Raw genomic sequence first — 72,089 nt, 5'->3', positions numbered from 1 at the left:
ATCCACCCGCCTCGGCCTCCCAATGTGCTGGGATTACAAGCATGAGCCACCGCGCCCGGCCATGTCTGTCTGTTTTTAGTAATGGCCATCACCGAAACTGGTGAGGAACCTTGAGTCACAATTCAGCTTATGACCTCTGATACTGAGAAGATTGTGTAGAACCTACTTCTCCCTATGTGTCATTCGTAAGCACCACTATAAACCCTGAAAACAATGTGAGACAGAAGCAAAGGAGAGCTCTGAAGGATGATAAGAAAAAGGCAAACTGGATGGACCTCCAGGATTTAAGAACACAGTGGAAGAGCATCTTATGTCCTCACCTCCACAACATAGAAGCATCTCAAAGTGGGTGTTTTTCACCACACAAATCTGGTAACAGAAAAAAAAAAAAATTACTTTTTCTTTTGATTCCCCACCAGAGCAAATGGGAATCACCCATAATATGGAGCCAGGGAAAGCACTCTTTTTCTCTACTAGGCCTGAGAATCCCCAAGCCCCCCTCTTAGGGGTACAAAAGTGAGGAGTAGAACCAGGGAAAGAAAATAAGCTACAGCAAAGAAAACCTAAAGAATTTGTCACTGGTGGACCTGGTTAAATTAAGCTTTTTTGAGTATCAAATGATGTTATAATTGTGTTTCAATCAGGAAATAGGGTTAGTAAAACTCATAAGGAAAAGGCATAGTGATTACATGTACCCCCCTTTTGGCTCTGTTGTTTCTTCTTCCTTCCTAATGCTGCAATCACTATGCTTTTTCCTTATGAGTTCTAATAACTCCATTTGATATTCAAAAAAGGACATTTTAAAAGTGGAGGAGATAAAATGGCCTAAATGGATGTGAGATTTTTATACTCGAGAAAAAGGTTGATATAAGTACACTGTTATAAGTCACAAATACATATTTTAATACTCAGAGCAACCACTATGAAAAGTATACAAGAGATACACTCAAAAACATAATAAGCAAATAAAGATGGAATCCAGAAAAAAAACCTTTCAAGTGACCCACAGAAATACAAGAAAAGAGAAGCAGAGAAACAGTGGAATGAGAACCAGGAGAAACTAAAAGAAAACAAGTTATAAAATGGCATAGTTGAGCACTAACATATCAGTAATTAACTAATATGAAAATAACCTAATATATCAACAAGAGACAGATTGGCAGAGCGGGTAAAACACACACACACACACGCATGCGCGCGCACACACACACACACACACACACACACGACCTAACTATATGTTGCTCACAAGAAACTAACTTGAAATTTAACAACATAGATAAGTTGAAATAAAATCTTAGAAAAAATATACCATGCCAACACGAATCAAAACTAAAAGCAAAATATTACAGCTCATGAAGGTCAAAAAATAAAATAAAAGCAAAAGGAGTCATATGAATATCAGATAAAGGGGACTTCAGAGCAAATAAAATTACCAGGGACAAAGAAGGAGATTATATAATGATAAAATAATCAATCCATCAGAAAGACATATGGGTCCTAAATGTGTACGCACCAATGCTGAGCCTCAAAATACATGGAGCAAAATACATGGAGCTGGTAGTAGAATAAATAACTACCCCCCTTCAAAAAAAATGTACACATTGTAATCACAGAACCTATGAGTATGTTACCTTGTTTAGTGAAAGAGACTTTACAAATGTGACTAAAGATCTAAAATGGGGAAATCATCATGGAATTACCCATGCAAGCCCATTGTTAATGACACGTGTCCTTATTAAGACGGAAATGGAATGTTGAAAAGCTCAATAGTTTCTAACTAATAAATGAACAGGAAAAAAATGTCTATTATAATCACTCTAGTTCAACATAGTACTGAAAGTACTAGGCACTGCAATAAATCAAAGATATAAGACGTACAGAAGTATCCATTCTTTCTCACTATAAAAGGAAGACAATTTTTTTCTCTATTCGCAGATGACATAATTGTCTATGTAAAATATCTCAAAGAATGCTTTAAAATTTTCCTACAATGAATAAATGAGTTTAGCAAAGTCACAAGGGTTTCACATTTCTACTAACAATGAACATATAAAAACCAAAATTAAAAACATAGTACCATTTACAATCATGGCAAATAAAATTAAATATTTAGGAATACAATCATCAAATTATGTACAGAATCTGTATGCTAAAAATTACAAAACGTAGTGAAAGAAATTAAAGAAGATTAAAATAAATGATGAGACATACCATGCTCATAGATTGAAAGCTTCAACATAATAAAATTTTAATTCTCTCTAAATTAATGTCAAGATTTATTGAAATCCTATCAAAATCCATTCAAATATTGTAGATATTGACTACAGTATTCTAAAATTTATATTGAAAGGCACAGATCCCAATGTATCTTAAACATCTTTATAAATAAGAACAAAGTGAGAGAAATCACTGTACCAGATATTCCAGCTTATTATATAGCTTTGGTAATCAAAACGGCCTGGTACTGGCAGAGGAATAGTCACATTGATAAATAGAACACACTTTAAAACCTAGAAATATATTCATACAAATATAGTCAACTGTTTTTTGGCAAATATGGAAACGCACTTCAATAGAGGAAGGGTAGACTTTTTAAAAAATGGCATGAAAGCAATTGAACAACCATAGACAAAATATTGAACCTCACCAGTGTTTCATACCTTATACAAAAAAAATTAAAATTAATTATGGAATTAAATGTAAAACATACAATTATGAAACTTAAAAAGGGCAAAATAATTGCAATTCAGGAAGATCTAAAGAATGAGTTCTCAGACTTGAAACCAAAAATATAATTCATGAAAGAAAAAAATGGTAAATTGAACTTTAGTAAAGTTTAAACTTTTGCCCTGTGGAAGATTATGTTAAAAATATGAAGAGACAAGCTTCAGACTAGTAGAATACATTTGCAAGCCATATATCTGACAAAGAACTAAAATGTCAAATAAATAAATAACTCTTGAAACTGAACGATTTTTTTAAAAATTAGGAAATATGCAAAGGACATGAACAGACCTTTTGCCAATGATGATGCATAGATGACAAATAAGCACATAAAACATATTCAATATCATTAGCCACTAGATAAATGCAACTTAAAACCACAGTGAGATATCACTAGTATCCCATCAGAATGGCTAAAACTAAAAAAAGATGGCAAATATTGGCAAGGATGTGGCGAAACAAGATTACTCATACAATGCTGGTGGGACTATAAAAATAAAACACTAACTCTGGAAAATCATTTGACAGCTTATTATGAAATAAACATGCAATTCCCATATGACTCAGCAATTATATTATTGGGCATTTATCCCAGAGAAATAAAAACATGCACTAGAGGCCAAAAGAAAACTTCCCCATCACCCTCTGAAGGGTCACTGAAAAATTAACTTGCAAAAAGCAGATTAACAGAAGAAAGACCATACAATGCATTAATGTGCATGGGAATCTTATCAAAATATCAAACTATAAAGAAAAAGAAGATAGCTGACAGTTTTATACTGTAAGTTCTCAGAAAATAATACCCCAGAACGAAAGCTTCAGGAGCAACTCTCTCTGAACTCATGCCCTTTTGTCTCCGGCCTTTTGCCCCCCTGAGACTAGCCATAAGAATTAGAATCTTTCTTCTCCAAGGTGGATCACAGAAATCAGAACACCTTTCACCACAAATCAGCCATAAAACCTAAAAATATTACTCCAATTTCAACATCACAGCAACCTTTCTGTGTATTAATTGGTGAAAAATAAGTTATCTGTCTTACCTTGTTTGATCGTAGGATGTAAGGACCCCATTACAGAGAGGGTCTTCTCCATACCCAGAAGAAAGGAATGCTGCACAGAGAGGCCAAGAAAAATCTGAACAGACAGGCTTTGCTGGATTTTCCCACTCAGTCTATCAGTATTAGATCATACCCATTTTTTTCTAGTCATATCTCTACATGGCTGCCCATACCTTGTTAAACCTAGCACAAAAATGGACAGTTTCTCCTGTATCCTTGGGTCTTCAATGTGAAAGCTCCTGTAAAACTATCATCAAATAAATTTGTATGCTTCTCTGCTATTAACCTGTTTTTTGTCAGCGATTTTTCAACAAACCTTCAAGGGGCAGAGGGGAAGTTTTATCTCGGCCCTACAATACCATTTTGAGGTTACAGAAAAAAATGGAAGTTTAGATTGTGACAAAACAGGTTATGGTAACAAAATGGGTTGTGGTGTGAAGACAAGTTATGGGAAAGAGAGAAGAGGCTTGGCTTCCACAGGTGGTCTTGCTATGCAGATGAAACCTTACAGGTAGCAGCCCTCAGAGAGAATAGATGGTAAATGGTTCTTTCAGACCTTTAAAGGTGTCAGACTCAGTTAATCTTTCTTAGATCTTGACACGGGGGAACATCAGAGAAAGCCTGACTGCATCAACGCAAATTTTCTCTACAAATGCAAATATCCTCCACAAAAGACAGCTTTTCAGATGTTGCTGCTTTTCTAGCCCTTCTGAATAGCCATCTTAAAATATATTAGGGTAAAATATTTTGGTTTCTTTTAACGTTCATACAAAAATCTGGTGTTTATCAAGAAACCACTAGCTGTAACTAGAGTGCTTTAAAAGCACTAACTCATTTAATCTTCACAACAATCCTATGAGGTGGGTGATCCTTTCCCTCATTTTACAAATGAGAAATATTTGAGGAAGACTGTATTGAGGCTCAGAAACCAATGCCCCAAAATATGGCACTATAACATGCTGAACTTAAGAAGCCTCAAGGTCTCCCTGACCTCCCCTCCTTTTTTCTGTCTCTCAATCTTCTATCTATCCCAAAGAACAGGAAAAAGTTGTTCTCTGAAGTTTCCTCATCTGCCTAAAGTCTAGATCTGCAAAAGAAGACAACATTTACCTCTGATCTCTCCCCAGAGTTTTCATTAACTGAGCTCATATTGCAGGAAAAAAGATCCTTACATAGGGTCTGCTCTTTGCTAAGTTTGCTATTTTTTAGTTAATTCCACAATATCTTCCTTATAATTTAATTACTTCATTGAGGGCATATATCAATAACTTCAGAATAAAGCTCAGCAAAGACTTGAACTTGTCTCATAAGTTTGGATTAGGGTTTGTTGAAGGGCACAATAATTCTACAAAACAAGTTATAAATTTCCATCTCATCTAATTCAAGCCCACTGAATTTCCCTAAAAATTACTTACTATCCCCCTAAACTTATGCACACTTCCCCATATCCCTTTCCCCTAAGAAGAAGGGTATATACCATCTATACTCCATTGTGTGGTGGGGCAATCACTCTGTGAGTTTCCCTCTATGCATGCTAATACATTTGTATGACTTTTCTCCTATAAATCTGCATTTTGAGTATTAATTTTTTATCAAACCTTCAGAAGTCAAAGGGAAGTTTTCCCTTGGCCCTATAACTGCATAACTACTAAGCCAGGATTTGAAAGTAGGCAGACAAGGCTCAGAGCTCACACGCATGGACAACGCTTTATATTGCCTTCTTTCAATTAGTCCAAATATCGTTTTCCTCTCCCTGATGTCGTTAGCAAGCAATTCCATCATTTACTTTAGCATGCTCTAGACAAGTATATGTCCTGCAAGCAAAATAACTGAAAAATGAATGTCCAGGAGCAAATGGTGAGAAATTCAAAGAGCTCACATGCTTATAGAGCATTCCCATTTGTAAACACGAGCACAGGCTATGGAGCCAGACACATCTGAGTTCAAGTCTTCACCATTCTCGGTAACTGTATAATCTGCATTAGTAAGGACTATTTACGTTGTGTTTAGAAACTCAACTTTTTAATAAAGGGGTTTTGTTAGAAACATACTGATGCTTCACAGGAACCAGGAGGCAAAGATACTAGGCCAACTCCAGCATTTCAGGGACTAGAATAGGGGATTTGATATCATTAGGATGCTCTTTTCTGTCCATCTTTTATTTCTTTTCCTCTTTCTCTTCAAACCACCATGGGGCATGGAAAAAGCACCTAGTAGTTCTGCGGCTTAGAATGGATGGAATTGAAAAAACGGGGGAAACTTTCTTCTTACCTCCAACAAACATAGCCAGTGAAGTGATTTTGAATGCCCATCATTTTCCACCCAAACAGTCAATTTGTGTGAGCAAAGGAGTCTACTAGCATTTTTCAAAAGGGGAAATCTATCATCTGAAGGATGGGAATAGTGGGAATTTGCCAAGGAGACAAACACAATAGCTACCAAGACGTCTATTGTTTTAAAAATTTGAAGTCATTTAATTCTAGCTATGTCATATATTAAATTATACATAAAGCAACTAGCACACTAAAATGCTAAACAGCTACTAGATTTTCATGTCTCTTCCCCATTTCTCAGAAGTTCAAGACAGCATTCAACAAAGAAGAGGAAATCACTAGGTGAGAATGGAGGTGAAACTACATGCTTTTTCCTGGTCTTTCAAGGCTTGAACTAAGCATCGTGTACCAAGAAATGGATCAAGAAGCCACCATTCTGTGAAGATTTTTTTGAGCCTTCTGTCTGAGTTTATATGTGGACAATTGGAGTTCCATCATACTAGTTACAATTATTGATTTGCATGTCTTTCTCCCTTGATAAAAAGTGAACTTCTGAAAGGCAGAAAGCATGATTTATTCATTCTTGCATCCTTCATAGCTGTGGCTGGCACATGAGAGGTGCTCCATAAAATAAGTAAATGAATGAGTTCAGGTACCATGAATTTATGACTGTGGTTCAGTGTTTATTGAACTGAATACAGATAAATGATACTGAGACTTTATGATTTGTCAGGCATGGTCCTAAGTGTTTTGTATCTATCATCCCATTTGATCTTTATAATACTTTGAAATATTTTTCATTCTTCTCTTCCTCTTGCCTCTGTGCTTTATAGAATAAGAAACTGAGGATCAAGTGATAGTTTCCCAAAATGATCCAATTTAAGTGAGGATTCTGGTCTCTTGTTCAGTATGTTATTTGTCTCAATGGCACCCACTTCATAGACAGAAATATATATGTGTGTGGGTGTGTATGTGTGGAGTGGGTGGATGTATGTGTATGGCAGCACATGCAGCCACAGACTTTGTTGTTGAACACCATGTATAGTTTATTGATCTGAGAGCAGCTGTCCAGATTAGGTAATATTTTCTCTCTTTGGCAGGGGGCTGCTAGCCATCTGAGGGTTTCCAGGTAGTTGTCATGCTATTGCTATTCCTCTCACTTGTTATCTTGTGATGTTTTACTGAAATGCATGTCTGTATTAAAGGTTATCTTCTTCTAAAGAGGCATATATAAACTTGTGCCAGGTAGGATGTCTTGTAGCATTTAGCTCAGGATCCTTGCCACCCAACAGTCAGTTACCTCAGCTGTGGAGGAGGGAATGCCAGCCTGAAGAGCAGAATCTGCTGGTCGCTGTGAAATAAAGCTGGAAAGAGTCTCTTCTGCTCAAAAGCTGGGATGTTCTTGTTCCCTCAGAGACCTTCTATCTCTTGGTCACAGACTTTCACAAACTAATTGCAGAAGAAAGAGACAGATAAACCTAGAATCCACATGTGTATATTTGTAGTGTGAAATATGCCTTTTAAATAATGGGGATGTTTGAGTCCCTGATCCAAGACACTCCTTTCCAGATGCTAGACACCAGGATAGGCAAATTGTCCATGAGAAGATTACTTGGTAAGCATAGACTCAGAATGGATTAAAGGTAATATTTCCCTAAAGTCAAAGAGCACCAGTCATCTCCTACTAAACTGTCACAGAGAATGTCAGTCTAGAGAATGTTCATTAATTTACTTTTTTATTGTGTTTATTTCCCAGTGTATTCTCCCCTTCGTAGTACTGGATATACTGACTAAATTTCATCTTCACACCCTATTTTTCTAAGAAGTTAACTTCCCTTCTTTTCACTTGTTTCTTCTCAAATCAGGCAATGGCATGCTATTCTAGAGTGGAAGTCACATTAGCTTTTAAATGACACTATATATATATATATGATTATATACATAAATGACTATATATATACACACACACACCTAATATAAATACATATAAATACACACACACACACACACACACATATATACACATTTGAAACAGGGTCTCATTTTGTCACCCAGGCTGGAGTGCAGTGGCATGATCACAGCTCACTACAGCCTGTAACTCCTGGGCTCAAGAGATCCTCCCACCTCAGCCTCCTGAGGAGTTGGGACTACAGGCCTGCACTACCATGCCTGGCTATTTTTTGTTTGTTTGTTTCTGTTTTGTAGAGATGGAGTCCCCCTATGTTACCGAGGCTGGTCTTGAACTCCTGGGCTCAAGTGATCCTCCTGCCTCAGACTCCCAAAGTGCTGCGATTACAAACATGAGCCATGGGCAAAATTGGCGAACATATGCTTTTCACAATATTGCAAATTCATAATTGCTAGAATCTCTGTTTCATTTATTTCTGTTTGCCAGCAAGCTAATGCTTTCCTGAGCTCATCACTTCCTTGTAATACATTGACATACACAATAAACACCACCCCCATTATCTTTCTTTCAACCTATTCACTGGAGCTCCAAGTTCATCAGGCATGGGATCTAACTTCTCAGTTTTACAAAACGTGAGAGTCATTCTCATGACAGCTTTGGGTTAAAATAAAATTTTAACAATGCAATACTCACGGCATATATGCAGTTAAGTACTTTAACTGTAAAACCAACAGAGCCCTTAATACTTCTCCCCTAAAATTATATTGAAATCTGCCACATAACATAGGCAGAATGACTTTGAGCTTTAAAGTCAATTAGATCGATATTTAGATTCTAGATCTGCTAAATATTAATTGTGAAACTAGTTATTTAGACTTTCTGGCTTTCAGGTTTCTTAGGCAAAACTGGTATCAACCAAAAATAATCAAAATGGTCAGAATCTAATTAAAAGAGAGTTTATTCTAGTGCAAAATATAACAGTGGACCACCTGAAAATACCAACTCCAAAGGAATACAGCGAGCATTCCAAAGTAGGGAATTTTAAGGTTTCATTTATATGGGCAGAGAGAGAGGAGTTTTTAGCAGGATTACAGCATTTTTCACATGAGATTGGTGCGTATTTGATTGGTTATAAGCAGTGTTTCTTTTCGGAAGTGTACATTTAGCATTTTTTACAGAGGGTGCAGTAGTCATGGATTTTCTGTCATCTGGTCTAAGAACAGCAGGACAACAAAGGGAAAGTTAATTCATAACAAGGATAATTAATTAAGGAGGCAGAAGGTTTTTGTCCCTGACATCTTCTAATTTTATCTGGTCATTGTATAGAACAAGAAAACAATTTCTCTTTTATGAGAAACAGAAATTGCAACCACATGTGACTCAAATTACAGTCATATCACTCCCAAGTCTTAAAGAGTTTGGGGGGTTCCAACAGCTTTTAAATTATACTTTTCACCCTGGTTATAATGATTTCTACTTTTCAGTGCTATAGGGAGCTTGAGTGAATTAATCTATTCTAAGTTTCAACACAGAGCCTGACCAAAGTAAGTACACAGAAAATAACAGTTATGTACGTTAGCATATTATCTATCTAATGTCATTTACACTCCAAGTCTTAGTTTACAAGGCTATTTGCAATGTGGCCTACCTCATGTTATTCTGCTGTATACACTACAATATTTTACCATAGCTTTTTCATGCAGTATAATTTCTCCCACAGTGTTCTTGCCATCCCTACCTCATGTGTATTTTATCAGTTAGTCTTACCAAGTAGCAAAGCATTCTAAAAATGTGGCTTAGAACAATAGCCATTAATTATTATAATTCAAGAGTCTGTAGATTGCCTGAGAATTGGCTGGTCTATGGATTCACTCATGTATCTGTGGTCAACTGGGAGTTGTTCTGTTCTATACTTGTCACATGGTCACCCAGTGACCAGTGAGCTAGCCTAGACATGTTCTTATGATAATAGCAAAGGCAAGAACATAAGCAGAAACATACATGGGCTCCTGAGGCCTGCGCTCTAAGTGGAAAATGCATATTTGGACCCTAAGTAAAGAAAGGTGTTGAAATATATATTCCATTGCTTTAGGGAAGGCAACAATAGTGTTACATCGCCACTGAGATGGCCTTTATGTTTTCCTCAACTTGACTAACTCCCTTTTCCTTGAGCATTTGCTTTAGAAAACTGGTCATTTTAAACCTTTCTCTGCCCATTTGAGATGTAAATCTTTTTATAAACCTTCTACTTATATTTGAGATGTAAATCTTTTTATAAACCTTCTACTGATATTACAAACCAGGAATGTCTTTTTCAAAAACTAGTAACCACCTCTTTGAAATGTAGGGTCTTGAGCATCTTCAGATTTTGGTATCTATAGGTGGTCCTGGAACCAGTCCCTCGCAGATACTGAGGGGCAACTATACTTCTTTATCTTTCCCTGTTTTTCCTTGGCTTGATTCGAAAGTCTGTGGTAGCTTAATTTTTATAATTCCAATTCTTCCTGATATTTTCAATCTGATGTGATGAATCTTGATTTTGTGATTGGTGTATTTTTCACTGCTTATGCTCCCCTCTTTGCACTGGTGTTGATATATTTAGGAGACAGCACAAAGTCATACTCTGCCTTTACCTTGGCTACCTTTAATCTGCATATAAGGTGAATTATGAAATTATGACCTCAACTCTCTACTTGATTGTTTTGTCCATACTGGCATGGCTATTTCATGGTTTTTCTTGTAAATAGGAGCAAGTATGCATTTGACCAGCATCAATCATTTTGTCATTTATTCAAACAACCAACCTGAGCTTTGAGTGGTAATTTTAAGCTGGCAACGATCTCAAGGAGCTTATTTTCAGCTGAGCTTAGTGACAGTGATTGGCAGGACGTTAAGGTCCTGCATATTTCTGTTCTTTAATTAGAGTATAAGAAGCATTTGGTAATTTTGTCACCATCTTCAACACCTAATTTGAATGAAAAAAGGCTGCAAGTCTTCTACTACAAAGAATAAAAATAAAAATAAATAAAAGATACACTGTTAAAGTCAATTAAACTTCAATCACCTCATCCTGTCATAACATTTGCCATCTATTGTGTCTAAGGGTAGATAGCTATAAGACTTCACCTACATAATAAGAACCTTCATCTCCACAATCCCTAATCTTAACCCACACACTCCTTTCTATGGACTCCAAGTCTTCAGATAATACTAACTCTTTCAACTAATTCCCACTCAGAAAATCTTTGACTCCACCTATGACCTGTAAGCTGACTATCCTTCTCCACTTTAAGTTGCCCCACCTTTCTGAACTAAACTAGTGTACACATCACATTTATTGACTGACTTCTTATGTCTTCCTAAAACATATAAAGCCAAGCTATAACCCAACCACCTTGAGCACATGTTCTCAGGACCTCTTGAGACCCTGTTTACCCTCCTCCACCCCACACCAGAAAAGAAAATATATAACAGGCCCACTATCCATGGAGTTATTTATGGGAGCTTGATACTCCCACAAAACAGAGTTGTTAAACACAGCTAAAACAGAGTTGCTAAGCCCAGTGTAAACACACTCTAAAAGTCAGTCTATTGATTATTTTTCTTAGTTGAAAAACTGGAAGGTTGATTGTTACTTAATGCTGGTATATCTAATAGAAATAAAACAATTTGAGTCCCTTGGGTCATGGTCCCTCATAAAGGCTTAGAATAAACTTCTTTAAATATTTTATAGAGTTTGACTTTTTTCATCCACATTGCAAACTTGGTTTCTATTTTATTATGTTCTAAGACTTTATGCTTTGTTAAAATCCTATAAAGGATGTTGATACTTTTGTCTTATCAGGTGATCGACTTGCTTGTGTTCAGGCCACAAATTCCAACCAGCATTTTGTGGTTGCAGATACAAATATCAGTGCTATTGGAATTTGCCTTCCATGTGTGCCAGTCTTGAGCCTGAACTGTGGTATAACCCATGGTTCTGTTATGTTATATTTTAAAGGGTTAGACTCACAGATGCACAGCTTAGAGGTAAGCATATAAATCAAGAAATCAAAATTTTCTTAAGCCATAATAAAAGAGTTAGGAGTGGTCTGTTGGAATAAATTAGTACTAATGAGAAAATATTCAGTACTTGGTAATTAACTGGATGCAGGATGAGTGGGTGTAAATAGGAATAATTGACAACTCTCAGGTTTATGACTTAAATGAGTTGACGGAAGTGCCAGTACTTGCAGAAGAAAACCAAGAAAGAAGAAAGTGATACTGAGTTTGACTGGGGGTAATCAAAACCATAGAAATAATAAGCTCACCTGGATGGAGAAAGAAAAATCTAGACTATTAAAAGGAGTAAGCTAATGATCAAATCTCAGGCTTCACCAGAGTTTAAAAGATGTAGGAAGAAGAAAAATCTTGAAAGTAGACCAGAGCATTTCATTAAAAGAGAAACAAAAACACAGCGATTTTCACTCTGGTATAACTGGTTATCCAAGTCTGACCTTCCTATTGTAGCCCTAGAGGCTCAAATGTGATTGATTTTTTTCTCTGAATCAACTCGCAGTACTTAACACATGCTTGGTACATAGTGGAAGCTTAATAAGCAATTATTACATGATTCAAAAAAACTATTGGGTAGAAATTTGATATACTCAAAATAATAGGCTTTAGATAATATCAACTAAGTTCAACTTCAATTATAAGATGGATTCAGCTATGAATGAAATCCAAGTTCACAGTGTAGGTTATTTTCAGTAAATGCATCCTTATTCTATTTAGCCTGTATTGCCCTGAATCTCAGATTTTATAATGGATGGGCTTAGAGGGGACTGCCTGGATTTTTCTGATATTCTTTAGGTTGGGGTGAGGATGCAGCAAACACTTCTCCCTCAACCTGCAGGGGACTCAGAATAAGACAGTACTGTAGGATAAGTGAGGCTGCTGTCTGCACTGCTTGATCACTACAATTTATGTACCCATACTCTGAAGTCATAAAAATAATTCTGCATTTAAATTTTCTTGTGACCGTAAAACAGAATGTCATAGGCAATGAAGACTTACAGTCCTGCAATTTCACACGAAGAAAAAAAGCTTTTGAGAGGTAGGTTGGTATGGTAATTCAGGATATAATACAATCCTGCAGCTATTCAATCTGCAGTTGTTTCCCAAACCTCTCTTAGGCTCACCTTCCAGGATGGGCGTCGCTGATGCACTCAACCCATGTTAAGTTAGACATAGTTTTCTGCTTGCAGAAAATATGTAACAGGGCCAGGCATGGTGGCTCACGCCTGTAATCCCAGCACTTTGGGAGGCCAACGTGGGTGGATCGCTTGATTAGGAGATCAAGGCCAGCCTGGACAACATGGCAAAACCCTGTCTCCACAAAAAAAATACAAAAATTAGTTGGGCATAATGGCACTCACCTGTAGTCCCAGCTACTCAGGAGTCTGAGGTGGGAGGATCGCTTGAGCCTGGGAGACAGAGGCTGCAGTGAGCCAAGACTGCACCACTGCACTCCAGCCTGGGTGACATAGTGAGACTCTGTTTACCCCTCCTCCACCCCACACCAAAAAAGAAAATATGTAACAGGCCCACTATACATGGAGTTATTTATGGGTGCTTGATACTCCATCAAAACAAAGTTGTTAAACACAGCTAAAACAGTTATTAAGCACAGTGTAAACACAGTCTAAAAGTCAGTCTATTGATTATTTTTCTTAGTTGAAAAACTGGAAGGTTGGTTGTTACTTAATGCTGGTATATCTAATAGAAATAATACAATTTGAGTTGTGAAATATCTTTCCTTACTTAGGTATTTAAAAAAAGAATAATATATTATAAGAAAAGATCTTTCCCTGCACAGTGTTCCTCAAGAAAGCCTAAGCTTTACAGTGAAACTAATGCAGACCGAATGTGAATTCCATCTCCATTGTATTAGTTACAGAGTGATCTTTAGCAAGTTAACTGGCCTCCTTGAGCCTCTCCTCAACTTCTAAATAAGAGAATAATAAAAATAACTAGCACACTTGGCTTCTCAATGGGGATATGAGATGATAAGTACTATCTTAACATGCAAAAAAGGTGTTCCAAAAATGTGAATGTCATTTCCTAGCAATTCTTTTTCTTATAACCAAGAATCCATATGTCCTTGTTGTACTTCCAGCTTAAAACATCATCTTCCAAACTAAGCAGCGTTGTTAGAAAACCCCACTAAGAGCAAACCAAAAAATACTTCCCACTCCACTTTGGGGTGAGAGCTCTGTTTTAGCAAAGCATGATGTTGTCTCTTTTTCCTCCAAATGACATACACTTCCCAAGTGTGTTGACTTTTACATGCCTCGTTTTATTTGCTGTCAGTTTTACTATTGCTGAAGAGACTGGTATCTAGGTCACACAAGCTTCTATTAATTGAATTTTAATAACATGGAGTATTAAAGCAATATTTTTTGTCCCATACAAATGTCTGACATTTCAATTTATTAAGAACAGAAACTTTAAGGATTGGTTTTAAAATGCAGATCATTTTAATAATAAAGGTCCCAATTTTTTTTTCTCCCACAAATAATATTTTTTTTAAAATTTAGACTACAAGGGACACTGTTCTTAAAATTGCTTTATAAATATCTTGCCCCTAAGATGAAGAATATAAGCTGAACTCTACAGACAGGAATTTCCAGAGATCAGCTTGTTTTTGACCTTCATTTCTTCTATTCATTCCAAGTTTCACTGAACTGCAATTTTGAGCCAAGCCCTGGACTAGATGAAACGTTTTCAGCAGAACGGCTGATGATTCAGGACAGCCAGAAATCTGTTATTTTTTTTTCCTCTGCTAATCAACCACAAATATTAATGAGGCTTGGTTTTCTCATGTCTACAACAGCTAATACTATTAATCCCTAATTCACTGGGCTGAGTGTTATGAGGAACCAATGATATAATGTGTGAGGACCTGGTTTACAAACATGAATTTACCCTGAATATTTTGCCAGAATCCCCAAATAGACCGCATCTTACAATTCCTGGGTTGTACATTTCAGTAGGTGAAGGTGGTTCTAGTTTCCAGAATTATGTATTGTGAGAAAAAAAGTGCCATTTTATTTGTACATTTTTCAAATTACAGTTGGTGGGGTTCTTCATTCCCAAGAAAAATTTAGGAAAGAAAAAAGACAATTAAAATCCTCCCCCTTCCAATCCCACCACTCTCAGTTAATTACTGTTATCCCGTTGAATAATTTCTCTTTATTTAGGTCTCCTGACTGAGTGTCACCCTGAGGAAAAGGACCCTCGTAGGTGGATAAACTCCACTCTCCGACTTCAAGCCCCTGGTAGAGGTTGGTGGGAGCAGAGATTGAAGTCAGAGGAAGATCAAGAATCTTCAAAACAGCAGATATTTGTATCATTTTTAAAAGTTTTTTTCTAGTCCACATTTACCAGTCAAGAAGCTTGCAATGGCATTAGAGGCTCAAGGTTCATTTCTAGATGCTGCTGACTCCTGCTGTGCTTCCGCTCTCATATTAGGGGGATCATTACGCATTTCTAATTAGAATACTATTTTATTCATTTAATTATACTTTAAGTTCTAGGATACATGTGCACACCGTGTAGGTTTGTTACATATGTATACATATGCCATGTTGGTGTGCTGCACCCGTTAATTTAACTTGTCACAATTGATTGCACTGTGGTCTGAGAGACAGTTTGTTCTAATTTCTGTTCTTTTACATTTGCTGAGGAGAGCTTTACTTCCAACTATGTAGTCAATTTTGGAATAGGTGTGCTGTGGTGCTGAAAAAAATGTATATTCTGTTGATTTAGGGTGGAGAGGTCTGTAGAAGTCTATTAAGTCCACCTGTTGCAGAGCTGAGTTCAATTCCTGGGTATCCTTGTTAACTTTCTGTCTCGTTTATCTGTCTAATGTTGACAGTGGGGTGTTAAAGTCTCCCATTATTATGGTGTGGGAGTCTAAGTCTCTTTGTAGGTCACTAAGGACTTGCTTTATGAATTTGGGTGCTCCTGTATTGGGTGCATATATATTTAGGATAGTTAGCTCTTCTTGTTGAATTGATCCCTTTACCATTATGTAATGGCCTTCTTTGTCTCTTTTGATCTTTGTTGGTTTAAAGTCTGTTTTATCAGAGACGAGGATTGCAACCCCTGCCTTTTTTTGTTTTCCATTTGCTTGGTAGATCTTCCTCCATCCCTTTATTTTGAGCCTATGTGTGTCTCTGCACATGAGATGGGTCTCCTGAATACAGCACACTGATGGGTCTTGACTCTTTATCCAGTTTGCCAGTCTGTGTCTTTTAATTTGAGCATTTAGTCCATTTACATTTAAAGTTAATATTGTTATGTGTGTATTTGGTCCTGTCACTATGATGTTAGCTGGTTATTTTGCTTGTTAGTTGATGCAGTTTCTTCCTAGCCTCCATGGTCTTTACATTTTGGCATGTTTTTGCAGTGGCTGGTACCGGTTGTTCCTTTCCATGTTTAGTGCTTCCTTCAGGAGCTCTTTTAGGGCAGGCATGGTGGTGACAAAATCACTCAGCATTTGCTTGTCTGTAAAGTATTTTATTTCTCCTTCACTTATGAAGCTTTTAGTTTGGCTGGATATGAAATTCTGGGTTGAAAATTCTTTTCTTTAAGAATGTTGAATATTGGCCCCCACTCTCTTCTGGCTTGTAGAGTTTCTGCCGAGAGATCAGCTGTTGGTCTGACGGGCTTCCCTTTGTGGGTAACCCGACCTTTCTCTCTGGCTGCCCTTAACATTTTTTCCTTCATTTCAACTTTGGTGAATCTGACAATTATGTGTCTTGGAGTTGCTCTTCTTGAGGAGTATCTTTGTGGCGTTCTCTGTATTTCCTGAATCTGAATGTTGGCCTGCCTTGCTAGATTGGGGAAGTTCTCCTGGATAATATCCTGCAGAGTGTTTTCCAACTTGGTTCCACTCTCCCCATCACTTTAAGGTACACCAATCAGATGTAGATTTGGTCTTTTCACATAGTCCCATATTTCTTGGAGGCTTTGTTGATTTATTTTTATTCTTTTTTCTCTAAACTTCCCTTCTTGCTTCATTTCATTCATTTCCTCCTCCATCACTGATACCCTTTCTTCTAGTTGATCGCATCAGCTCCTGAGGCATCTGTATTCTTCATGTAGTTCTCGAGCCTTGGCTTTCAGCTCCATCAGCTCCTTTAAGGACTTCTCTGTGTTGGTTATTCTAGTTATCCATTCATCTAATTTTTTTTCACAGTTTTTAACTTCTTTGCCATTGGTCTGAATTTCCTCCTGTAGCTCAGAGTAGTTTGATCATCTGAAGACTTCTTCTCTCAGCTCGTCAAAGTCATTCTCCGTCCAGCTTTGTTCCGTTGCTGGTGAGGAACTGCGTTCCTTTGGAGCAGGAGAGGCGCTCTGCTTTTTAGAGTTTCCAATTTTTCTGCTCTGTTTTTTCCCCATCTTTGTGGTTTTATCTACTTTTGGTCCTTGATGATGGTGTCATACAGAAGGGTTTTGGGTGTGGTTGTCCTTTCTGTTTGTTAGTTTTCCTTCTACCAGACAGGACACTCAGCTGCAGGTCTGTTGGAGTTTGCTAGAGGTCCATCCAGACCATGTTTGCCTGGGTATCAGCAGCGGTGGCTGCAGAACAGCGGATCTTAGTGAACCACAAAGGCTGCTGCCTGATGGTTCCTCTGGAAGTTTTGTCTCAGAGGAGTACCTGGCCGTGTGAGGTGTCAATCTGCCCCTACCAGGGGGTGCCTCCCAGTTAGGCTGCTCAGGGGTCAGGGAACCACTTGAGGAGGCAGTCTGTCTGTTCTCAGATTTCCAGCTGTGTGCTGGGAGAACCATTACTCTCTTCAAAGCTGTCACACAGGGACATTTATGTCTGCAGAGGTTACTACTGTCTTTTTGTTTGTCTGTGCCTTGCCCCCAGAGGTGGAGCCTACAGAGGCAGGCAGGCCTCCTTGAGCTGTGGTGGGCTCCACCCAGTTTGAGCTTCCTGGCTGCTTTGTTTACCTAATCAAGCCTGGGCAATGGCAGGCGCCCCTCCCCCAGCCTGGCTGCTGCCTTGCAGCTTGATCTCAGACTGCTGTGCTAGCAATCAGTGAGACTCCATGGGTGTAGGACCCTCTGAGCCAGTTGCGGGATATAATCTCCTGGTGTGCCGTTTTTTAAGCCCATTGGAAAAGCGCAGTATTAGAGTGGGAGTGACCGGATTTTCTAGGTGCTATCTGTCACCCCTTTCTTTGACCAGGAAAGGGAACTCCCTGACCCCTTGCACTTCCCATGTGAGGCAATGCCTCGCCCTGCTTCGGCTCGCCCACAGTGCGCTGCACCCACTGTCCTGCACCCACTGTCTGGCACTCCCTAGTGAGATGAACCCGGTACCTCAGATGGAAATGCAGAAATCACCTGTCTTCTGTGTCACTCATGCTGGAAGCTGTAGACCAGAGCTGTTCCCATTCGGCCATCTTGGCTCCACCCCCCCACAATAGCCTCTTCATAATCCCTACTCTTTACCCTCAATGTTCAACATGTAACTTTCCCATCCAACAGCTGCAAAGCTACAAAACTATCTTCAATTTGACAGTAATTGCAACCCAGCCAGCAATCCGTATGGTAAGGTGGAAGTAAATGGGCACCTCTATAAATATCTCCATTCTATCTTTTCACTAGTAGAAAATAATCTAGTCTTTCAATGGCCAACATCAGAAGATTTTTTATCCAAGAGTTCATTAATTCCCAAGTCTTAGTTGCAAGATTTTAACACAGATAGATCATAAATAGTAAATAGGCACAAAGCACAATATATAAATGAGAAATTATTATAGCTTTTGAGAACACTGAAGCTATTGAAATATAATTTTTTAGAAATGAGAATGAAACAGGAATATGATTTCACAGGCATAATTCAAAACTGTCTAAGTACTTATTTACTATGTGCAATTACTTGTAAATACAAAGGGGAGGGAGACATGGGAGGGCTAAACTATAGTAAAATTAGACTTACGAAGCTTTTCCTGATGCATAAAAATGTCTAGTCACTTAGTTCATTACAATTTTTATAAATCTAGGCTAAACAGGAAGATGAGATCCATCAGAAATAATTCAGAAGGTAAAACTCAATTAAAAGCTTATGCTAATGATACTTAACAAGGAGATTAAATCATTGTGTAAAAGAAGATCCAGCTAAGAAAAGAGAAATTCATACAGAAATTATTTAATACTGGTACCAGAGAATCTGCAGATCAATCAGCAGTTGACCAATGTGACTTTTCATGAACTGTTGAGGGGGATGAGACCCAATTTTATTGACTACTGACACTTTGTCAATGCTTTTTTTTAGATTTCCAGCCATTCTATGAATTATATATTATTTTAACATCTTTCTGGTGAAACAACTGTGAATCAAATAAGTAACTGATATGCTCAATTCACCAGCTAATAAGTGACAAAATAGAGTTTAAGTTGTCTAACTCCTTATAGTATCCCATCTGTTGTATCACATGGCATAGGTAAGGGGGAAGACTTTCCCTACCTCTTGGTTTTTATAACAATATGAACAATTACTTTCATAGCATAATCAATTAGTAGCACTCTCCCAGGCAATAATAGTGTATCCTTACAAACACAAAGTTCATAAGAAATAAGTTTTTTTATAAGCAAAGGAAACTCCCAAATTTTGTTTTTCATGGCCACATCTGTATTACCAATCTTAGAAATTACAAAATTCTGTTTTCCCAACTGACCTTTTAAAGTTTTATATTTTAGTGGTCCTTTTTCACAACTTGAAGTTGCTAATATATTCCAAAGGAATAACTGGAGAAATTAGATGAATTGTCTGAAATTAAATTTGTTCTTAAGGCATTTTTAAGAAAGATTATTTATTCAGCATCCTGACAAGAGAAGATGCTTTGTCAAGAGCAAAGAGATCAATGAATTTGGAAACCAGAGGCTTATCTACAGGACATTAAATTAATACCAGGCTTCACCAATAACCTGATAAGTCCACAGAAATCCTAAGGGCTTTTATGATGAACTGTTATTTATAAATAAATATTATATTGCTTTATTTATTTATACATAATAAATATTATGTATAAATAATAAAATTTATTATTATTTATTTTTTATTTATCATTGCTGTTGTTGCCAGACGAATCTCTCTGTTGCTCTATTATCATTCTTTGACCTAAGTTTTTCATTGAATTTTATTGTAATGACTCTGCAGTTTGGGTTTCCTTTTTTTTTTTTTTTTTTTCATTTTTACTGTCCTCTTTTACCCTTTTCTAATCTCTTTGGCTCTCTTATGATTACTTATACTTTTTTAAATTTGAATTGTTTTCAAAAGTTTTTAAACATTGTTTATGAGTACAATACGAAACAAATACTGCATTAATTCATAATGCATGCTTCTATTTCTCCATTAGGTTTGATCTTTGGTATAGACAAACATCTCTTAAGGTGTTATAGTATTTTTTGGGGGGAGGCATGGGGAAGAATGATAGCAAAAAAAAAAAAGGTTTTTATTTCTTGATACATGTCTCACTTTAAAAACTTTAAAGTTTAAAGTGGCAACATTGAAACATATTTGCAAAAGCTATAAACATACATACCAGAACTATAACTCACATCTTTTCAAAATAAGTAACTTTTATTCTAACAAGCAGATCTGAAACCTGTGATTCAAAAGTAGTGTGGGTATGTTTTATTCATTTTCCAAATGGCTGTTTTGATGAATTAATCACTACTTGGGAGGCTAAGGTGGGAGGATTGCTTCAGCCCAGGAGGTGGAGTTTGCAGTGAGCCAAGATCATGCTACTACACTCCAGCCAAGATTTATTGTAAATTTTCATTAAGCATGACAATTTATGGTCTTGCCATGATGACAGACAAATAGATCAATAGAACAGAATCCATATTCCAGAAATATACCCACACACTATGCTAATTAATTTTCAATTAAGTAGTACCATTAAATCAATAGGGTAATGTTAGTCTTTGCAGCAAATGGTGATGAAACAACTTGATATACACTCAGGAAAAAAAATAAACATGGACCCATAATGAAATCACTCCCAGAAATTAATTTGAGTTGGATCATACACCTGAAAGTAAAGGCTAAATGTCTGAATTTTTCACAAGAAAGCATAGAAGTATATCTTTGTGACTTTCAGTAGACACTGTTTTTCAAAAGGTAAAAAAGGAACAGCTTTAACCATGAAAAGAGATTTGGATTTATTATTAAAAACTTCTGCTTTATAAAAGTCATGCTGAAGCAGTAGAAGATATTTAGAAATCATATACCTGATAAATGACTTGTATCTACAATATATAAAGAACTCTAACCATTTAATAGTTTTAAAAGACAAACAATTTAACACAATTGGGAAAAGACTTGAACATGCAATTTAAGAGGTGGATATAAGCAAAATCTGTGAACACCTAATAAATGCTCAGTATCATCTGTCACGAGGGCAAAGTCACAATGACAATATTCCACTTTGCGCTTAATAGAATTGTTGAGTCTTGAGGGACAAGATAAAGGAGAAATGTCTAGCATTGTAGAGGATGTGGAACAGTTTGATCTGCAGTAAAAAATGGTACAACCACTGAAAAACAGTTTGACAGTTTCTAATAAAATTTCACAAATACCTATCCTATAACCCAGGAATTACACTCTGACACATTTAAATAAAGGAATTAAATACCTGAATCCTCAAAAAAAATTTTAAAAATTAGTTCATAGTAACTTTATTCATAATAGGCAATAATTATAAACAACCAAATATTCATCAGTGGATGAATAAATAAATAAATTGTGGTATATTAATACATTGGAGTATTTTTTCTCTTATAAGTTGGAACAAACTACTGATTTATTCAACATTTTGAGAAAATTTAAAAACATGTTACGGAAAGATGTCATATGTAAAAAAACTACATATTCCATAAATCAATTTACAGGAAGTTCTAGAGCAGACAAAGCAAATCTATGATGCAGAATAAACTTTTCACTTTTTTTGTTTTTCTTTTGGAAAAGGAGAGTTAACTAAAAAGAACTACTAGGGAACTTTCTGGAGAAGATGAAAATGCTGTCAATTTTGACTGAGTTGATGTTTACGTGGTGTATTCACTTGTCAAATCTCAACTAACAGTACACATAAAATGTACACATTTAATTGTACATAAATTAATCATCAGTAAATTCCCATCCAATAGAAAAAATCAATATTTTAATTGTTTCTAATGGCAGGCATCAATATCAGCATTGTGAAATTGTCTTCAAACTTTTAATCACTTTGTGTGCTCTTTAATGACCCCAGCTCGGAAGATACTGAGAAGGAAATGCTTACTTTCCCTCACAAACCGGAGACCCTAAAGTAGTGATTACTGGAGCCCAAGGACGTTTTTATGCTGTCAGCATCCCCAGGCCAGTTGGTTTTCTCTGGCTCCAAGTAGCCTAAAATCCTACACTTGAGACAGAGGACATTGAGGGTGAAACATTGCTGTGATTGACACGGCTTTATTGTGAGGACAATGCTTGGTGGCAATGCCCTCCTTGTCTATTTCCTCTTTATTTTGTACCTCTGTGATCTCCTCGCTATGACTAGGGCTAGAGGGCAAAGTACCTTTGAAATAAAAAGGTTTTGGTCTCTCACTGGGGGAGTTCTGAAATTTCCCGCAAGGAGCTGGGACAAATAAAAACTGTCCTTGCTTTCCCAAGGTCCAGGTCTCAAGAGACGCATGCAGTTAAAATGCTAGTCCTTGGCCCCCACTGGTGGCCCACAGTAGGACCAACCTCGCCCGGCAGCGCTCCTGGGCTCAGTCACTCATGCTCCTGGACTCACCTGGTGCTGAGGAACAGTGCAGGCAGGAGAGGCAGCAGGGCTGACTTTTATGCCGCTGCCTGCCAGGCCCTCCTTCCCTTGCTGCCACACTGCAATCAAACTACAACTCGCAGACCACAGTGCAATCAAACTAGAACTCAGGATTAAGGAACGCACTTAAAACCGCTCAACCACATGGAAACTGAACAACGTGCTCCTGAATGACTACCAGGTACATAACAAAATGAAGGCAGAAATAAAGATGTTCTTTGAAACCAATGAGAACAAAGACACCCCATACCAGAATCTCTGGGACACATTTGAAGCAGTGTGTAGAGGGAAATTTATAGCACTAAATGCCCACAAGAGAAAGCAGGAAAGATCTAAAATTGACACCCTAACATCACAATTAAAAGAACTAGAGAAGCAAGGGCAAACGCACTCAAAAGCTAGCAGAAGGCAAGAAATAACTAAGATCAGAGCAGAACTGAAGGAGATAGAGACACAAAAAACCCTTCAAAAAAATGCATCCAGGAGATGGTTTTTAGAAAAGATCAACAAAATTGATAGACCGCTAGCAAGACTAATAAAGAAGAAAAGAGAGAAGAATCAAATAGACAAAATAAAAAATGATAAAGGGGATATCACCACCGATCCCACAGAAATACAAAATACCATCACAGAATACTATCAACACCTCTAGGCAAATAAACTAGAAAATCTCAAAGAAATGGATAAATTCCTGGACACATACACCCTCCCAAGACTATACCAGGAAGAAGTTGAATCCCTGAGTAGACCAAAAACAGGCTCTGAAATTGAGGCAATAATTAATAACCTACAACCAAAAAAAGTCCAGGATCAGACGGACTCACAGCTGAATTCAGCCAGAGGTACAAAGAGGAGCTGGTACCATTCCTTCTGAAACTGTTCCAATCAATAGAAAAAGGGAATCCTCCCTAACTCATTTTATGAGGCCAGCATCATCCTGATACCAAAGCCGGGCAGAGACACAACCAAGAAAGAGAATTTTAGACTAATATCCCTGATGAACATCAATGCAAAAATCCTCAATAAACTACTGGCAAACCGAATCCAGCAGCACATCAAAAAGCTTATCCACCAGGATCAAGTTGGCTTCATCTCTGGGATGCAAGGCTGGTTAAACATACACAAATCAATCAACGTAATCCAGCATATAAACAGAACCAAAGACAAAAACCACTTGATTATCTCAATAGATGCAGAAAAGGCCTTTGACAAAATTCAACAGCCCTTCATGCTAAAAACGCTCAATAAATTAGGTATTGATGGGATGTATCTCAAAGTAATAAGAGCTATCTATGACAAACCCACAGCCAATATCATACTGAATGGGCAGAAACTGGAAGCATTCCCTTTGAAAACTGGCACAAGACAGGGATGCCCTCTCTCACCACTCCTATTCAACATAGTGTTGGAAGTTCTGGTCAGGGCAATCAGGCAAGAGAAAGAAATAAAGGGTATTCAGTTAGGAAAAGAGGAATTAAAATTGTCCCTGTTTGCAGATGACATGATGGTATATTTAGAAAACCCCATCATCTCAGCCCAAAATCTCCTTAAGCTGATAAGCAACTTCAGCAAAGTCTCAGGATACAAAATCAGTGTGCAAAAATCACAAGCATTCCTATACACCAATAACAGACAAACAGAGGGCCAAATCACGAGTGAACTCCCATTCATAATTATTTCAAAGAGAATAAAATACCTAGGAATCCAATTTACAAGGGATGTGAAGGACCTCTTCAAGGAGAACTACAAACCACTGCTCAAAGAAATAAAAGAGGACACAGACAAATGGAAGAACATTCCATGCTCATGGATAGGAAGAATCAATATTGTGAAAATGGCCATACTGCCCAAGGTAATTTATAGATTCAGTGCCATCCCCATCAAGCTACCAATGAGTTTCTTCACAGAATTGGAAAAAACTACTTTAACGTTCATATGGAACCAAAAAAGAGCCCGCATTGCCAAGACAATCCTAAGCCAAAAGAACAAAGCTGTAGGCATCATGCTACCTGACTTCAAACTATACTACAAGGCTACAGTAACCAAAACAGCATGGTACTGGTACCAAAACAGAGATACAGACCAATGGAACAGAACAGAGCCCTCAGAAATAATACCACACATTTACAACCATCTGATCTTTGACAAACCTGACAAAAACAAGAAATGGGGAAAGGATTCCCTATTTAATAAATGGTGCTGGGAAAACTGGCTAGCCATATGTAGAAAGCTGAAACTGGATCCCTTCCTTACACCTTATACAAAAATTAATTCAAGATGGATTAAAGATTTAAATGTTAGACCTAAAACCATAAAAACCCTAGAAGAAAACCTAGGCAATACCATTCAGGACATAGGCATGGGCAAGGACTTCTTTACTAAAACACCAAAAGCAATGGCAACAAAAGCAAAAATCGACAAATGGGATCTAATTAAACTAAAGAGCTTCTGCACAGCAAAAGAAACTACCATCAGAGTGAGCAGGCAACCTACAGAATGGGAGAAAATTTTTACAATCTACCCATCTGACAAAGGGCTAATATCCAGAAGCTACAAAGAACTTAAACAAATTTACAATAAAAAAATCAAACAAGTCTATCAAAAAGTGGGCAAAGGATATGAACAGACACTTCTCAAAAGAAGAAATTTATTCAGCCAACAGACACATGAAAAAAATGCTCATCACTGGCCATCAGAGAAATGCAAATCAAAACCACAGTGAGATACCATCTCACACCAGTTAGAATGGCAATCATTTAAAAGTCAGGAAGGAAGAGGTGATGGAGAGGATGTGGAGAAATAGGAACACATTTACACTGTTGGTGGGACTGTAAACTAGTTCAATCATTGGGGAAGTCAGTGTGGCGATTCCTCAAGGATCTAGAACTAGAAATACCATTTGACCCAGCCATCCCATTACTGGGCATATACCCAAAGGATTACAAATCATGCTGCTATAAAGACACATGCACACATATGTTTATTGCGGCACTATTCACAATAGCAAAGACTTGGAACCAACCCAAATATCCATCAGTGATAGACTGGATTAAGAAAATGTGGCACATATACACCATGGAATACTATGCAGCCATAAAAAAGGATGAGTTCATGTCCTTTGTAGGGACATGGATGAAGCTAGAAACTATCATTCTGAGCAAAGTATCGCAAGGACAGAAAACCAAACACTGCATGTTGTCACTCATAGGTGGGAATTGAACAATGAGAACACATGGACACAGGAAGGGGAACATCACACTCCAGGGACTGTTGTGGGGTAGGCGGAGGGGGGAGGGATAGCATTAGGAGATATACCTAATGCTAAATGACGAGTTAATGGGTGCAGCACACCAACATGGCACATGTATACATATGTAACAAACCTGCACATTGTGCACATGTACCCTGAAACTTAAAGTATAATAATAAAATAAAAAATAAATAAATTAAAAAAAATAAATAAAAGGCAGATATTATCAAAATGCATTAAAAAATAAATAAAGAGGCTATTGTCATTGTCAGGGTAATTCATGTTAGCTGCTGCAATATACCCTGAAATCTCAGTGATGTGACACACACACCAACAAAATTATTGTTGATGCAGGGCCTAATGCATGTCAGTGAACAGTCTTCTCCATTTTGGAACACAAGAATACAGGCTCTCTCCAACTTGTAACTCAATTATCTGGGAATATAGACTCCTAGATCAACCTGACAAGGAAAAAGCAATCTGAGGTTTCACAGGGGATGTTTCCAAGGGGCAGGACTTGGAGTAGCCTACATCACCTCTGCCTGATTCATTGGTCAGCACCCAATGTCATTCTACCTAACTTAATTGCAAGGAAAGCTGGGACAGCACATAGACTATTAGGTGAATGCTTACTGCTTATGCTATGCCCATCACACAGGTGGGGACAGGCATCTGGAGACAAAACTGTCTCCACGTCTTTGCGCATCAAGTTTCTTCTTCCTGAAATACCTAGCCTTCTTGCTTTCCTAAGGAATTTCTACTTAGCTGTTTTGCTGAGATTTGAAAACTACTTTTCCCCTGAAGCCTTCTCAGATATCTTCAGACAGTTATAGCTGCTCCTTTTCCTACATTTTTCTGCTTTGTTTTATATTATGAGTATCATTAATAAAAGCTTCTTTTTATTAAACATTTAGTCTATAGCAGTCTCTGCTCTAAAACATTACATATATCCTCATTTAATGCATCCTCAATTTTACAAGGCATATATTACTATAACTATTTTATAAGTGAAGACATAGAGAATTAAAAAACTAAATTATTCATGCCACGATATAGAACTAGTAATTTGATGAGCACGAATTGGAGCCAAGTTCTGTGCAATTCCAAAATAAACACTCTGTCCTGCTTTCTGCCTCCACCATCTATCTTGAATGTGCTTTTTCACAGACCAATTAATACAATTCATTACAGTCAGGCACATGCCCTCTCCTGAGAGACAGTGCTAGGCTTAATCTTTAAGCTCTAGAGATCAGCATGTTTGCAGGCTTTCAAAAATATATGTTAATAAATGGAGAAACACAATTTAAAGCACATGAAAACACGATTTACTTCCTTCCTAATTTCAAAGATTGCAGTGTAGGCTGGATCAACTGGAAAGTACAAGTAATTATTTCATTTGGAGCCCAATAACACCCTCCTGACAAGAACTCAGGGTAGTTCAAAATTATGAGTAAGTTTGCTTAGGCAGTCTAAGAAGTGTCATTGTCTCTTCCACTTGTTTCCTTTTTGTTATTGCTACTTGTATTAGTGTCTTAGGGCTATTACACAAAGTAGCACAAACTGGGAGCCTTAAAACAACAAAAAATTACTGTCTGACAGTTCTGGAGGCTAGAAGTTCAAAATCAAGGTGTCAGCAAGGCTACACACATCCCCTGCCTGCTCCCCCCGAAACCTGCAGAGAAGACTCCTTCTTTGCCTCTTCCTAGCTTCTGGTGGTGGTTGTCAGTACTTACTGTTTCTTGGCTTACAGCTGCATCACTGTAATCTCTGCCTCTGTCATCACCTGACATTCTCCCTGCATGTCTTGTCTTCACATGATATTTTCCCCTTTTCAAAAGGACACCAGTGATAATAGATTAGGGCCTCCTCCTCCCCATAATTTTAATTCAACTCGGTTGCATCTGCAAAGATCCTATTTCCAAATAAGGTCACATTCACAGGTATGGGGAATTGGACTTCAACGTATCTTATTTATTGACACAATTCAAACTGCAACACTACTTACATCAATTTCCCTGCTGAACCCCCTTTTTTCTGTCACTGTTTGTATGTTCGTTTACATTCAGCCAATTTACCCTCAAGTTCTGAGACTTTAATAAATGATAACAGTTTACCTTTTACCATGCTTTGATTTGCTTTTCTTCCCCTTTCTGCTGTGTAACCCAAGTCCCTTTAGAACCAGAATACAGAATCGCTGTATATTTGTGGGACCCACAGGTATTTTTGGTTGCCCACAGATAACACAATCTCCCTTCACTCTCTGAATGTGTGACCCCTGCATAAGCGTTCTTGGAACTACCAATCCAAGAATACATTTTTTCCATCACTCTTGGAACATAGAGGTCTTTTTCAGTCATGGGCCACAGAATACATATGCTAATGATAGCTAAAGAAAACACTGTTGTCTTTTAGATATTCAACGACACGATCCAACTTAAACTTTCTGTTTTCTTTTTTAAAAATTGCACAAAAAAACTCATTATTAGATGGGACTCTAAGCCCACTTGAAGCAATAATTGACAACCCTAGCAATGTTACCTTACCAACATCCCCCGTGCAATGTGTAAAATGGTAGGTAGAACCATTTTTTAATAAATAAAAAAGCAGATGCTACTAATTACTTGCCTAAAAATTCAGGTTCACCTTCAAAGTGGTTCATAGAAGCAAAAGTGCATCAAGAGGAAAAGCTACACATATTCAATATTCAGCGTTACTAAGCTCTAATTTGCAGCTACTGAATTGTGCAGATATCACCCATTCCCTCTCCCAGCAGTACTTGGTTCTGCTTCCCCTCTGGACTCTTTGGTATAAAAAAGTACTATTATCAGCTTTAGAGAATAATTTCATATACCAAAGAGCAAATAGGAGAATTCATTCATTGAGCAGATTTTTTTGTCATTGTTTGGTTTCTGTGTGTCTAAAGACTGAAGGAAATAACAAGGATCTTTAAGAGATGTCCTTGTGTAAGAAACAGCGTTGCCAGAGTTCACTGGCCTTTCAAAATCGTACTTTCCCTGATATTCCAGCTGCCATTTGGGAGGAGATGACATGCAACAAAGAGAACTACCCTCAGTGTCAAGTACATAATCTGGAAATTTATGTTACAGGTATGCATATTTGTATATGAAAAACGTTAACTGAGAAATTACTGAGCTTCTTAGTCAAAAATATAATTATTTCAGAGATGATACAGTTTAATATCTGCCTTCCTCAAAAAGTCAGAAAATAAAGTTTTAAATTGCATATATGTTCATTTCTTACATATGTCAGAACACTCAGCAGAATTTTTAATAAAATGTTTTAAAACATAATTATAAATTGTTACTTTTATTTCTATGGTTAGTGGAACCCACAGGGTCCTGTGTCTGATTAAATGGAGGATATATTAGGAGAATTTTTTAGAAGAATGACACATGACATATATCACCATATTTGCAAGAAAATATAACTTGATAGTAGAGTAAGTTAACTGCTTTATATGATGAATTAAAGGTGTTAGCTCTTAGCAAAAAAAGAGTATAAAATGCTGACTTCAGGAATAATGTAAGGAACTCTGATCTTTAACATTTCCTAATTAGTTATAAACCATGATGGAGGGAAGGGTGGAATGAAGTATCTACATATTACATTGCTTTCTTCATGAATTGGCAGTAAGTACATTCAGAGTCTTAATAAAATTTTCCCAATGTTTCTTTCAAAAATTATAACAAATGTAACAATTTAAACTGCTTTTGGGGAATCTACCATTGGAAAATCATTTGAATGGTGATATTTGAACGCAGAAAAAATTACTTAAGGAAGAATATCAATACTTTCTCTCTTCAGAGCATGAGTGGAATAAGGATACTTAGGAAAACAAATGAGATATTATCATTTGGTATACTAGATGAAGTAACTTAGGCACTCATGCATCAATCTTGTATTCACTAAGCAATTATTAAGCATGTATGGCAGGCATGTTGATAGAAATTGTATATTTAAAAGGTTTTATTCAGAGATTTTGTTATATTAGGGAAGCCTGGCATAACATACAATTTTAATATGACAAGGGTATAGAGTTTTATAGGAGGGGTGGTTGAAGTACCCCAGAAGTGCTCCCTGGCTTTACAGCCTCTACAGGAAGATATACCCCTGGAGACTCTTTTACAGATAAAACTATTTTAGAAAGTTTAAAAAAATTGTAGTTGTTTTGAATAGAGTTAATATAGTACCCAACTTTACAACAGGAACTTCACAGAGGGCTGTGCAAGGCTAAGAATCCAGGCTATGATTCATTCATATATTGATGTGTCTGCTCAAGGCTGGGCTGGGCCCTGGAAAGAAGCAGGAGCGTAACAATTTGTAGGCGTGTCCTGAAAATATTTAAGGTATTAAATCCTGAACTCATAGATTTGGGGCTCTTTGAGAGCAGGAGATTTTCTTCTTCCTCCTACTTCTGCTCTTCTTTCTCATTCTCTTTTGTTTTTATAAGTTCATTTTGCCTAGCATAGTACCTGGAACAAAGTAGATACTCAACAAAGCTTTGTTAAACAGTCCCATGTACGCTTGTAACTGCAAGATGCATAGGAAAAAATTCCATACCTGACATTTCTGACTATAGGCTTTCTTCCATTTTTGTATCTCTAGTGGTTTAATATGGTGTTTAGAATACAGTAAAAATGACTCCAGTTTAATGAGCAAGTTAGTTACATTTACTTTGTTGACATTGCCCTTATGCTGCAACCTGTTCTTGTCAAGAATCCAAATTTGTTGCATTTGGTTAGTAACTTACCAAAAAAAAAAAAAAAAAAAAAAAAAAAAAAAAAAAAAAAAAACTCAAGGAAAAAAACAAAAAAAAAACCCATACTCAAACTTATTGCCCAGAGTTACTTTTAATTCTTGAAAGAAGCCAGCTGGTAATTCTCACTTTAATAATTTATTTTTTATTTGCTCAGTATATTTAATGCAATATAAACTAGAATTGGTAGCATGTGTGCTTGGGGTAACGTGTGTTTCTTTTATTAATTGTACCCAAAACTCACTTTCTCCTTTCTACAGGTTTCTTGCTTTTAATAATTTTTCAACATAATTTAATTCAATGTAATTGGTTCTGAAGTGTTTTTTTAAATTGTTGTCTACATAGATTTATATTTTCCCTGCTTTATGAGAAATATTAATCTGTAGATTGCTTCTTTGAAAAGTGAGGTCAAATCACCCAATTATTTGTAACGAGAAAATTAAATTTATTAATAAAGTACAGTCAATAAATAATTTCAATATATACTTTTCCTAGCAGCATTTGGCTCATTTAGGAACTTATTGATTTTATGTTTGAGGACTATTTTAACAAAATTTTCTTGCATGAAGTTATGATAAAATGTGAGTGTGTATGTTTTAATTATAGAATTTTTAATGATGTGACTAACTGTAGCATTTTCAATTTAAATATAACTTGAAACAATACTAATTGACAAAATAGAGTGATGACCAAATTTATTTTACTGCACAGAAAATAGAGATTTTGCATTGTAGAGGTTTATACTTAACACCACAAAATTATGTGAATAGAAAATTTTGAAAATAACATTGTGATTATTCTAAGAGCATTAGACAGACCCTCAATTCTAGCCGACCTAATTTACTTGGACTTAGTGTTCTTCATTCTGTCTTCATCCATTCTGGGCTTTCTTGTCCATGTGCTTTAATGCACTCTCCTTTCTCTGAGATATTCTGCCCTGTATCTCCCCATGTCTGTCAAAAACTCATCAAGCCTTGGTTCAAACATCAACTCCTTAATGAGGGCTCCATAATTACTTCCCAATGCTTTCTGGAAGTGATCTGTCCCATATAATTTTTTGATCTTATGCTGTCTTTTTATATTTGTGTAGCTACATGTCTGTCTTTATTTGAACAAACATGAGCTCCTTGAGGATAGACTAGGTAATTGATGTATTTCTCTCTCCTAAGTAACTGCTTCAGACAGAATGGAAAACAAGCCTCTACACCTCCAGCCGGAAATGAAGGCACAAAATTCAGCCAAACTCAGTTTCAATAAAATAGCAAATTATGTCTCCACTCTTCTACATTCCCCAGCCTCCATGATACCTTTTCATGTTTTGCAAACAAGTTGTTTCATTAAGAGATAAAAATACCTAGTGATAAAATCATTAAACTGTGCTACCACATTCTGTCATACGTAGGATGTTATGGCTACTATATGCACATTAGATACTTCCAGAGATCACTAAGATGAATTATAGTTTTCATTAAAGATAAAAATTCTACCCCATAGTACTTCAAGTCAAAATAATGGAATGTATGATATGAGCAAATGATATTCTACTGGGTTCTTGCTGCTGCTTCTCTTAGTGTATTTAATAATGTGTGTGTGTGTGTGTGTATAGTTTTTGGTTACATGGATAAATTCTTTAGTTTTTCTCTTTATCATTATCAATCCATACACTTATTTCCTATGCCTGAAATATTTTCACCTTATCATCCTTTTAAGTCCCTCTGTGAGTTATGCTACACCAAATCTTCATAATATAAAGGTACCTGTATGTTTCTAATACAATCCAAGTGTGAAAAGTATTCACAGATAAAGAAGAGGTGGCATTTATTCTAATCAGTTTTTGGTTCATTTCCAACTTAATTATTTTAAGGTATTCTTTCAGCTAAAAAATTTATAAATGTTTTCAATGAACACCCTCCATACCTTCTCCCCGCTCTTGTTTTTATATTATAAAATCTGAACTTTTTCATTGAAGAGTCTCTAAAATGCTCTATATAGATTTTATTCTGATCTTGTATTTCTTTTTTGAGACTGTCAATTAATTCTCTCTGGACAATACTTTGTGCCTTGTTTTATGTTACAGAATTCCAGATACTCAAGGTTGGATAGCTACTAACCCAGTACATGAATTCCCCGGGTATCTTTCAGTGCTCTGAACCTGTATTTTACATTTTCAGAAAAGTTGACCACAGAAGCATGTTTATATTGTATTAAAACAAACTATTTTTCTTTAAAGTTTTCCGATTAAGCTTCTAACCTCTAAGCATGGAATCCCAGGCCAATTTGTGTGAGTATAAGTCATTGATATGGTTCGACTGTGAACCCACCTAAATCTCATCTTGAACTGTACCTCCTATAATTTCCACATGTCATGGGAGGTACCCGGTGGGAGGTAACTGAATAATGTGAGTGGGTCTTTCCCATGCTCTTGTGGTGATACTGTCATGAGATCTGATGATTTTATAAAGAAGGGTTCCCCCACATACACTCTTGCCTGCCACCATGTAAAATGTGACTTCGCTCCTCATTCACCTTTCACAATAATTGTGAGCCACTGCCCCCACCCCGGCCATGTGGAACTGTGAGTCAATTAAACTTCTTTCCTTTATAAATTACCCAGTCTTGGGTGTGTCTTTATTAGCAGGGTGAGAACAGCCTAATAGTCATGTTCACAAATTTCCAAATAACCTTTTTATTTTCTTGAAGTTCAAAGTACCAACCTGGAGAAAATGCCCTGGATTTGGAAGCAACGTATTGAATGTGGGAAGTCTGAATAAAGGAATTGTGCACTGTATGTGCACCTGAATGTACTTTATGAGCATCAGTAGAACACTTCTGATTGAAGCTTGGTCTTAGGAAGATAAAAATTTTATGTGGACCATAGATTCTCTAAAAATCAGTGAGTTCAATTCATTTTGAATTAGAACAACAGTTTAAATTAGGTAATACACAGCTCAAAATGGCCCACTTTACTAGTCCAATTCAATAGATCTGGGCCCTAGTCCATTATTATAAACCAACCAAACAAAATAACACAAGATATAAGTGAAATATTTGGAAGATCAAAACCCTGATTATAAATGACCAGATTCTGTGCTTTCTTCTTCACTCTTCTCAGGCTGCTGTAAAACAGAATTGATAAAACCACATGTTTCAACTATTATTACAGTTTACATTGTAAGGAGAAATTTGCCTATGTAAACAAAAAAACTGGAGAAAAAAAGAGACTCATGTAACTTCTTTTGTAAATAGATGTATTGGGTTAGTAGCAGAACTGGGATTGTGAAAACAAAAAAAAAATATATAAAAACTTTCAAAGAACTTTGCAATCAAATATAAGAAATAAACATAGTATCAGAAAAATCTGATCAAAATTTATAACAATATTTTCCCAAGGGAAAAGAAATCCATCCAAAAAAAAGAAATCCAAAAGCTGCTTATATTCTAGAAGATTTTTTGTAAAAATCCCTGTTCTTCATAAAACTAGAGACAATAAGTAAAACTAAAATATTATAAACCAGGATCAAAATAAATTAGAAAATATTTTTAAAAATAGCATAACAATTTTATTAGAAAAATTTAAGACTGCATTAGTAGCAGAAATAAATAAACTTAGAAAAAATAAAGTCAGTCAAGTGAAGGAGAAACCTGGAGGAATTACCCAGGAAATATAAGAAGGGGAAAAAACATTGAAGTAATTTAAAAGAAGGATAAGGGTATGAAAGATAGTTAATAGAGATCCAAAATATAATTATGAAAGAAACAGAGACAATATTATTTCTGAAGATGGCCTACCATATATATTGACTTGAATTAAGGCCTTACTTTGTAAATTCATGGCATGGATTTAATGCATGGTGAGTGGACAATTCAGAAACAGAAAGTCAAATATCGCATGTTCTCACTTATAAATAGAAGCTGAATAATATGTACACATGGACATAGAATGTGGAATAGTAGACACCGGAGACTCGGAAGGGTGGGAGGGGATGAGGGATGAGAAATTACTTCATGAGCATAATGGACATATTCGAGGGATGGTTACACTAAAAGCCTAGACTTCACCACTGTGTAATATATTCATGCAACAAAGCTGCACTTGTATCCCTTAAATTTATACAATTAATAATAAAAATACATAGCAAAATTTCCCAGATAAGGAAATTCACTGAATTTTACAGATAAGGAAAGATTTCAATTAGCATCAATGTAGTCTAAACAGATTCTTAGATCATAAAAACTAATTTCACATATCAACCACTGATCACTTTGCATTCTTTTTTCTCCAACTCTAGCAGTTTTCTCACATCATATGTTGTTAAGTACTCAGCTGAATAGTCAAGAGAGGTCTCTTAGTAGACCTCTGGAACATATTGCTTCATGCAGCTGTGTCTCTGTAGTACTCTGCTCTGCAAATGCTAGTTCCATTGGCTTCGCAGACTCTCTGCACTGTCTCTTCAACTGAGGAAGTCTGCTGGGATCTGCCTGGGCTCCCTTTTCTGGTGCTGCTTCCTAGAAACTTTTAAAATAAAGTAGAAAGGAGCAATCCTCGGTCTCACTGCCTTTATTTTCCATTTTTCAGAGATCACTGTCCTTTAATGCCTGACAGCCAATGTGTAGAAAGTCATGCATATATATATAATCTAGTGTCTTAATTGTTTCAATTAGGAGGCTAAACTGAGTCCCTGTTTCTGTATCTTGGATGAAAGTGAAAGTCTCCATTGCATTTTATTAGCTGTGTTTCTTAGTCTATTTTTATTTTTTAAATTTTTCTGCTTTAAAAAAATGCTTTGGAATTGTTTGGGGAATCATTTCCATCTTTAGTGGCTTTTTCTTCTGTCTCCTTCTCAAATTTATTAAAAACTCTAGAGATGAGTAATTATCCCACCTAGACTTGATAGGTTCACTACTTGAAATATATATCTTATAATGTAGTTCTGCAATCACTAAGACAAGGCAAAATTGCTAATGTCCTGGCTTTGAAACTGTTTTCCTCAGCCACTGAGAAAATATTGCTAGGCTTAATCTCAGTGGTTTAAGATACCCATGCCATAGCTACTTTCAAGCAATATGCTTCATATTCAACCTATATTCCAATATTCCATCATACTACGAAAGTAGAACTTTGTTTACTTTAAAACCAGAATCCAGAACATCCACATTTTCAGCTTTTGGGGCTTGGAGATGTATATTTTGCATTTTTTTATCATATTAAAATTGTATCTATTGGCCGGGCGCGGTGGCTCACGCTTGTAATCCCAGCACTTTGGGAGGCCGAGGCGGGCGGACCACAAGGTTAGGAGATCGAGACCATCCTGGCTAACACGGTGAAACCCCGTCTCTACTAAAAATACAAAAAATTAGCCGGGCGTGGTGGCGGGCGCCTGTGGTCCCAGCTGCTCGGGAGCCTGAGGCAGGAGAATGGCGCAAAACCCGGGAGGCGGAGCTTGCAGTGAGCCAAGATCGCGCCACTGCACTCCAACCTGGGCGACAGAGCGAGACTCTGTCTCAAAAAAAAAAAAAAAAAAAATTGTATCTATTGAATATTGGAACTAAAAATATAGTTTAAAATGTGGCCACACAATAACAAAGACATCTTATTCGGAAGCCTCTAGAATAAGGCTTTTTAAAAGTACCTTACATTGCTCATTCTTATACATTCTCTTATTAATAGTTAATGGTGCATGCAACTATTTTCCTCCTAACAATGTGGGTTGTTTGAAGGTAAGGACCATGCCTTATTTATGTCCATATTGCCTTCACTCTAATATACTTTAAATTTCCCATTCACCTAATGAACTATATTAGTGAATCAAATAGTTATTAGTACTCAAGGAAAGTATCCATTTAACAGAGAAAGAAAATGTGGCTATTATCAGAGTTAACCACATAAATTTTATTAGAAAGTCATTTTTTCAATAACCCTTCTCATTGAATATGTTGGTTATTACAGTTTGAGTGACATGAGGTGAGACAGAATTATTTTACTCGCTTTGAATAAATAATAGAAATTTGTGATGTAGAAAAGAAAAACAGAAGTCAAACAAGAAAAAGAGGATGCAGTTAAAATGGCTACAGGTCATGCCCCTGAAGGGAGAAAAGGCTAATGGACTTTTCAAAATAATAATGCAGAAACAAAATCAAATAACCACCATTTATACGTGGGAGCTGCACATCGGGGGTATACATGGACATAAAGATGAAAATAATAGACAGTAGGAGACTCCCAAAGAAGGGAGGAAGGGAAGTGGAATATTAGGGTTTTCTTAGAGGAACAGAAATAATAGGATATGGTAAATATGTATCACATATATACCACTTCCATTTCATGACGGAATGCTGCTGTGCATGACCCACTCCTTCTCTGAGGAGAATAAACAGAGGCTTTATCCTGCATATGAAATAGACTTAACTGAAATAGTCCAGTCAAGTCACTAAACTAATAGACAAGCAAACAAGGAATCAACAACAAAACCAAACCTCAGAGAAGGAGATAAGTATCCAGAGTGGCTGGAACATATTATCTTAGAAGTCCAGTTTTCCACAAAAAATTATGAGACCTGCAAAGAAGCAGTGAAGTTTTCCTTATATGCCAAGAAAAAAATGTAACAGAATCTGTCTGAAAGAGGGCACAGTTGTTAGACCTAGCAAAAGCAACTATTTAAGGATGCAGGTAAAAAAATTAAAGTAGATCATGCTTACAGAAGTAAAGGAATATATAATGACATGGTCTCATCAAATAGAGAATACCAGTAAAGAAATAGCAATTACAGGCCCAGCATGGTGGCTCACGCCTGTAATCCCAGCACTTTAGGAGGCCAAGGCCGGCAGATCACCTGAGGTCAGGGGTTCAAGACCAGCCTGGCCAACATGGCAAAACCTCGTCTCTACAAAAATACAAAAATTAGCCAGGCATGGTGGTGTGTGCCTGTAATCCCAGCTACTTGGGAGGCTGAGGCAGAAGAATCACTTGAACCCGGAAGGCAGAGGTTGCAGTGAGCTGAGGTCATGCCATTACACTCCAGCTTGGGTGACAAAATGAGACCCTATCGCAAAAAAAAAAAAAAAAAAAAAGCGATTATAAAGATGAACTAAATGGAAATCCTGGCATTAAAGTATATAGTAACTAAAAGGAAAAAAAAAATCACTAGATGGGCTCAACTGCAGATTTCAATGGGAAGAAAAAAGAATCAACCAACATCAAGGTAGATCTATAGAAATTATATAATCTGAACAATAGTGCCTAAATAAAAAGAGTACAGTGCCTCAGAGAAATGGGACACCATTTAGCACACAGCAAGCATATAATGGCAATACTAGAAGATAAGAAAAGACAAAACAGTGGAAAAACGTTCGAAGGAATAATGGCTGAAAATTTTCCAAAATTGATGGGAAACATTAATCTTTACATTCTTTTTCAGAACCCCAAGTAAGATCAACACAAAGACACCCACATTCAGGTACATCTTGTCAAATGTGGAAAGGCAAGAATGAAATGAAATGTTGACAGCAGCAAGAGAAAATCAACCCTTTATATACAGAGGAACCCCAGCAACACTAACAGCTGAATTCTTATCAAAAGCAATGGAGACCAGGGCCGGGAGTGGTAGCTTGCACCTGTAATCCTAGCACTTCGGGAGGCCGAGGTGGGTGGATCACCTGAGGTCGGGAATTCGAGACCAGCCTGTCCAATGTGGTGAAACCCCATCTCTACTAAAAATACAAAAAATTAGCTGGGCATGGTTGTGGACACCTGTAGTTCCAGCTACTTAGGAGGCTGAAACAGAAGAATCGCTTGAACCCGAGAGGTGGAGGTTGCAGTGAGCTGAGATTGTGCCACTGTACTCCAGCCTGGGTGACAGAGGGAGACTCTGTGCCAAACAAACAAACAATGGAGACCAGAAAGCAATGAGATGAAATGTAGAAAAAAAAAAGGTCAACCAAAAATCTTATATCTAGAATATTTTTCAAAGTATAAAAGCAAAATACATTCTCAGATAATGAAAACAAAACAAACTAAAAGAGTTTGTTCCTATCACACCTACCTTACAAGAAATACTCAGTGATCTTTTCAGGCTAATAGGCTAGGAGCATTTGGCACCTAACAGTAATTTAAATTTATATATATGTTTGTACACATATATATGGAACACTCATAGAGGTAATTATATGAATAGTTATATAAGACATTAAATTGCATATTTTTATTTCCTCTTAATTCAAAATAAATGCATAAAACAATATATGTATACTAGTGTTGAGCCTATAATGCAAAAAAACTAATATATTTGACAGTAAGAGCACAAAAGAAATAATTGGAGCAAAGTCGTATTAAAGAAATGAAATGACACTAAGATACAACTTGAATCAACAGGAAAAAAATGAAGAGAACCAGAAATTGTCAAGAATAATGTTAACCTAACAATGCTAATACTTACTTTGCTTTCCTTTCTTTTCTCATGTTTTTAAAAGACGTAAAATTATATAAAAACAAGTATTATAACAATATATTGTTGCATTTGTAACATAAGTAGATGTAATATGTATAACAGTTATTGAATAAGTAGAATATATAGACCTGTAAAGAATTAATGTTACTATGTCTCAATGGATTTATGTTACTATAAATGTTGAGTCTGATAAGATGTATGTTGTAAGGCATACAGCAATCCAAAAGAAAGTAATATAGACTATAGAAGATGGCCAAATAGGAACAGCTCTGGTCTACAGCTCCAGTCTACAACTCCCAGCGTGAGCGACGCAGAAGACGGGTGATTTCTGCATTTCCATCTGAGGTACCGGGTTCATCTCACTAGGGAGTGCCAGATAGTGGGTGCAGGTCAGTGGGTGCAGCACACCGTGCACGAGGCAAAGCAGGGTGAGGCATTGCCTCACTTGGGAAGTGCAAGGGATCAGGGATTTCCCTTTCCTAGTCAAAGAAAGGGGTGACAGACAGCACCTGGAAAATCTGGTCACTCCCACCCTAATACTGCACTTCTCGGATGGGCTTAAAAAACGGCACATCAGGAGATTATATCCCCCATCTGGCTCAAAGGGTCTTACGCCCACAGAGTCTCCTGATTGCTAGCACAGCAGTCTGAGATTAAACTGCAAGGTGGCAGCGAGGCTGGGGGAGGGGCTCCTGCCATTGCCCAGGCTTGATTAGGTAAACAAAGCAGCCGGGGGAACTGGGTGGAGCCCACCACAGCTCAAGGAGGCCTGCCTGCCTCTCTAGGCTCCACCTCTGGGGGCAGGGCACAGACAAACAAAAATTCAGCAGTAACCTCTGCAGACTTAAATGTCCCTATCTGACAGCTTTGAAGAGAGTAGTGGTTCTCCCAGCACACAGCTGGAGATCTGAGAATGGGCAGACTGCCTCCTCAAGTGGGTCCCTGACCCCCCAACAGCCTAACTGGGAGGCACCCCCCAGTAGGAGCAGACTGACACCTCACACAGCCAGGTACTCCTCTGAGACAAAACTTCCAGAGGAACCATCAGGCAGCAGCATTCGCGGTTCATGAAAATCTGCTTTTCTGCAGCCACTGCTCCTGACACCCAGGCAAACAGGGTCTGGAGTGGACCTCTAGCAAACTCCAACAGACCTGCAGCTGAGGGTCCTGTCTGTTAGAAGGAAAACTAACAAACAGAAAGGACATCCACACCAAAAACCCATCTGTACATCACCATCATCAAAGACCAAAAGTAGATAAAAACAACAAAGATGGGGAAAAAACAGAGCAGAAAAACTGGAAACTCTAAGAAGCATAGCGCCTCTCCTCCTCCAAAGGAACGCAGTTCCTCACCAGCAATGGAACAAAGCTGGATGGAGAATGACTTTGACGAGTTGAGAGAAGAAGACTTCAGATGATCAAACTACTCTGAGCTACAGGAGGAAATTCAAGCCAAAGGCAAAGAAGTTAAAAACTTTGAAAAAGAATCAGACGAATGTATAACTAGAATAACCAATACAGAGAAGTGCTTAAAGGAGCTGATGGAGCTGAAAGCCAAGGCTGGAGAATTACCTGAAGAATGCAGAAGTCTCAGGAGATGATGGGATCAACTGGAAGAAAGGGTATCAGTGATGGAAGATGAAATGAATGAAATGAAGCGAGAAGGGAAGTCTAGAGAAAAAAGAATAAAAAGAAACGAACAAAGCCTCCAAGAAATATGGGACTAGGTGAAAAGATCAAATCTATGTATGACTGGTGTACCTGAAAGTGACGGGGAGAATGGAACCAAGTTGGAAAACACTCTGCAGGATATTATCCAGGAGAACTTCCCCAATCTAGCAAGGCAGGCCAACATTCAGATTCAGGAAATACAGAGAACGCCACAAAGATACTCCTCGAGAAGAGCAACTCCAAGACACATAATTGTCAGATTCACCAAAGTTGAAATGAAGGAAAAAATGGGAAGAGCAGCCAGAGAGAAAGACTGGGTTACCCACAAAGGGAAGCCCATCACACTAACAGCTGATCTCTCGGCAGAAACTCTACAAGCCAGAAGAGAGTGGGGGCCAATATTCAACATTCTTAAAGAAAAGCATTTTCAATCCAGAATTTCATATCTAGCCAAACTAAGCTTCATAAGTGAAGGAGAAATAAAATACAGACAAGCAAATGCTGAGAGATTTTGTCATCACCAGGCCTGCCCTAAAAGAGCTCCTGAAGGAAGCACTAAACATGGAAAGGAACAACCAGTACCAGCCCCTGCAAAATCATGCCAAATTGTAAAGATCATAAAGGCTAGGAAGAAACTGCATCAACTAAGGAGCAAAATAACCAGCTAACATCATAATGACAGGATCAAATTCACACGTAACAATATTAACTTTAAATGTAAATGGACTAAATGCTCCAATTAAAAGACACGGACTGGCAAATTGGATAAAGAGCCAAGACCCATCAGCGTGCTGTATTTAGGAAATCCATCTCACCTGCAGAGACACACATAGGCTCAAAATAAAAGGATGGAGGAAGATCTACCAAGCAAATGGAAAACAAAAAAAAGGCAGGGGTTGCAATCCTAGTCTCTGATAAAACAGACTTTAAACCAACAAAGATCAAAACAGACAAAGAAGGCCATTACATAATGGTAAAGGGATCAATTCAACAAGAAGAGCTAACTATCCTAAATATATATGCACCCAATACAGGAGCACCCAGATTCATAAAGCAAGTCCTAAGTGACCTACAAAGAGAATTAGACTCCCACACAATAATAATGGGAGACGTTAACACCCCACTGTCAACATTAGACAGATCATCGAGACAGAAAGTTAACAAGGATACCCAGGAATTGACCTCAGCTCTGCACCAAGCAGACCTAATACACATCTACAGAACTCTCCACCCTAAATCAACAGAATATACATTTTTTTCAGCACCACACCACACCTATTCCAAAATTGACCACATAGTTGGAAGTAAAGCGCTCCTCAGCAAATGTAAAAGAATAGAAATTATAACAAAGTGTCTCTCAGACCACAGTGCAATCAAACTAGAACTCAGGATTAAGAAACTCACTCAAAACTGCACAACTACATGGAAACTGAACAACCTGCTCCTGAATGACTACTGGGTACATAACGAAATGAAGGCGGAAATACAGATGTTCTTTGAAACCAACGAGAACAAAGACACAACATACCAGAATCTGTGGGAAACATTCAAAGCAGTGTGTAGAGGGAAATTTATAGCACTAAATGCCCACAAGAGAAAGCAGGAAAGATTCAAAATTGACACCCTAACATCACAATTAAAAGAACTAGAAAAGCAAGAGCAAACACATTCAAAAGCTAGCAGAAGGCAAGAAATAACTAAAATCAGAGCAGAACTGAAGGAGATAGAGACACAAAAACTCCTTCAAAAAATTAATGAATCCAGGAGCTGGTTTTTTGAAAAGATCAACAAAATTGATAGACCACTAGCAAGACTAATAAAGAAGAAAAGAGAGAAGAATCAAATAGATGCAATAAAAAATGATAAAGGGGATATCACCACCAATCTCACAGAAATACAAACTACCATCAGAGAATACTACAAACACCTCTACACAACTAAACTAGAAAATCTAGAAGAAATGGATAAATTCCTCGACACATACACCCTCCCAAGACTAAACCAGGAAGAAGTTGAATCTCTGAATAGACCAATAACAGGCTCTGAAATTGTGGCAATAATCAATAGCTTACCAACCAAAAAGAGTCCAGGACCAGATGGATTCACAGCCGAATTCTACCAGAGGTACAAGGAGGAACTGGTACCATTCCTTCTGAAACTATTCCAATCAATAGAAAAAGAGGGAATCCTCCCTAACACATTTTGTGAGGCCAGCATCATCCTGATACCAAAGCCTGGCAGAGACACAACCAAAAAAGAGAGTTTTACACCAATAACCTTGATGAACATTGATGCAAAAATCCTCAATAAAATACTGGCAAACCGAATCCAGCAGCACATCAAAAAGCTTATCAACCATGATCAAGTGGGCTTCATCCCTGGGATGCAAGGCTGGTTCAACATACACAAATCAATAAATGTAATCCAGCATATAAACAGAACCAAAGACAAAAACCACATGATTATCTCAATAGATGCAGAAAAGGCCTTTGACAAAATTCAACAACCCTTCATGCTAAAAACAATTAGGTATTGATGGGACCTATCTCAAAATAATAAGAGCTATCTATGACAAACCCACAGCCAATATCATACTGAATGGGCAAAAACTGGAAACATTCCCTTTGAAAACTGGCAAAAGACAGGGATGCCCTCTCTCACCACTCCTATTCAACACAGTGTTGGAAGTTCTGGCCAGGGCAATCAGGCAGAAGAAGGAAATAAAGGGTATTCAATTAGGAAAAGAGGAAGTCAAATTGTCCCTGTTTGCAGATGACATGATTGTATATCTAGAAAACCCCACTGTCTCAGCCCAAAATCTCCCTAATCTGATAAGCAACTTCAGCAAAGTCTCAGGATACAAAATCAATGTACGAAAATCACAAGCATTCTTGTACACCAATCACAGACAAACAGAGAGCCAAATCATGAGTGAACTCCCATTCACAATTGCTTCAAAGAGAATAAAATACCTAGGAATCCAACTTACAAGGGATAGGAAGGACCTCTTCAAGGAGAACTACAAACCACTGCTCAATGAAATAAAACAGGATACAAACAAATGGAAGAACATTCCATGCTCATGGGTAGGAAGAATCAATATCATGAAAATGGCCATACTGCCCAAAGTAATTTATAGATTCAATGCCATCTCCATCAAGCTACCAATGACTTTCTTCACAGAATTGGAAAAAACTACTTTAAAGTTCATATGGAACCAAAAAAGAGCTCACATCACCAAGTCAATCCTAACCCAAAAGAACAAACAAAGCTGGAGGCATCACACTACCTGACTTCAAACTATACTACAAGGCTACAGTAACCAAAACAGCATGGTACTGGTACCACAACAGATATAGATCAATGGAACAGAACAGAGCCCTCAGAAATAACACCGCATTATCTACAACTAACTGATCTTTGACAAACCTGACAAAAACAAACAATGGGGAAAGGATTCCCTATTTAATAAATGGTGCTGGGAAAACTGGCTAGCCATATGTAGAAAGCTGCAACTGGATCCCTTCCTTACACCTTATACAAAAATTAATTCAAGATGGATTAAAGACTTAAATGTTGGACCTAAAACCAGAAAAACCCTAGAAGAGAACCTAGGCATTACCATTCAGGACATAGGCATGGGCAAGGACTTCATGTCTAAAACACCAAAAGCAATGGCAACAAAAGCCAAAATTGACAAATGGGATCTAATTAAACTAAAGAGCTTCTGCACAGCAAAAGAAACTACCATCAGAGTGAACAGGCAACCTACAGAATGGGAGAAAATTTTCGCAACCTACTCATCTGACAAAGGGCTAATATCCAGAATCTACAATGAACTCAAACAAATTTACAAGAAAAAAAACAAACAACCCCATCAAAAAGTGGGCAAAGGATATGAACAGACACTTCTCAAAAGAAGACATTTATGCAGCCAAAAAACACATGAAAAAATGCTCATCATCACTGGCCATCAGAGAAATGCAAATCAAAACCACAATGAGATACCAACTCACACCAGTTAGAATGGCCATCATTAAGAAGTCAGGAAACAACAGGTGGTGGAGAGGATGTGGAGAAATAGGAACAGTTTTACACTGTTGGTGGGACTGTAAACTAGTTTAACCATTGTGGAAGTCAGTGTGGCGATTCCTCAGGGATCTAGAACTAGAAATACCATTTGACCCAGCCATCCCATTACTGGGTATATACCCAAAGGGCTGTAAATCATGCTGCTATAAAGACACATGCACATGTATGTTTATTGCGGCACTGTTCACAATAGGAAAGACTTGGAACCAACCCAAATGTCCAACAACGATAGACTGGATTAAGAAAATGTGGCACATATACACCATGGAATACTATGCAGCCATAAAAAATGATGAGTTCATGTCCTTTGTAGGAACATGGATGAAACTGGAAATCATCATTCTCAGTAAACTATCGCAAGGACAAAAAACCAAACACCGCATGTTCTCACTCATAGGTGGGAATTGAACAATGAGAACACATGGACATAGGAAGGGGAACATCACACTCTGGGGACGGGGACTGTTGTGGGGGGATGAGGGGGGAGGGATAGCATTAGGAGATATACCTAATGCCAAATGACGAGTTAATGGGTGCAGCACACCAACATGGCACATGGATACATATGTAACAAACCCGCACATTGTGCACATGTACCCTAAAACTTAAAGTACAATAATAAAAAATAAATAAAAATAAAAAATAAAAAAATATAAAACATATTTTATAAGTGAGTTTGATTTAAGAAAATAAAATACTACGTTAGAAACTATTTATTTAATTTAAAAGAAAATAGTAAAAGAGAAAAAGGAGAATAAAAGACATTAGACAGATACACAAAAAGCAAAATTACGGACATAAGTGCAACCACATCAAATAACATTAATGAATGAAACATTTCCATTACAAGGCAGAGATCAGCAGAGTGCATAAAAACCAAGATCCAACAATATGTTGTCTATAGGAAAAACAATCAAATATATAAATAGATTGAAAGTTAAAAGATGGAAAAACACTATCACGTAAACAACTATAAAAAAATTAAAGTAGTTATCATAATATCAGACAAAATAGACATTAAAATAAAATACCACTTCACAATAGAATGGCTACAATCAAATAGACAGATAGTGTTTGTGAGGATATGAAGAAATTATAATCATTATGCTTACTAGTAGGGATTTAAAATGGTGCCATTACTTTGGAGAACATTTTGTCAGTTCTTCAAAAAATTAAAAATAGAGTTATCATATGAACCAGAATTTCCACTCTTAACAAAAAATTTTACATAAAATTTATGACAGCATTATTTGTAATAGGAAAAATGAAAACAGTTCAAATGTCCATCTACTGATTAATGGATAAAATATGGTTAATCCATACAGTAGAATATTATTTAACAATAAAATGAATAAAGCACTAACATACTGCTACATGGTATAAAAGAAAAAAATCCTTGAGAACATTATGGTCAATAAAAAGATCCAGTTATAAAAGATTACATATTTTATTATTCTGTTTATTTAAAATACGAACAATGAGCAAATCTAGAAATAGAATGTAGATTTGTGATTGCCTGGAGCCACCACTAATGGGGACGTGTGTGAGGATGAGGATTGACAGCTAATGAGCATAGGGTTATTTTTATAGTGACAAAGATGTTCTAAAATTAATTGTGGTGATGGTTTTAAAATTCTGAGTATACTAAAAACCATTGAATTATATACTAAAAACGGGTGAATTGTTTGTGAATGTTTCAGTAAAACTTAAAAAATATGATTGTCAGATAAAATGTAGTGTGCTCAGTTAAATATGATTTTGAGATACACTGTGAATGACTAGGATAAATATATCCCAAATATTGCATATTATAAAACTATATTACATTTATAAATAAAATATTTTATAAATAAACATGCTTTTATAAATAATTACCCATTGACTATCTCAAATTCAGATTGAACTGGGTGTCTTATATTTTTATTTGATAAATCTGGCAACCCTACATCAAGACAAAATAGCCTGGCCCCAGGCAGCAATTTATCTGATTTTTCTTTAAATAACTGCCTAAAGCACTCCAAGAGAGCTAGCTTCACATCTAGTTACTTATACAGTATATACAGAATATAAGTATTTCAACCTTGCAAAACTTAGCACATTTTATGCATCATATCTTACTATTGTATTAGTAATATCTGTTTAATATACCTCAGTAGTTTAGCCCTTGCCAAAGTATACAATTTTAATAAAAAGACAAAAATTGTCATATCTTTCTTGTTTATATCTTGGGCATATTGCTGAAGAAGTGTGTGATGGTTAATACTGAGTGTCAACTTGATTGGATTCAAGGATGCAAAGTATGGATTCTGGGTATGTCTGTGAGCGTGTTGCCAAAGGAGATTAACATTTGAGTCATTGGGTTGGGAAAGGCAGACCCACCCTTAATCTGGGTGGGCACCATCTAATCAGCTGCCAGTGCAGGTAGACTATAAAGCAGGCAGAAAAACATGAAAAGGCTAAACTGTTGGGAGAACTAGGAATGATTTTACACTGTTGGTGGGAGTGTAAATTAGTTCAATCATTGTGAAAGACAGTGTGGTGATTCCTCAAGGATCTAGAACCAGAAATACCATTTGACCCAGCAATCCCATTACCGGGTGGATACCCAAAGGACTATAAATCATTCTACTATAAAGACATGTACACGTATGTTTATTGCAGCACTATTTACAATAGCAAAGACTAAGAACCAACCCAAATGCTCATCAATGACAGACTAAAGAAAATGTGGCACATATACACCATGGAATACTATGCATGAAAAGGAATGAATTCATGTTCTTTGCAGCGACATGGGTGAAGCTGGAAACTATTATCCTCAACAAACTAACACAGGAACAGAAAAGCAAACACCACATGTTCTCACTCATGAGTGGGAGTTGAACAACGAGAACACACGGACACAGGGAGGTGAACACCACACACTGGGGCCTGTCGGGGGTTGAGGGGCAAGTGGAGGAAGAGCATTAGGACAAATACCTAATGCATGTGGGGCTTAAAACCTAGATGGGTTGATAGGCACAGCAAACCACATGTATACCTATGTAATAAAGGTATACCTATGTAATAAAGCTGTATACCTATGTAATAGGTATACCACATGTATACCTATGTAATAAAGCTGCACATTCAGCACATGTATCCCAGAACTTACAGTAAAATAGAAATTAATTAATTAATTAATGCTAGACTGGCTTAGCCTCCAGCCTACATCTTTCTCCTGTGCTAGATGCTTCCTGTCCTCAAACATCAGACTCCAAATTCTTTAGCTTTGGGATGGACTGGCTTCCTTGCTCCTCAGCTTGCAGACAGCCGACTGTGGGACCTTGTGATCATGTGAGTTAATACTACTTAATAAACTCATATATATATATATATCTTATTAGTTCTGTCCCTCTAGAGAACCATAATACAAGGAGACTTTCTCTATTTTGAATTAAGAGAGTATAAAATATTTAACTTTGGCAACTTGTGATCTAAATCTTTGGAGACAATTTCAGAGTATAACTGAGAATTTACATAGTAGTCAGATTATTTAAAACACAATTTCTATCTATCACTTATATATCCAAGTAGATTTTGAATGCATTTATCTAATCCACCTTGCAAACTCATACAGCCTTTTTTTTGTTTAGTAACTTCTAGGGTTATTTTTAAGTTAAAGAAACCTATAAACATCAAAATCTTTATTGTCATACCTCAAACCTCATTTTAATGGTTTATAAAATTTTAGGATTCACTATAGTCTCTAGCATTGAGTAGAGAATGATGTTTGCCTAATCTTAATAGCAAATCCACAATCATATAATAAAGATTTTCCACAACTGAGGAATTATTCTAAAAATGTTGTAAGCAATAGGAACATCACTGGAATAAAAACAAAGCCTGCCAATGTGACATTTACTTATTCTGATATGTGTCTCAATATTCTGAAAACTTACAGAAATGAGGCAACAGCCTTTACTGAATTTTTAAAATAATCTCAACTCCATAGAATCCAGTCTAACAGAAACATTTATTGATTTTTTGTGTGTGCCAAGCACAAGATCTAAAATTAAAAAAATAGCAGACATAGTATCTATTCCGATTGAGCTTAATGATTAGGAGGAAAACCATAATGTACAGGCATAATTACAAAAAATTAGCATAATCATTGTAATTATTTGTGCATATTTCTGAGTATTTTTAAAAGCTTTTAAATCTTTGCCTTTTCTTTTTAAGGAACTTTCTTAAATATTTGAATTCTAATCAGTAGCACATGTATATGATTTTCTGTCTCACAGCAGTTCAGAATTTGCAAACTAGAAGCAATATGGAAAGAAAAGCTCTGATAGAGGCAGACATCTAATAATAGAAGAAGTGATAAGGAATAACTGACAGCAAGGAAGAAAATAAAATTAAAGTCTACAGACATATACATGTATCTTAGCTCAACAGTCCCTGTTCTTCAAACTTTTATCTTCATGAATGAAATTCATTTTTCAAAAGAAACCATATCTGGAAGTTAAACAAAAGAAACCCATAAATTCAAGGCTACTCTTATGAAGGTAGAAGAGGGACAGGGAGATGTGGTTGAAAGGAATCAAAGCCTTTGATTTATGCCTACTCACATATACTTGGTGCATGCATGTTCCTTAGAGGAGGGGAGATAGGAAGACACACATGTAAATTTACACCTCAGTTTGGAAACAGATACTGCAATCCCAGAAAATCTTGCCGTAAGAAGAGCCCAGCCAATAGTTTGACTGTGATTTCATGGGAGACCTCAAGGCAGAGTAATCCAGGTAGGTTGCTCCCAGATCTCCACCCACAAGAAACTGTGACATTATAAATATTTGCTGTTTTAAGCCACCACTTTGGTTTGTTTTGTGCTATCACAGAATATCACAGTCTGGAGGCTATGAAGTCCATCATTAAGAAGCCAGCACGTTTGCTCTCTGGTTCCAAGATGGCACACCTTGTTGCTGCTTCCTCCAGAGAGGAGGAACACTGTGTCCTCACATGGTAGAAGGTGGAAGGAGCAGGTAAAGGACACTCACTCCTACAAACCCTTTTATATTGGCAGTAATTGATTCATGAGAGATCTCATGACTAAACGCCTCCAAAAGTCCCCATCTCTCAATACTGTTGCATTGGGGATTAAATTTTCAATACATGAATTTTGGAGACACATTGAGACCACAGCTGCCATTAACCTTTGGGGTAAACTTTGGGGTAATGTGATAACTAGTATTTAGAGTTAATTGATTGTCAACAATTTTCATGTTAACTTGATAGAAAAAGGATACTTTTCAATAATTGATGGTTCAATAACCATCAATAAATGGTGATTGATATGGTTTCACTGTGTCCCCACCCAAATCGCATCTTGAGTCTTACCTCCGATAATTCTCCTGTGTTGTGGGAGGGACCTGGTGGGAGATAATTGAATTATGGGGGCAGTTTCCTCATACTATTCTCATGGTAATGAATAAGTTTCATGAAATCTGATGATTTTATAAGGGGTTTATCCTTTCACTTGGCTCTCATTTCTCTCGTCTGATGTCATGTAAGACATGCTGTTCATCTTCCACCATGATTGTGAGGCCTCCCTAGGCATGTGAAACTGAGTCCATTAAACCTTTTCTTTTATAAATTACCCAGTCTCAGGTATGTCTTTATCAGCAGTGTGAAAATGGACAAATATAGTGGTACAAAATTAAATATAAAAAAGTACCCTAAACCCTTCCTCATATCAACAGATATGATAGACTTGAACATAAATGCTTAATCTATAAAACTTCCCATAGAAAATATAGAATAATAACTACAAAATCAAATATTTCTTAGACTGGACATAAAAATGGCATAAAACAAAAAAATTGATAAATAGAAACCCATAAAAGTTAAGATCTTCCCTATGTCAAACTTCACTATAAAGATGAAGAAAAGTCAAACCATAGGCAGGGAAAAATATTTGCAATTCATGTGCTTAACCAAGGATGTATCCTGAATACATCACAGACTCCTATAGCTCAACAATAAAATATTAAAAAGTGTTATCTGAAACCCAGGTGAAATGCATGTTCTAGCACCCCCCTACTTAGTTGTGACTATATGACTAAGTTCTAGCTTGACTCACAAAAAAATATTCTCTGCATGTTTCTTTTATACTTTTCCTTTTTTTTTTTTTCTAGATGCAGATGAGCATGGCAATGTGAGAATACGTCAGAGGCCCCAAGATGAAATGAGCTCAAGTCCCTGAAATCCCTGTTAGAAGAGTCTTTCCACTGGTTGGGAATGCTAATTGTATTTTGAGTGAGAAAATACATTTCTGTTATGTAAAATCACTGACTTTGGGGGGTTTATTTGGTATAGTCACTGATATTATCCTTACGTAATATAGTTGCCTTGCATATTATTTTGTGTTCTTGTTGCAGCAACTCAATGTTGCAGCAACTCAGAATGTTACAGCTTCTGCATTGAATAAAAAAAGGTTAGTTCCTTTGGAATTTTATGAGTTCCAAGTTTTAAAATATTAAACCTTTAGAGCAATTATTTATATTGTAATAACAACGATATTTAGGGGAGAAAGACTAAATAAAAGGAGAGAGAAATCTCCTTGGTATTTGCCAGTAATTTACAGGTCAGTTAATTCTCAACAAATCCTGTACAAATGAGAAAATCAAGACTCACAAAGGTTAAATGACTTTCCCATTCTCATCCAATTAGTAAACTGTGGACCCGGAATTTAAACCCTAGATGTTCTAACTTCAAGTGGTATGCTTATCACAAGATAATGCTGCTTTTACAGGAAGACAAAATACATGAGCCACGACATTTTCTGTGTTATTGGAATAAGCAAGGTACATGTGAAGGAGAAAAACAAGTAGATGGTAAAAACTGTTAGCATTTTTGAGAATTTTCTTTGTATAGGCACTGTGGTAAATACCTTACTTGCATTAGTTCGATTTATGTTACTACCAGTTTATAAGGTTGTTGCTGTTACTCTGCATATTGCGTATGAGAAACTCAGGGTTAGAAGCTAAAGTAACTTCATTCACCAAGATCACAGAGGAGGCAAGCTGAAGAACCAGAATTCACCCTGAGAGTCTCAAGTCAAGGATTAAGCATAAGTCTTAATATTGTGCTATATAGCTCCCCGGGTCTTAAAACTGAAAAAGAGAACTGAACTTTCAGATCTATTGATAATTGCAGAAAATTGTCTCAATAGATACAGTCATTGTCGAAAACCAAGCTGTTTCACAGGACATATTCCAAGCATGTATGACACAATTGTCTTTCTTTTCTGTTCAATTGACTTTATTCATATAATCAGCAATCATTTATCATGCTAAGTGTAAGCAGCATAGGGCAGTAGTTTAGGATAAAAGGATTTTAAAGACTTATGCCTTTTTTATTCCTTCTCTTATAGAAAAAAAATCATAATTTCTCAAAAGGATACTGCTGAGCAATTTATAACCTTTCCTATTATGAGCAGGAAAATGTACTCTATGGCAACTTTTAACCAAATGATTTATTTATATATTCATTTAATTAGCTGAGTACATCAAATTTCTAAGGCAATATTTCTCAGTCCTTATTTAAACCATGCATCATCAGCCAAGAATTCTCTAAGCTCTACATTCTGTAGTTTGCATTTTGAGAATTATAATTTTTAAATTGCAAAATGATATTCTAATATTGCATATGATCTTAAAAATGCATATAAGTCACTATCCTACCACATCTCAGAATTCCCACTATCCTTTACTTTTTTATCCTCTCTTTGAGAATCCCTGTTGTAACACCAAAACATTTATTTTAACTGACACATTCTTCCAACTCCATTCTTACCTCCCAGAGCCATATTCTCTGTCTTTCCTCAACTCTGCCCTTTCCATCTGCTCCCTATATAATGAATTTTTAAATAGTTCTGCAGTATTTAAGCATTTTGCTCATAAAAATCAAGATTTATATCTCTATGATTTTATTCTGTCTTCTGATAAGTAACATCGAAAAAGTTCACTTATTCTTTAGAGGTGTGTGGGGGTGAGAAGGAAGGACAACAAAGCATAAACATTCCAGCTCTATCCACTTTGCTATCCTTTGAGAAAATTAGTAATTAAGCTAATTGATTCTAAATGCAATCTACTGAACTTGAATACTACCTTTCCAAAAGGTAACCAAAAAAAAAAAGAAAAAAAGAAAAAGAAGAGAACTAGGTTCCCCTGTCTGCCTTTGCAGAAAATAGTTTTTCTAGACATGAGTTTTGCTGTTCTGAACAATAAGCTTTCGGGACTTTGCAGGTTTAAAAGGCTCTGTTGATGCTTCCAGAATGTAGATTCATGAGTACTAGGAAGACCATCTCTAACACAGGCCGAGGGGTCTTGAATGCTAGTCTTAGAGCTGGGATGTCTGAAAAAGACTCAGAATGAAGTGTAGCCATATGCTTCTTTCAAGGAAGAAGGAAACAGTGATAAGAAGGTCAATGTGTGAGATATCAATGGCACTGTGGGAAATTCTGCCATAGGGAAAGTGATGAGTGAGCTGATTGAGAGAAAGCACCTCAGGAGAGGTCTAGAAGTGACAGGTGTGTGGGAGGAAATGTCTCATAGAGAGGGCTGTGGTCACTTTAATAGAGAGAAGAAATGAACACTATCGCTCCTTTAACAACGTTATAATTGTCTCCTGCTATGTGAGAACTGGGATTTCAGAATTAACTGGAGATGGTCATGAAACAATAAAGCACAATTTCAAATTTATATAGTTTTGAATATAATACCAAACCTAGTCAGTTACTGGTTGTGCCTGCTTGTGTCAATTTTTTATCCTCTCTAAGCTTCAGTTTATTTGTGAAAAAGGGTCTGCGAAACTTGTTTCATGGAATTCTTGAGATAAATTAAATTATGTATAAACATTCCTTACTAGCATATGGGAATTAATCATTCAGTGCCAGATATTTTTATAATTAAATAAAGATGTCTAGAAAACATTACCATAGTATATCTGTCATAGGCCGAGCAGGGACCGAGCAGGGAGTAAAGCCCTTAGGTACTACCACCTGAGCAAACAGAGGACAAATCCACAAGAACATTATTCCATTTCCTGTCATGTGGCAGTGAATAGATACTCATGATGAGGGATTTCTTATTTACAATCAAAATATTTTTAAGCATATCCTTTGGGCCAGGCACTGTTCTGAGGTCCCAGGTATTAACTGTTAACATGTTTAATCTTACCCAGTGAAGCATAGTCTATTAATATTTTTATTTTATAGGTGAAAAAATTGAGGAATGGAAAGACTAAGAATTAGCTCGAGGTCACTGAGATAAGCATAGCAAAGCTGGAAAAGAAGGCAGCCTAGTTCAAGGACCGTTTTAATCATCTTGAAATCATGCCTCTCAGGGTGGCAATACAGGGATAAGTGTATTTTATAGCTACAAACTCAAACCAGTGAATTAATGTTGTTTTACATTAGTTAAATGTGTGAATTCATAATGTGCATAGCGTTATCATTTAAAATGCCGGGAGGTAGCAGGATGAATATGGCCACTCTGCAATATTTAAATCTGCTTCTAAATCAGTCTTCTGTATCTGAGTAAATGGCATCACTGTCAAACAATTTGCTGACTTCCAAATCTAGGAATCATCCTTAATTTTTCATTTTATCTCACTCTCCCTATTCCAATCCATTAATAATTCTAATAATTCTATCTGGGATCACACCCCAAATCAATATATTTTTCTCACTTTCCACTACTTCCACCTTAGACAAAACCACCATCAAATTCTCACGCTCACGAATGTAACATCTTCCCAACTGGTCTCCCTGACAAAGTTCATTCTCTTCACAGCAGCACTAATAATCTAGCCTCTACCTCGCTCTATACCCCCTTCTACCTCAGTTCCTCTTGCCCCCTACATTTTGTCAACACTGGCTTTTTTTATGTTCCTTGAAAAAACGTTCATTTCCACCTTCAAGCCTGAACTTTGCATTATTCTTGCCTTGTCATTCACTTTTCAGGCAAAATGTCATTACCCTGAAAACTCTCATAACCATGTAATTTGAAGTAAAACAAATAAAATGTTATTACAAAATTACTCTGAGAATTCTCATAGGGATGTACCAATAAAATCGTTGCAACTGTAAGAAGCTGTTGATTGCTCATGTGAGTGACAAACATTGAAATAGAAAAAGATTTAACTATCAATCAAGTGGGTGTTGGATTTATTGAGAATGAAAAATTGAATGCTAGTCTGCATGTTTGATGCCTACAATGCTCCTTGAAGTTTGATCTGTTTAAAAATGAGAGATTTACCCAGGATCAGCTGTAGGTATGCCTTGATTTGGCTTCAGCAGTGAGAGGTACTCAGCATAAGCCTCGAATTTAGAGAGGTACTTTAGTGCTTTGAAAAGGAGAACAAAAATTGCTTTGCTTCAATAAATGAATATTTCTTTTTGCTCCATTGTCACCAATGCTCTTTACAGACTTATTTGGACTAAAGAGATAATTGGGGATTAGGAAAAAAATATACAACTAGAATAAATGGCAGGCAAAGACTGCTTTGTTCCCTTCCTTCCTTCTTTCCTTCCTTTCTTTCTTTCAATATAGCCGTAGAAGAGATAAAGTACACTGAGGGACTTGGGACTCTGTTCATGTGTTTGTTATTAATGAGTTGAGATTTACGGAAGGGGATTATATAGCAGCTCAAATTGTCCTTTTATCTTCTAATTTTCTTTGGTTTGGAGGTAATAGGGACAAACCCAAAGCTGACTAATTCTATTTTGGGGAAGAATCAAGAAGCATCTCATGCTCTCAAGGGTACTTCTCTCATTAACAGCAGTAACAATCTCTACAGTTTATTGTGCATTCTCTATGCCAAGATTTTGCCAGTGCCTTTGCATAGCATGTTGAATATGTTGGATTTAACATAATCCTCACAATCTTATGAAGTTGATATTATCATTTTCATTTTATAGGCACAAAAACTGAGGCTTCAATCTCTTTTACAATTTACTCCCAAACACTCAGCTAGTACCTGATGGACTTGTAGGCTGAAACAATTTTATCTGCATTTAAGGCCCTTTATCTTAACCATTTCACAGTATTGCTTCATATCTATGCCAATAAATGTGGATTAATTGAAGTTTCCAAAGCTCATTTGTTCATATCGCAAGCATTTTATATCTGAGAGGTAGCAGTCAATAATTGCTTCTACTTGCCTTCCTGAATGCAGGCTATTTCTAGTAATCCCCATTTCTTTCTTAGACACAAGATTTCCTTTTGTCTGCTTACTATTTAATTCCTTTTTACTAATTGTTAGAAAACATCTTAAATTTTCCTTCCGGCTCTCTTGATTTCTCATTTTCTTTTTCCATCCTGTTGTTTGGGGGAAGCAGATACTAGATATTTGCTTGCATTCATTCTTTAAAGAAATATCTGTTTTTCAAGACAAGTATCATATTCAATGGTATTTTAAAAATATTTTACTACTAATACATATATTAGCTGAAAGGGAACTGTATTAGTCCATTCTCAGGCTGCTAATAAAGACATACCTGAGACTGGGTAAATCATAAAGGAAAGAGGTCTAATTGACTCACAGTTCAGCATGGCTGGGGAGGCTTCAGGAAACTTAAAATCACGGTGGAAGGGGAAGCAAACACGGCCTTCTTCACATGGTGGCAGAAAGAGCAGTGAGAACGAAGTAGGGGGGGAAGCCCTTTATAAAACCATCAGATCTCTTGAGAACTAACTCAGTATCACGAGAATAGAATGGGGAAAACTGCCCTCATCATTCAGTTATCTCCACCTGATCCCTCCCACAGCACATGGGGATTATGGGAACTACAGTTTCAGATGAGGTTTAGGTGGGGACACAGCCAAACCATACCAGAAACCGAACAATCTTAGTCAATATTCCTCATTGTAGGGTTGAGAAAATAGTAATATTAAAAGACAAAATAATCTGTGCAGGGTCTTAACATTAATTGAGGCAGATCTGAAATTAGAAAAAGAATAGCCAGTCTCTGTTACTGACCTAAATATTAACAGTTTATACTGATCTTATGCCAGATATATTCTCACCTTCTGTTTTTTCTTGATATTCCATATACATTATCAATTTCTGTTCTTTCCCCAGAAAACTTATTTGAAGCCTTTAACCTCTACTCAAGGTTTTTACCACATCAGGTTTTTATTAGTACAACCTGTCTCTCCATTCCACCTGCAAATTATTGACCTCTCTAACCCTGTTCTGCTTTTTTCTTTTTCCTCATAGCACTTATGATTTTCTAGCATGCATTTTACTTTTATTTATCTCAATGCCTATCTCCTCCTCACCACCAGCATGTTTGGGTAGAAGCTTTGTCCATGTTCTTCATCCAAGTGTTTATAGAAGCATTATTCACAATAGCCAAAAAGTGCAAACCACCCAGGTGTAGATCCACTTGTGATTGAAAAAAATATGGTCTGTTCATAAAATGCGATACAATCTGTCAACAAAAAGCAATGAAATATTGACACATGCTACAACACGGATAATTTCAAAAATCTTATGCTAAGTGAAAGAAGTCAGACAAAAAAAGACCACGCATTGTATGATTACATTTATATTCAATGTTCAGAAAACAGAATGTATAGAGACAAAAGTAGATCATGAATTCCTATGGATGAGAGTGGAAATGAGGATTAACTGTAAACTGGCATGAAGGGTCTTATCAGGGTAATAACAATGTTGAAAAACAGGAGTGCTGTGATGGTTGCACAATGCAGTAAATTTACCAAGCATCACTGACTAGTACACTAAAAATAGGAAAAATTATTAGATATACATAATAATTTACATGTTATATAGTGTAACTTATGCCTCAATAAAGTTTTTCTAAAAACGGGATGTTGGTAGAGATTAGTATGGAACAGCAGCATGCCTGAACAACTGATGGTGTAGAATAGGATTCTGGAAGCACACTTTTTTACGGACTCCCACCAATGGGTGCAAACAAAAACCTGCAGCCCCTGTTATTGCTCACTGAGTAAAGCCTGCTCATGAATAAGCACCAGCATACCCTGCAGATCCCATTTCTTTTCAAAGTTTTGAAATTCAGTAAACTATCGCAAGGACAAAAAACCAAACACCGCATGTCCTCATTCATAGGTGGGAATTGAACAGTGAGAACTCATGGACACAGGAAAGGGAACATCACACTCCGGGGACTGTTGTGGGGTGGGGGGAGGGGGGAGGGACAGCATTAGGAGATATACCTAATGCTAAATGACGAGTTAATGGGTGCAGCACACCAACGTGGCACATGGATACATATGTAACAAACCTGCACATTGTGCACATGTACCCTAAAACCTAAAGTATAATAATAAAAAAGGTAAAAAAAAAATAAAAAAAATAAAAACCAAAAAAAAAAAAAAAAAAGAAATTCAGTTACAATAATAGGTTGCAGGTAACTCTTCTCTGTGTGTGTGTGCTGTATACTGAATTCCTTTTTCATTTTGCAAAAGATTTTTCTTGTCATTTCTAGGTGTTTTCTATGTTTAGGTTTTACTTTTGATAGAAAATCACAATGTAATCCACAATCTTCTTTGCAAACACCAGCATACATAAAAGAACCAGCATGCAATGTCTCTCCACTTTATCCTGTTTTTTTTTTATTTATTTTTTTTTCCTGGCCCTAACTCATGGAGTATCTCTTGTTCCTATTCCTATTTGTGCTCAGCTGTAAGCATTTTCCTTTTCTTTTTCTGCTCCTATGGTGATACGAGGTAAATTGGAGTGTGAAGAAATAAATTTAAGGCTTAATGGTTTAGGATTTTCGCTCTTTAATGTGAATCATAAACTCCTTAAAAGAGCTGTACTGATTGCGATGGGAGACATGTAAGTGGTATCTGTTTCATTACATTAGTGATTGGCAGTATTATATTTAAAAAGTGTACGCTATCAACCCCACAGCAGTTTTTTTCTTCTAATAATTTATAATGGAGCATTTGCTCCATTATCTATTTACCGGACAACTACTTTATCAAGCACCTTCTCTGTGTTGAAAACTGCTCAGGACATAAGGATATAGCAATGAAGAAAATGGACAAAAACTCTTACCCCCATAAAGACTGCATTTTAGTGAGGGTGGGTGGGTGGGGGGCTCTGCATTTAGCCCAATAGGTTAAATAGGCCAATAGGCTATTCACGGCACAATCCTAATACATTTGAATAGCTCTCCTGATTGTCACACAATGTGCCAACCTTGTTAATAAACAAGCAAATGGTCAGTAGACGACGATATGGATACTTTGTGTGAAGTACTCTTCTAGGAACTTGGGTTATATCAATGAATAAGACCAACAAAGATCCTGTTGTTCACAGGGCTTCCATCCAGTTAAATATTAATATTAGAACATAATTGGTTCTATAAGAAAGAATATGAAGTGTGGCTTAAGTGAGGGAAGTTTGCAATATTAAATATATGGTCAGGTTAGATGTTTGAACAAAGACTTGAAGAACATAGTAGAATTAGCCAAGTAGATATCTGGGGGAAGATAAAACAAAGGCCCTAATAATGTAGAGTGCCTGGCAGGCTCTGGGAATAGCAAATAGAAAGGCCAGTGTTTTGGAATTAGGAGGGGAGAAGTGCTAGGAGATGAGGTTAGAGTGGCAGCCGGGCGTGGTGGCTCACGCCTGTAATCCCAGCACTTTGGGAGGCCGAGGCGGGCAGATCACGAGGTCAGGAGATCGAGACTATCCTGGCTAACACGGTGAAACCCCGTCTCTATTAAAAATACAAAAAAATTAGCCGGGCGAGGTGGCGGGCGCCTGTAGTCCCGGCTACGCGGGAGGCTGAGGCAGGAGAATGGCGTGAACCCGGGAGGCGGAGCCTGCAGTGAGCCGAGATTGCGCCACTGCACTCCAGCCTGGGCGACAGAGCGAGACTCCGTCTCAAAAACAAAAAACAAAAAACAGAGTGGCATTAGGAGGCCAGGTCATAGCCTTGTAAACCTCTATAGAGACTTTGGATTTTATTCTAAATGAAGTGGGCTCGTTGATAGTAATATGATCTGACATAAATTACAACACACTCTGACTGCTATATTGAGCACAGGCTATAAAAGGTCAAGGACGGAAAAAAAGAAGACATGATAGAAATTATCCAAGTCAGTCGTGATAGTGTCTTGGGCCAAAGTGGGTATACTGGAGTTGCTGAGTTGTAGAATTCTGAATAGATTTGTGGCAGGGCCAATAATATTTATTGTAAATTGTATTTGTGGTTTTCACAAGACAGAGAAGTCGAGAATGGCTTCCAAGCTTTGGCCCAAACATTTTTTCAGAGATGTTGGCAACAGTTGCAATAACTTTGATAGGGTACACATTTTCAATGGAAGATATAGAGTTCAGTTTCAGATGTCTGTTAGACATCCAAGGGGATGGGTAGAGTAAATAGTTAGATATGTGAGTTTGAAGTTTGAGAGAGGGTTTTTGGTTGAACATAAAGGTGTTGTAGTATTTTGCAGGGTGCAGTGGCTCATGCCTGTAATCCCAGCACTTTGGGAGTCACGGTGGATGGATCACCTGAGGACAGGAGTTCAAGACCAGCCTGGCCACCATGGTGAAACCCAATCTTTACTAAAAATACAACAAATTAGCTGGGTGTGGTGGTAGGCACCTATAATCTTAGCTACTCAGGAGGCTGAGGTAGGAGAATTGCTTGAACCCAGGAGGTAGAGGTTGCAATGAGCTGAGACTGTGCCTCTGCACTCCAGCATGGGTGAAAGAGCGAGACTCCATCTCAAAAAAAAAAAAAGATGCTGTAGTATTTTACAAGGTGGTACATGCAATGGAGAAAAATAAATCAGAGAAAGAAGATAGGGAATTGTGTGTATAATGGAGAGAAGGTTGCAATTTTAAATTGGAACTCACTCAGAAGACGACAGTTGAGAACAACAACAACAAAACTAAAGTAGGTGAGAGAGTCAGCCACCTAGATATAAGTTGGAAGAATATTCCAGAAGATAGGAGTAAGATGATACAAAAGCTATGTATTGGAAGCTATGAAAGAGACTGATAGGAGGTAAAGGTCAGAAAGGTAATTGTGGACCAGACCACTTGGTGCTTTGTAATCTATTGCAAGGACTTGGAATCTACATTGAGTTAATGGGAAGATACTGCAGTGTTTTGAGAACATCTCTGGTTAAGCCAACTAAAAATTATAATGGTCACTTTGGACTGTGTGTTGACTGTGGACTGAGGATGGTAAGGGTACAAGAGAACAGTTAGGGAGCTGATGCAACAAACCAAAAAAAGATGATGTTGTCTTGTACAAGCTTGGTAGCCCTGTAGGTGCTGATAGGTGTTTGGCTGTAGATATATTTTTAAAGCTAGAGTCTATTCATAAAAAGAAGAAGAAAAAAGGCGAGCTATGTGCGTTTGACCAAAACAAGGAAATTCAGGAGAACTTTAAAATTTCTGTTTAATTTTCTAAATAAATATTTGCTGAAATCCAAAAGGTCCCAAGCATTGTCCTAGGACATCAAAAGGAATACATGAGTGATCTAGGCTCCTAATTTTGCAGGGAAGTAAAGATACTAAGGCATGCAATTCAAGGGATGTGAGAAATAGGTTATTAGAAAATGCCATCAAAAAGATACAAGAGCTTTCATTTGAATTAGGATAAGAGGGCGTCTGTTCAAACAAGAGTAGCCAAAGTTTTCATAACTACCTGTTAAAATTCTACCCACCAATGAGGACATTTTGTAAGAATTCTAGAAGATTAGGTAAGATTTTAAATAGGTGAATACGGGATTCCACTTTATTACGCTTTAAGCTGAAGACATAGAAGAGTAATGGAAGACATCAAAAGCCAAAAATCAAGGCCTTCAAAGCGTGGAAAGCTGAATTTTTTATTTGCTATTCTGTATAGCCCTATTCACTAACCATCAACCATTCTTCCTTCTCAAACTCAGTGATACCAATATCACCCAGCCAACTGCCCTCAGTACTTCATAAGCATTCTACTCAACAACTTCCTCACCAACCTTCACCATCTCTACCTCTTCCATCATCAACTTCTATTTTTTAAATATGTCCTTGTGTTTATTAATTCATTAAAGATGTATTTACCATAATCTATGTGCCAAGATCTGGGGGGCAAGATCTAACTGTAAGAAGAAATAAAATAGGAGAATCCTGATTTCATTAAACTTTCCTCCCTCTCAGCAAAGACGCTTTTAGTTCAGGCCCTCATTATATATCTCCCGTAAACTAGTTTTTAATTGATCTTCCTTCTCCTATTCTCTCCACTCCAATCTTTTCCTCTTCTGGCATCAGAGTGACAGTGCTCTATATATAAAATATAAACCTGATCACATTACACCCCTGATTTATCTTAGCACTTAAAAATTGCAAATAATACAAATAAGTTGGCCAAACAAAAATGGGAATTGTTTGATATGCACAATTGAAGGGTCCAAGGATATTTTAGGCTTTAAGAAAAGCCTATCTGAATCTTCGAACGACATAGTAGGACTCAGTCTCTTGCCATTCTTAGCTTTGTCCTGCAACATGTTGGCTTCATTATTAGACAGGCTGTCACATAGCGATGTGTCTGAAGCTTTCTTATTACTGCAACTTTTATTGAATCAGTAAATCTGTAGTAAAGGAATGATGCAACTTTCTACTTCATCTTACAAGCAGTGATGGTAAGATCTAATTTTCAGTTTTTCTTTTTTTTTGGATGAAATAGTCTGATGTTTGTGGAGAGACAAAATTGCCCTGGATACTACTAACAATAAATCTCATTTATGGTTCCCTAAGTTTTTATCTATTATTTCCCAGGGTTTAGATACAAAATATTTTCCTCTTGCTGTGACAGAGTTGTCAAAGGTTAGAAAGGGTCTTTATTCAAATAGCTTTAATAAATGGGAAGAGATTTCCCTAAAGCCCTTTAAGGCTGATGTAAAAACATAGAGTGCTATTTAGCTAGGTAAAAATTGTGATCCATCTTCTCACTGATCTAAAAAGCTATTAAAGAAAGGGCCAAATACAAACCATTATTACAAGTTTCCTTTACAAAGGACCAATTTCTGGCCACATAATAAAAGAAAGCCAATGCTATCTTTGCTCCCCGCTTCCCCACCTTGAAGGAATTGGGGAGGGTGGAGAAATGAAGGTCGGAGGAAAGAAGAGAAGAGATAGTAGAAAGAAGAGCCTGGGTAGAGAGAGGGTTATAGGAGAGGAGCTATAAGATTTCTGTAAATATACAGGTTACCAAGGTGTTTTTTTAAATCTAGGTAACAGAATGTGATATAGACATAGGTACAGATATTAGATATCATCTATTTCACTATCCTGATTCTTTGAACTTGGGGCCCATAGACATTAAGAAGCAATGCAATGTCACATAGCAAGTGATAGTAAAAGTCCCTGACTTCTCCTCTGAAGGCCTTTCTATTGCTATTTTTGTGTATTCACTCATAAATTACATTGCGCTTCTTTCTTTTTATCTATTTATTTTTTAATTATACTTAAAGTTCTAGGGTACATGTGCACAACGTTTAGGTTTGTTACATAGGTATATATGTGCCATGTTGGTTTGCTGCACCCATCAACTCATCATTTACATTAGGTATTTCTCCTAATGCTATCCCTCCCCCAGCCCCCAACTCCCAACACGTCCTGGTGTGTGATGTTCCCTGCCCTGTGTCCATGTGTTCCCATTGTTCAACTCCCACCTATGAGTGAGAACATATGTTGTACTTCCTTATAAAAAGATATGGAGTGACAGTCAGTAAAACATCCCTGAACAAAATAAATGTTAAAATAGAATAGAGGAATTCTATTTGAGGAACTACATGGTCTAGAACATTTTAGCCATCGATACTTCATATTCTATGTGACACCAGCTTAATACTTCCAAGGGTATCTTAGACTGCTGGTAAAAGGTTATAGAGGTCTTGCTCCAGAGGATTGAATAGCTCTGAGAAGGTAGAGGGTGTTTGAGGTTAATGCACAGTATTCACCACATCCTTTCACATCTTTGCCTAAAGTGACATGCTAACTTACCATGACAAACTGCAAAGAGCCATTTGCTATAAATGAAATGTCCTTTCTTTCTTTTCCTGTGTGTGTCTCTCTCTGTGTGTGTGAGAGAGAAACAGCGTCTGTGTATATAGTTTTAACTATTCCTACTTCAAATCTGAATTAAAAATAGAAAACATTATAATATAATTGAAAAAGATAATGCTGGAAACATACAAGACAATAAAAGAAAAACTTCAGCCAAATTAAATTTAAATATATTTAATTGAGCAATAAACAAGTTGTGAATCTGGCAGCCTTCTGAGCCAGGGGAGGCTCAGAGACTCCAGTGCAGCCATATGGTGAAAGAAGATTTATGGACAGAAAAAGGGAAATGACATACAGAAAATGGAAGTGAGGTACAGAAACAACTGGATTGGTTACAGCTCGGCATTTAACTTATTTGAACATGGTTTGAACAGTTGGCTGTATTTGATTGGTCAAAACTCAGTGACTGGCACAAGTGTAGGCCACAGACTGTTTACAACTTCACTTGTTATAATTCACAATGTACAGAAAAACCTTTAGGCTGAACTTAAAATATGTAAGCAGGCAGCTTTACTCTAAATTTGATTTAACAAAGGTCACGGCTCTATGAGATCAAAGTAAAATGTGACTTTGGATAAATTCCTTTGTATTTTGGGATCTCAGTTTCTCTAGAAGCACCATGGGGAACTAGAGGAGATGATAATCACTTAGGTCATTTTTCTTCCAGTTTTGAAAGCCCTAAGAGCATAAAGTCAGCAAACAATGCACATATAAGCCATGCTGCACACATGCTCTGCCCAGGCCCTTGGTATTCTTTGGACTCACCTCTCTTTGATCACTGATGCTGGTGTGATCTTTTCTTTAATCATACCTTTCATTTGCTCTTGGAAAGTGTGTGCTTTGCTTTGGTTCCCACCTTACCCTCTGCTTTTCCTAGCAGTTGGAATAAAACATTAGCTTCATTTTTTAGCTCTTTCTTAATTTTATAACAGTAAATTGCCATTGATGTTATTTTTGTAGCTTTCTTTAAACATATATGACAGCTGCCACACTTCTCTTGACCTATTTTCATCACCCTTTGCTCTTGTTCTTCCTACAATTCTTTTGAGTGCTTTACCCTCCTTCTGTATAACTTTAGCCTTCACTCCTCTCTGCTCCACCTTCTGCTTTCTTCTTGTTTCATCCTCCAGATTCTCTGACAAAGTAAAATGCCCTGTTTATTTTTGCCCAAGAGTTAATAGTACATAAAGTATTAAGAAAATTTCCTGGGTTATCACTGTAGCCTTTGTAATGTAAATACATCTTTCCAAGGGGCAGAAAATCTCTGGTGTTCCTGGCTTTGTGATCTAGAGATGTTTCCAAATTCTGGATTATTATTTTACTTTGAAAGGCAAACATATACTTCTGGAGTTAGGTAAATCTCTCTGGAGTTCTTGCACTATCTCAACAGTAGTGTAATTGTTAGGTAGTATGGTAATTGCACGTTTACTTTTATAAGAAACTGCTAAACAGTTTTCCAAAGTGGCTGTACCATTTTGTATTCCACTTATTTCTGTAAAATATTTTAACCGTAAGTAGTTTAGACTGCTGTCTCCAAATCACATCTTACCACATATTCCTCTTGAGGACCAATGGAGCATCTGTAAGAAATGTTGTGATCTGGCTAAGGGATAGTGAATGAAAGATATCTTTGAATAAAATTTAATGAAATGCAATAATGTAGCTCAAAATCACAGCCATACGTCTTAGGAATTTTTGGCATAAGAATGTCCAGAAATACACTGCTGTTCTAGATCAACTCAACTGGTGGGTTAAAATGAAGGTGCCTGATATGATCACTTTCTACCCAGTGGACGTATGTGTGTAGCAGAACAGAAACAAGGTTTGATACATAAAGAGCCAAGAGTTCCTTTCTGAAAGATCTTTCAGATATGCAGAGATTTGCAAATATCTCACATATTTAAGACACTTTTTATAAAAGGCTTTCCAAATTTGACAACATATCTAAAATTTTATGGGACTCTAAATATTTGAGTTATATAATGATTTGAGAAGATGAATCATGCTTTTATATATATCAAAATACAAAAACAATTTCAACCAACTATGCTACGTAAAACATTAATTTTTCTTTTATTATCTCCACAGGAAACAAAACAGAATTTTTACTCATATCAGAAGGCAATCAAGAACATACAGATAATATACATTACATTATAGAGGTATGACATACAGATAATTAATAAAAATGTTATTTTTTTAGTTTCTCTTAGTTTGCTTTCTAAAATTGTAATGTGTTGTAAGCTACTTTTTCTTTCTAAATGTATATTAACTTATATACTGAATTTTGTTTATAATTTGTGATTCTCTTTCTTAAAATAGCCCCCAAGCTGTATGAACTTTAGACCCCACATAACCTGAATCCAATCCTGCTTATAATGTCCAAGTTGTAAGGAATCAATACTTATTAAATGCTGGTAAATAAAAGGAAATAATTAGGTAAGCATATTAATTATTCTAGATTCACTTAGAGATGCTAGCATCCCAAAACACCTCAGAACACATAAACACGCCCACTTCACACAATTTAGAATGCAAATGCCTGGAGTCTGTACATTTATAAGAAACAGTATTATTACTGTTAGCTAATGTAAATTGCTTGTAATAATTAGTATTTATTCTATTTTTTTAACTTAAAAAGTTACTTTTTAAGAATTTAGTTTAATCCTTAAAAAAACTCTTGGGTAGTAACAACAGGAACTATTATAATTAAAACTTCATTTTACACAAGGGAAAAGGGAGATTTAGCATGATTAGATAACGTTCTTTTGGTAATATAATTAATGTGAACAGAAAAAATGACCTAAAGTCTTTTGACACTAAAGCCCAGGCTTAATTCATTATTTCTTATTAAATCCAGATAGGAGAAGAAATGCTTACTGCCAATACCATGACAGATAACAAATTATCAGGTGAAAATATTTAATTAAAAATGCTAAAATCATCTTTTGGAATGAATTTCAAAGTTGACCCTATTATGAGGCTAGATTTAGAGTTTTTATGTTAAATGAAGCAAGTAAAATATGGTGTTAATTATAGTCTAAAATGGTGTGAAAATGTACATTAGAGATGACTAATTCATGGGGTTTCATTAAGATCTTAGATGATTTTAATATAAAGTAAAAAAACTCATCATCTTCCTAGGGGCCATAAAATTATTTTTCCCCTAAACAATTTCTCCATTTTCACATACACAATTCTGAGTTGAAATGAATCTCTCCCATTCTTTATCTTTATTTTCCTTCTTTGTATCACTATTATGATATGTATCACATCCTGGTTTATATGAAATATTCATCTGTTTATCTATTCATTGATTCAGCAAATACTTACTATCTGCCATGGCCCAAGCATTGCATTAGGCACTGAGATAGAGATGTAAATAAAACCAAAACATTAGGTGTCTCTATGTGTTCTTTATTATGAGAACAAGATACATTGTGGGCTGAGACTATGCCATCCCCTCTTCTTGGTATCAAAACCTCTCTGGGATAGCTAAAAAAAATTAAAGCATCAAGTGTTAAGTTGGATATTTTAGGTTGAGGACAAGGTTGGAAAAAATGGGGGAGAATTTTAGGAGAGAAAAAAAGGTATTTTGCTATTTGTTTATGTTGAGAATAATTGTCATTGTTAAACAGTTGATGCAAAATTTTACTTTTGATGTAAATTTTGTTGGAAGATAGATATTCAACATTTCTTGCTGATATATTTGCAAACTGTTTGCTCTTCACAAGAACTCTAAAGCTCAGTGACTTAAAACTTCAGTAATTTATTCTTCCTAAAGCATCTGTAGGTCAGCTGGTTCTGCTGATTGAAGCTAGGTTTTGTGTGTGCTAAGCTCCAAGTTGTAGATGAGGTCTGTATCTGCTCTGCATATCACTTCTTCCTTCTTAGGCCAACACTGACTGAAGTATGTTCTTTTTATAATTAAAGGCAGAAGAACAAGACCAACTATGCAAGCATATTTCAAACCTCTGCTCACCACATTATAATCTGCTAATATGCCATTGGATAAAGCATCTCACATAGCCGTATATTGTGTCTCAAGAGTCAGAAAGTACGACCTGTCACCCTGAAATAATGGCAAATATATAGGTGCATATTAACCTTGTTTCTTATCATTAATAAAATACAAACACACAGTAGAAAACTGTTGTAGGCTAACTATAGCATGAATAGCCAGTTACAGTGGTATCTATATCAACATACTCTGCCTGTCTCTCATCACAGATAAGTTTTTATGCTCCTGCACAAAGCCAAACCCTCCAGATGTGTAGTGTTCTACTATTTTTCTCCCTATTTGAGAACATTTCTCCAGTAGTTTTACCATCTCTCTACTATATCATAGTTCTTCACTCTCTATCGAGTCATTCTCATTGGAAATCAAATATGTTCCCTCATTAAAAAAAATCTTCACATTTTAAAAACTTGTCTTTTTTTTATTATTATACTTTAGGTTTTAGGGTACATGTGCACAATGTGCAGGTTTGTTACATATGTATCCATGTGCCGTGTTGGTTTGCTGCACCCATTAACTCGTCATTTAGCATTAGGTATATCTCCTAATGCTGTCCCTCCCCCCTCCCCTCAAACCACAACAGTCCCCGGAGTGTAAAAACTTGTCTTTATGATTTTAGTTCAGTTGTTCTCCCTGCAATCTCTCTTAAACCTATTTCAGGTTTATATGCATATTACATACATAACAACTAGCAAGTTATAACTATCCAAAGGCTCTCCTATCAGCATGTGTGCTAATTGTGAATTAAAAAATTTAACGGTAAAGGCAGGAAAATAAGAAGAACATTAATAATAAGTAAATGGAGAGTGTTAGTTTTTTTCTGCAGTCAATTAAGTCCTACAAATTTTATGGATTGTGATGGCTATAACTAAAATGTAGGGGATATGCTGGACACCAGTAGATTCCATATGTTTGGCTCTGATGGCAGATAGGAAGAATGATGAAAGATCATGAACCTGACTCAGATAGATACTCGTGTGTGCACGTGCACACCTGTGCATGTGTGTATGTGTGTATGGGTGTGCATGTGTGTGTATCATATAGATATATCCCTGTGTCTTCTAAGCATGTATCTGAGTATGCAGAGAAGAGACTGAACGAATATGCCCAAAGATGTGTAACACTCATTGTCTCTGGGTGAGTGAGATGTGGAAGTACTTCTTAATTTCTTTTTCTTAATATACCTGTATTTTCTGTAATGTATATTGCTTTGTAATATACAAAAGTAAAATTTATTTAAATAAAAGTTTATGATGTATGCATATACTTAGTGGGTTGTTGATTCTTCAAACAGGCAAATGAGTCTATGTGGTAAACTTTTTTCAAAAAAATGGATACAAGGAACTCTCAACTCTTCTTACCAAGTGACTTTGACAATTCTTTCATAGGGAGATGATGTCTGTGTTCTGGCTGTTGAGGAGGGGTAGATTCTGACTATGGAAGAAGCAAGGTAAGTGTGTAATGAGACTAAGTCATGAAAAGCACTGCAGCTTCTTGGATTTCTTAAGTCACTCTTGGAACTCAGCCAGCATGCTATGAGAAATCCCATGTGCCTTGCAGAGATGCTCAAATGAAAAGAAGAAAACCGCTCACACTATTTTACCAGCGAAGTGAATAAGCCACTTTGAAAGTGGATTCCTCAGCCTAGATGAGCTGCCCATTTGATGCTGCAGAGAGGAACCTTTCTCACTGAGTTGCACAGCAGTAGATAACCAGAATAGTCAGTATAATCTGGTAATTAATAGCTTGGATATTGGAGATAAACAGATGTCAATCTTGGCTCTACCACTTATCAGCTCTGTGACCTTATGCAAGTTTCTTAGCCACTCTGATTCTTCAGTTTCTTATTTATAAAATGAAGATAAGAATGATATACCTCTCCTAAACAAGTGGTGAGTGTAATTAAGATAATTCATATAAACTACAGAGTAATAGTTCTATAGATTGTTAACTGCTATTTTGTTATTTTGTTGTTGCTAATGTCCTGTAATGATGCTGGAGGAGAATGACCAGTATCACTTCTATTCATTATACTCATGTTTAGATTCAAACACAGGGATACTAAATAGGAGGGCATTTAGGCACGTGGCAGTAATAACTAATTCCTATCATTAATGTGCTCAGAAGTACATTAGTCTCTAACAAAAAAATGTTCTGAGATGTACTTTGTCAACTCTCATAAGCGGCTGATTGCTCTGTTAGGTCTCCTGAGAATCTGAAGTCCTTGCTTCTGTGTTTTTCTAGTTGTATACAAAAAGAAGAGCAACAACTCTTGAAGGAGAAAGTGATTAAGGAGAAAACTGATTAATGCATAAATGGTTGGGCATCAGTGACCAAGCAGGAAAGCTCTCTATGTAGAGATTTAAGAATACACACCACAATATTCTTTCTTTTCCCTTACTAGTATAATCGGCCATCACCCTGCCCACCGTGGATAATCAAACACAAACATTCTACGTAGAGGTGCTATGATTTAAGTGGCAAATTCCAGCACAAGTACTTTACATTTATCCACATGTAACACCTACACTTGACATTAGGTTCTTTTTTGAAAGATATTGCAGGACTTTATACAGTTATACAGTAAACATACAAGAATATGATCCATGTTTTACAGTTTCCCTAGCTGATTCACTGATTTCATGATAGACATGGGAAAGGCAAAATGCTGTGTTGCCACTTAAACAAAGCTACAGCCATGTCTGGTGCTATATGCAAAATAAGTATCTAAAAAGGCCCCTTTTTAATTGAGCTTGAGAAATTTTATGTATAAAAATAATATCAAAATTGTGACACAAAACACAGTGAGGGTGTTAGAAATAACAGAAGATTTGGAGACAGATGGACCAGAGTATGAAATTTGGCTATATTGTCTGTAGTCTGAGTGGCCTTAATCTAGTGATTCTAATTGTAAGCATATTTTCTCTCTATAATAGGTGCAATAATCTGAAAATCTGGTCATTAAGCTAAAACAAAAGAAATTGGGTAATGTCCCAACCTGGGGTGTGGCACTTAACAGATATTCTATAAATGGTGGTGGTCTTCTTCTTCCTACTTTTTAACAATATTTTACATGCTGTGAGAATGACACCACACACACACGAAATTTATTTTGTTGTTGTTATGGTTAACAGCTTTCCAAAATAATCTTAGATCTTTTGAGCTAACCTCAAACAGACATCTTGAACAGTATCTGTAATGGATTACAGCGCGTGAGTTCATTGGAAATATATTCGGTTGAACCATAGAAAATTGCTATTTTGAGGTAAAAATGTCCAATATTCAACAATTTCATAGAGTTCAAGTAATAGATAACATTGCAATTGCAGATAGAAATAAAGTTAGGGGAGGGACATATAATGATTTTTAAATAATGAACAAGATTTAGATAAACTGATTGTGGGGAACTCTTTCTAGGGACCAAACTTGCCCTGGTCACAGAAAGACTATTCTGATGGAAGAAGTCCATTACTGCTCACCCGGTGTTTCCAGTGGCAGAAAGAATAGTCAACCATTTTTGCTAAGCCAATATGTCCATACTCCAAAAAAGAAAATCACTAGATACTTATCAGGAGCTGCTTACATTATTTTTATTCATTTTGATCCACTCGGTCTCTGGGTACTTAATAGGATATTGCAAAGTCACTGATCACTTGTTATTCACAAATAATATTTGTATTTGCTTGACGGTCAGTTCATTAAGGAAGTCTCATTAAGACCATTGCCTCATTCAATCAAGTTTTCTACCATAATTTTCAAGGTATAAAGTATACTCCAGCATGATATAGGGCTAATCACCTAGCTGTGTATAGCAAGAACAGAATCACAGACAGAATTGTTTGATGTATTGCATTAATTCAATATCTTAAGTGTGAATGATGGCAAGCCTT

This window comes from Nomascus leucogenys, chromosome 15, assembly GCF_006542625.1.
Source record: "Nomascus leucogenys isolate Asia chromosome 15, Asia_NLE_v1, whole genome shotgun sequence".
Classification (NCBI taxonomy): Eukaryota; Metazoa; Chordata; class Mammalia; order Primates; family Hylobatidae; genus Nomascus; species Nomascus leucogenys.
This window is presented reverse-complemented; position numbering follows the sequence as displayed.